This window comes from Malaclemys terrapin, chromosome 9 (assembly GCF_027887155.1).
Source record: "Malaclemys terrapin pileata isolate rMalTer1 chromosome 9, rMalTer1.hap1, whole genome shotgun sequence".
In the NCBI taxonomy this organism is placed as follows: domain Eukaryota; kingdom Metazoa; phylum Chordata; order Testudines; family Emydidae; genus Malaclemys; species Malaclemys terrapin.
In genome coordinates, this window is record NC_071513.1 from 13,107,449 (window position 1) to 13,168,396 (window position 60,948).

General features: G+C 45.0%; 6 protein-coding genes and 1 long non-coding RNA gene across 11 annotated transcripts in view; 3 read left to right on the plus strand and 4 right to left on the minus strand.

The window, feature by feature from the left end:
* Positions 1-410, minus strand: part of RPL39 (ribosomal protein L39) — a 4,227-nt gene extending 3,817 nt beyond the window's left edge. Inside the window, exon 1 of the mRNA XM_054039562.1 lies at positions 304-410. Within this exon, the coding sequence (XP_053895537.1) occupies positions 304-306 (3 nt within the window). The 5' untranslated portion in view covers positions 307-410. The remainder of the gene's footprint in view (positions 1-303) is intronic.
* A 2,457-nt stretch (positions 411-2,867) lies between these two features.
* UPF3B (UPF3B regulator of nonsense mediated mRNA decay) lies at positions 2,868-12,522 on the minus strand. The gene is made up of 10 exons (XM_054039503.1): positions 12,018-12,522; positions 11,173-11,279; positions 10,922-11,028; positions 9,560-9,658; positions 8,809-8,919; positions 8,205-8,248; positions 6,977-7,165; positions 6,269-6,429; positions 5,036-5,348; positions 2,868-4,016 (listed from the first exon to the last, which is right to left on the minus strand). Exons 1-10 carry the CDS (start codon positions 12,144-12,146, stop codon positions 3,873-3,875), a joined length of 1,404 nt encoding a protein of 467 aa, XP_053895478.1. The 5' UTR covers positions 12,147-12,522; the 3' UTR covers positions 2,868-3,872.
* Positions 12,523-12,590: 68 nt separating this feature from the next.
* On the plus strand, positions 12,591-14,643 carry NDUFA1 (NADH:ubiquinone oxidoreductase subunit A1). Its single transcript, XM_054039504.1, has 3 exons — positions 12,591-12,754; positions 13,300-13,389; positions 14,505-14,643. The coding sequence occupies exons 1-3, from the start codon at positions 12,653-12,655 to the stop codon at positions 14,523-14,525; spliced, it is 213 nt and encodes a 70-aa protein (XP_053895479.1). The 5' UTR covers positions 12,591-12,652; the 3' UTR covers positions 14,526-14,643.
* A 1,938-nt stretch (positions 14,644-16,581) lies between these two features.
* On the minus strand, positions 16,582-26,111 carry LOC128843572 (putative defense protein 3). Its single transcript, XM_054040501.1, has 5 exons — positions 25,907-26,111; positions 23,607-23,719; positions 21,152-21,267; positions 20,440-20,504; positions 16,582-17,466 (listed from the first exon to the last, which is right to left on the minus strand). Exons 1-5 carry the CDS (start codon positions 26,109-26,111, stop codon positions 17,366-17,368), a joined length of 600 nt encoding a protein of 199 aa, XP_053896476.1. The 3' UTR covers positions 16,582-17,365.
* Positions 26,112-29,679: 3,568 nt separating this feature from the next.
* Positions 29,680-38,037, plus strand: AKAP14 (A-kinase anchoring protein 14). Of its 5 annotated transcripts, none has more exons than XM_054040426.1 (6): positions 29,680-29,955; positions 33,868-33,988; positions 34,080-34,171; positions 36,037-36,219; positions 36,985-37,037; positions 37,887-38,037. In XM_054040426.1, the coding sequence occupies exons 1-6, from the start codon at positions 29,881-29,883 to the stop codon at positions 37,969-37,971; spliced, it is 609 nt and encodes a 202-aa protein (XP_053896401.1). In that variant the 5' UTR covers positions 29,680-29,880; the 3' UTR covers positions 37,972-38,037. The 5 variants fall into 5 exon arrangements, 4 of the variants coding, with proteins under 4 accessions (XP_053896401.1, XP_053896402.1, XP_053896404.1 ...); XM_054040427.1 differs by having other exon boundaries at positions 36,040-36,219; XR_008446287.1 differs by lacking the exon at positions 29,680-29,955 and adding an exon at positions 33,342-33,416 and having other exon boundaries at positions 35,990-36,219.
* Positions 38,038-38,624: 587 nt separating this feature from the next.
* Positions 38,625-47,568, minus strand: NKAP (NFKB activating protein). Its single transcript, XM_054040454.1, has 9 exons — positions 47,136-47,568; positions 45,905-45,985; positions 45,421-45,497; positions 45,084-45,191; positions 42,027-42,075; positions 41,457-41,572; positions 41,210-41,285; positions 40,272-40,421; positions 38,625-39,711 (listed from the first exon to the last, which is right to left on the minus strand). The coding sequence occupies exons 1-9, from the start codon at positions 47,480-47,482 to the stop codon at positions 39,537-39,539; spliced, it is 1,179 nt and encodes a 392-aa protein (XP_053896429.1). The 5' UTR covers positions 47,483-47,568; the 3' UTR covers positions 38,625-39,536.
* A 168-nt stretch (positions 47,569-47,736) lies between these two features.
* LOC128843227 (uncharacterized) lies at positions 47,737-51,524 on the plus strand. Its single transcript, XR_008446208.1, has 2 exons — positions 47,737-47,846; positions 48,664-51,524. It is a non-coding gene; the product is annotated as an uncharacterized LOC128843227 (long non-coding RNA).
* The last annotated feature ends 9,424 nt before the right edge of the window (positions 51,525-60,948 follow it).

Sequence of the window (60,948 nt, forward strand, 5' to 3'; positions counted from 1 at the left end):
CCGGCCCCAGGCCACTGCGGGTGACTCCAGCCCGGGCGGGACAGTCCCCCCCACCCCCACCGGGGGCCTCGCTCGCCGGCCTGAGCCTCCCGCCAGGAACCCGCTCGGGCGGTTCGTGGCTGCCCCGGCTAGGAGCCGAGCCGGGAAGGGGGCAGCCCCTGGCCCAGACACCCCCCGCCCTCCAAGCCTGTCCCACCCCCCGATTCCACGCGGGGAGAGCCGAGGGGGGCCCCCGCAGGCCCTGGCCCCGGTGCCGGGCGCGGATCGGCCCGCGCGGCAGCGGATGGGGCTGGATTGTCTCACCATGGTGCGGAGCGACCAGCCGGTCACTACAATGGCGGCACAGGAAAGGAGGGGGTGGGGCTAGGGAGCAAGGGGTGATGGGGAGGCGGCCTCGGGAACAGCGACACCCAGCGCCTCCCCGGGACCACTGCAGCCTCGTCTCTCGCTCACTCACGCCCCGCGCCTGCTCCGTGTTAAAGAGACAGCGTCTAAGGTGCCGGCTCCCACGCTCTCTGAGCAGCCAACGCCGCTGACACAGCCGCTGTAACCCGCTCCAAAGACCGAGCCCATCTGGCTCGTTCAAACCACCCCCAAGCCGATTACTCTCCATGTTGTTTTGAGGGGACAAGGCCTTAATGGTCTCTTGTTTCTTGAGTAAATCTTTGGTTTTCTTAAAATATAACAGGAGTCACCCTCAAAACACTGCTTTTTTGTGGAAATTAATAAAAGGGATACATTAGCAGTTTTTAGCAAGTTTGCCTTACACAGTTGTCATTCCATTGGGAACTTCTCAGGGCAGGGGCTGCGTCTGCTGCTGGCACAGGACTTGTGTGGAATCAGCTCTTTCCAACTCGGCAAGGTCACGCCATTATTTGGATGGGCAAACTTAGGCCTTGTCTACACTAGCAAGTTTCTATGCAGGAAGCTTTCTGCGGTGTAACTCCTTAGGTGTACACACAGCCAAGCCACTTAGTGTGCAGAAACTGTGGTTGCAGCACTGTATAAAAAACCCACCCCAACAAGAAGCGTACAGCTTTCTGCGCCAGGGCTATAGTGTAGACACCCTGGTCGATTACAGCGCTGCGATTGGCTTCCGGGAGGTGATATCCCATCTCCTAGAACTGGAAGGGACCTTGAAAGGTCATCAAGTCCAGCCCCCTGCCTTCACTAGCAGGACCAAGTACTGATTTTGCCCCAGATCCCTAAGTGGCCCCCTCAAGGATTGAACTCACAACCCTAGGTTTAGCAGGCCAATGCTCAAACCACTGAGCTATCCCTCCCCCCCCCACAATGCCTGTCCTTGCCTTTCTGGTCATCAGTTTGAACTCGACTGCCCTGCCCTCAGGTGACCAACCCTGAGCCCCATCCATTAACTTCCTTGGGAATTTTGAAAGTCCCCTTCCTGTTTGCTCGGTGAGCAGTGGTCACAGTGCATCTTTCCAGGTGACCATGCCTGCTCCACACACCAAGCAATCCTCCGCTTGGAGCAAAACTCAGCTGCTGGACCTCATCAGCATTTAGGGAGAGGAGGCTGTCCAGTCCCAGCTGCACTGCAGCCATAGAAATTATGATACCTACAAACAGATTTCATGATGCATGTCAGAAAGGGGCCATGACCGGGTCACAGTACACGGCAGGGTTAAAGTGAAGGAGTTGCAGAACGCCTACCACAAGGCATGGGAGGCAAACCGCCGCTCCAGGGCTGCGCCCATGAGCTCCTGGTTCTACAAAGAGCTGGATGGGATACTTGGTGGCAACCCCACCTCCACTCTGATACTCGGTGGCTTGCATGCCAGTCAAGACTGGACTGAGCCAAGAGGAGGAAACCTTGGACAAGGATGAGGAGAGGGTGCGGGACCCAGAGGCAGAGGATGACTAGGAGGTCAGAGATGCATGCAGCCAGGAGCTTGTCTCTACCCTGGAGAAGGCTAGCCAGTCAGAGCTGCTGCAGCTTAGTAAAGCGCAAACAGGAGGGGAGGGCCCGGGTAAGTGGCTTTGATTTTGAGAATTGCTGAAGTGCATGGATGGGGGCAGGAGGGTTGCAAAAAGCAGGCTTGTGTCTGTATGATGCACGTACCACCACATGCCTTGTGTGAGCGGCGGAACAGGGTGTTGATTGACTCCCTCACTTCACGGAAATCTGACTCTGAGATCTCCACAAAACTCTCATGGAGCTACTGGGCAATCCACTGCCGCAGGTTCTTTGGCAGAGCTGCTTTGTTTCTTGCCCCATTAAGGGTAACTTTCCTGCACCACTGCTGTCACTGGGGGCGGGGGAGGGGCATTGCTGCATACAGGTGAGCTGCATAAGGGCCAAGGCAGAAGCCCTTGGAGAAGACCCTCCCTTGATTTCTTGCTCATCCTCAGCAGCGAGATATCTTCCATAATAAACACAGCCAGTGGAAAACATGGGGACAGTAATGATTATAAGACTGAATTCCCTCCCCCCCCCCCCCCCCCCCCCCGCTCCCCACAAGCCACATGCCCAGTGTACAGTATGGTCCTGGAACACTGATTTCCCCTCTGTAGGAGCTGGATTTTATAATGTACTATGAGAATTAATGTATGATTTGATTTCATCCTGTCAGCCAAGTCGCATTTTTCAGGAACATAACTACAATGTTAAGTGAGGAGTTACTGTAACGTTATGCTCTGTAATTTAGCTACAGTGATGTATTAGTTTAGTATTTTCTGCTGTTCTCAGCAGAGTACAGGGATTTTTTGTTATTGAGTTGGAGGCCATTTGACAATCTTAACTCATGTACAATATTAATATGAAAAGCTTTGATAAAGGATAAATACAGTTCATGAGATAAGGCTAGCTCTGTCATGCCCCCAAATAGAAAAGTCTCACTGAAGACAAGTAAGTTAAAGTATCTTTAATATTTTGAGATATTTTATTGGTTTTAGTACAAAACAGCTAAGGCTAAAACTTGCTCGCTTAAAGAGGATCATTATTGGTGAAGTTTCTTCTGGGCTGTGAAATAACACTCCAATGGATTAGGAAAGATGAAGCAGAGATTGAAATGGCAAATTTCCTACTTTTAAGACACTGAAAAAAAGGGAATGCTTGAAAAGAATCAGACTCTCTACACAGCTATACTAAAATTAAAAAAAAAAATTGTTTCAGTGTAGGTAGGCAGACATTACATGACAAATTTATCAAAAAGGAAATACCCAGTAATAACAAAATTATTCCTACACTGCAATCTTTTAGTTCAACTACTTCCTTCAGTAATCCACTTCCTACATGGAAGATTCTTTATAAGGCCTCTCCCCACTTTCCAAACTTCCTACTGCTTCTATCTTGAAAAGGTTTGTTCTGCAGAAAACCAGGAAAAGGCTTCCCCAGACCACTGATGGCCCAGCTACCATAGTCTGAGAACTCTGTTTTAGTGCTAGGATTACACTGTTTACTTGTAACTATTGTAGTCTCAGACTCAAACACCACGCAGCATAGCAATATAGGATGTTAGCTTTTGAGCAAAACTGCAACTTTAACTTTGCTCCTCTTTTAAGTGTATCAAACACTGGTTCAGGACTGCTTTACAAAAAAGCTCTGCTTTTAAATCCAGGTGCCATCCTCCTGACCACATGACTCGCATTTCTCATACGTAAGGCCACAAAACGCTTTTCTACTTTGCAAACTGCAAACATTTTCTTCTCCATTGTAGTCTGATGCTATGAAAATAAATTCCAATAACAATGAGAACACATTTCAAATTCTGAGGTTCTTTAACCAGAAACATCCAACAGCACAATGTCCCCTCTTCTTCCTTTGTTCCTTCTCTTTGAAGGCACTTCTGGATTGCGTAGTACATGCTCTTTGGCTGCTTCGATAATCAGAATACATAAGGCCTGTGTGCTAATCACTCCTCTTCTTTTGTATTACTGGTCTCACTTTCCTGTTTATCTGCTCCTTGGTCCACAGACTTTGTAGCCATGTCTTCATAAGGACACAGTCTACTTCGACTTCGAACTCCTGGCTGGTATAGTTGCATTGCTGGACGATCCTGAAATAAATCAGAAGGTATCAGACAGTATGATGCTTTGGCTATTAGACAAATTCTTATAATTTCTAAAGGGATGATACTAAAAAAGGCAAATAGAACACCACACAGACCACTTCAGACTTTCCCAAAATATTATTAATTATTCAGTGACCCCCAACATTACAAGTTCAATGACAAAGAGTAACTGCTCAAATAGCACAGATGAGAATGCTGCTTTAGATTATGCACCCAAGTATTTTGAAGCATTCACAAGGATAATATTTTAAGGAACAATTCAGTTTGTCCTCTTCAAGCACATGAGCAAATTTCAAAGCTTCTCCCAAGGAACATTTTTTAACTAAAAACCATGACACACACCCACCCACCCATAGATGCTGCAAATGCAGAATTAATGCACATCTAAACTGGATGTATTCCTATCAATGGAAGGAATACATATTTTGGGGGTATTTTGCATATAGAACGATAAGTACATTAACATGGGGTCTGTGCCATGACACTGCATAGCAGTGCCTTATACCTGATGCAGCCGCCTCTGCAGTGTTTGGAGAAGGTATAATGGGGTGGCTGCTTGCTATATCATTTTCTCTCACTTACAGAGATGTACTTTCTGGCATTAACCCACATGCAGCATCTGCAAGAATCTGGTCCTACCAGATCAGTTCTCTGGTGACACAAAAGTTAAAAAACCAACATTTATCTGCTGGCAAAACCAGGACAGACATTTATTAACTTTTGTTCAGAACTTGCCAGTAACAGCTGGACTTGTACATAATTCCTACAAAGGCAACAAGAAATTTGCCAAGACTAAGTTCATCTTAGCAGCAGCAAAGCTTACAAGATCTGTCTATTTTTCCCCTCAGACACAATGGCAAAGTTTACAGTTGAATTATTATATGAAGGAGAAAAAAATTTCAAAAAAAGGTAAGAAATAGCATGACCCCCCCCCTTAATTAACATTTACTATAAAACCACAAACATGACCTTATAGAATGGGTGTGAATTTAAAGAGTCAGCACCTTATTTCTGATGCGATCTCTCTTAGCTGCATCCTCTTTTTTGTCATCTTTGGTTATTTTCTCAGCTTTTTCTGTGTTGCCTGTAAAGTCTGGAAGCTCACTTTTCCTTCCTTTCTCTCTGAATGAGTTTATCTCCTTTTTCACCTCTTCCTCTCTTTTTCTAAAAACTTTTTCTTTCTCAAAGCGTTCCTTCTGCCTACGACGCTCTTCATCTTGACGTCTCTGTTTCTCCCGCTGCAGTCTCTCATATTCTCTCTCTCTTTCAAAGTCTCTCTCCCGCTCCCTGTAATCTTTTCCATATTCATCTTCAGGTCTGTATGAAAAACACAGCGAGAAATTAAGCTTAGAAGACTGGATAATCAAAATCACAGATCTGTGTAATCAAAACTACAGCTCCAAATTTGCATCAATGTTGTCAGACACGGATTTGTAGATTTTAGACAAGAGTTAAAATATCCTAGAAGCCTACAGTCATATTTTACTACAGATACAGAAATAACTGCAGTGAGGATGTAAATCTTGATAATGAGTGAGAACACTACAGATAGGAAGTCCCACAGTTCTAGTCACATAGCTGACTAACTCCCTCAGTGGCCTTGGAAATTACTTAAATCTCTGCCTCATTCCTCGGACACATGGGGGAAACCCACACCTGTATACATCACATGGACGTTGTGAGGATTAGTTATTGCAGTATATGGTTGTCATTCTGGGCTGCATTCTGGCATAAGAATGGCCATACTTTTCCTTCCTGCCAAGGCCTCTAAAGGGATATACATTATGAGTATTGTGGACTTAAAGTGACCCCTATGCTCTCAGAAGCTGCTATAAGTGCAGGCTATGGAGCTGTTCTCATTTATGCTAGAGACTGTGCAAGCCCAAAGCCAGCCCCAGAATTTGGAGGACACAGAGGTGGCTTAAAGCCATCTTTGCCCAACAGCTGTGCCTCCTGAATTGGGCTCCATTTGTAAATATCTTCAAATGAAAGCCCAAGTGTTTATGATAAAACACTAAAATTTGTCTATTAAACAAACAGCTATGAAATAGTTCAAGTCCAGATGGACCCACCCCACTCCCTGATCATGAGTAAACTCTCCCAGACAATTCAGATCAGAGACATTTCTTCATTTGAATTCAAAAGCTGTTCCTGGACAGCGCAGCCTAAGTTTTAAATAGTCTAGAAGGGCTGGGGTTTTTTGGTAAGTCATATATACTAAGTACTGGAATACTAACTTTTTTGCCTTCTCCTCTTTAGTCTCCCCATCGGATCGTTTGGCTGACACGCTGATTAGTGCGCCAGCAGACTTTTCTTCCCTCACGATTTCTTTTTCCAGTTTCTTGAACTTTTCCTTTTTCTCCAAGTCTCTTTCATCTTTCTCTGGTTTCTTAAGTAGCTGTGAAGAAAAACACACATTCGATTTAATCAAAGGCTCATTCTAATTCTACTCTGCAGCACAGTATAATTTAGCTACTCAGTTGAAGTGACTTCTGCTTAACATGAGAAATATACATATATGTAACTAGTTATTTCCATACTCCCTATGCTCAGAGGTAGTAATGTCTACAACTAAAATAATGATCCCAATCCCAGAATAGGATTCATTGCCCTGTACAGTATGAGAACAAGATAAAATACTGAAGATGGTAATAAAATATAGCCAGTTACCCAGATTATATTAAATTCATATGTTCTGGGGAATGAAAGCATATACACAAGTATTCAAATGAAAATTGTTTATTAAAGATAAAACTAAAGCAACTAACAATCAACATACAAATCCTTACTGTACTTTAACAAAAGCATGAACATTATGAAATAACTAGTCTACTCCTTCAAGATCATGAATTACTCTTGGATAAGTATTCAGTGAACACATTTTGTATGCAACTTTTACAGGGAAGGGGGAGGAAAACGGCCTATAACAATGATATGTTCTGTACCTTAATCTTTGGTTCGTCCTTTGATTTATCCCTTTCTTTCTCTGGGCATTTATCAACTTTCTTCAGTTTTTCTGCTTCTTTTCTCTTCCTTCTTTCTTCTTCTTTCCATTTCCTCCTTTCTTCTTCTCTTTGTCTTTTTCTTTCCAGTTCCCTTCTTCTCCTCTCCTCTCTTTTTTCTTCTCTCAGTCTCTGGAAAGGGGGCGGGGGGGCGGGAAGGGGGAGAACAAAAAAAAAAAAAATATTTCCCACATTAGAAAAAAAAAGTTACTTTTAAAAGTTCCATAAGATACCATGTCCTAAAATGACACAAAATTCTCTAAAATATATAGCTTTATAAAACATTTGTGTCTCCTGTTGTATCCTACTTTTAAGCAACTTATTGAAAGCTTCAAAATTCACTGGAGCAGCATTATGATGTATATTTCAGATATCAGTAACTCCATATTTTAATGGAGGTTAAAATGAAACACCCACACATCAGAACCCACCCTAAAAAGTTAAACACATCTGAAAGAAAAATAGGTTCATAGGAGAGAAATCACCAAGAGGGCATTAAATTAAATCCTGGTAGCTGCAAACGGTATGTTAAACAGAAGATGGCTTGCCAATCACACAGCTGCAGCTCACATCGCTCAGTGTTCCACTGTGACAAGGACTGTTATTAAACCACCATGTTAAGCAAAATATAGCTTGATATCAATTCTCTGGAAGCCACTATCAATCCCTGCTAAAACGCACAGTTTGTTAAGCATGAACCCAGGTTATACCAAGTATTTGGGATACAGAGTACAAGGAAACCCCACCCCATTTTAAACATGATTATAATTATTAGACTAAGGCCCTGTACACACTATATTTTTCCTCTGCAAGCATGCACTAGATCTGCTCCACTACACTTACCATCTGCTGAGCAGCATGGATTCAGTTAGGCAGCAGGATGCAGTCCCGTAGCAGAACAATCAGTTGTAGGACGTTTCCTCCCCCCACCCAGCCTTTTTTAAGTTTCACAACTTTCTTCTGAGGAGAGAAGGAAGCAGGAAGTGCTCCCACCTACCTGAACAATTCTGTAGCTCTGGGAGAATTATTTAAAACAAGGTCTTTAGATACATTTACCACATAAGAAAATCTTACTATACAGACATCACTGTACATACACAAGTTCTAAGAGCAAGTTATCAAAAACTGTAACCCAAAAAGATTCTACATAGATTATACAGAGAAATCATACCTGTTTGTTTTTCAAGAAGTTCAGAAGGGGAGTTGTCTTTTTAGCTAAATAAACATTAAGAACATAAATATTTTTGCCTTTACAAATATCAAGATATGTTTGCATAAGTTAGATGGGAAAGACTTCTCAGTCTATATTAAGTTTTGCTCAGTTTCAGTCTTACTTGTACCACAACTTCTCTCTCTTCTTGAAATGTATACTCTTCATTTACTTATAAATGGCTATGTCTCCTCATTTAATGTTTTAGCTAAACTAAATGAGCCGTAACTTACATTTATATATCACTTCCCATCCCACAGTACTAATATTAAAGGAGCCAATGCACCCATCACTGGAATTTAACAGCACATAACACAGGTGTTTAGTATAGGTAGTGGAAAGGATTATTATATGCAATTTAAACTAAGAAGAGGGACTGGAACAGGGATGAATAAAGTAGATCTTCACTAGTAGTATTACTCTAAGGACTTAATGATACTAAATAATCTAAAAAGGAATGTAGAGTCCCCAAAGTTCAAAAGTCACAAACCTACAAAATATTGTACTTCGTATGTCTTCCTACACTGTGAGAAGAGGTTCATATACAAGATATCAGTTTTCATACCTATTAACTCTTTGTTTCTTGCCTCTATTTCCTCTAGTAGTGTTTCAGGAGTCGATGTTAACTTTTCATCATCTGCACTGTAACTTTCCAAAAACTTCTTATACTCTGGGTCTGGAGAGAAAGATTGGTTTGTGCTACAAAATACACATACTGACCCCTCTTCTGGGAATTTCAGTAGTCACTCTGCATTTTCAAACTTACGAACAAACAAGAATGGGTTATATAGTCTTATGAGCTGCTGCCCAATATTTATCTTTAGCCAAGTTAAATCTAACTCTGAGGCAGGAACCATGTCTGGTTATGTTTTGTAAAGTACACAATTAATAGTAATAATGCAAGATTTTAACAACTTTATTCCATAGTGTGCTTATTAAGATATTGTATTGGTTTTGCAATTGTCTGTTTTTCTTCTAGTGTACCAAGCCTACAAAAGCTAACTGGGACAAGGACCATCTTTTCATTACATGTATGGGTGTTAGCTAGTACAACAGGACCCTATCCCTTGCTGGGGACCACTAGGTACTATCATAATAATATCAATAATACCTTAAGTACTTTTGTTATAGTAAAACAGACAAGTTATTTTGAAAAACAGAAATGTAATTGTTGCACGTTAAGTGTTTAGTATCAAACATATTGTTACACTAGGACACCACACAGTCAAAATAAATTCAAATTTCTATTAGATACCATGCACCACATAAATCTCCACATATGCATGCATACAAACAACCAACCCTAGTAGTTATACCATCATCAATAGTCCCAGTTTTGGCATCCTTTTTCTTATTCTTCTTTTTTGCAGATTTTTGGAAAGGTGCAAATTCTACTATGGCAGCATACTCCTGACCTGTTAAATGTAAAATGTTAAAACTGTTTAATCACCAAGGTAAAAAAAACAACACACTAAATTCCTGACAGTGTATTATATTGGAGGAGGTACACTGGGGCGTGTTTATAAGAAACAATACTAGAACAGATAAATAGATAGTAGCTATGAAATTTATGTTTATATATCTGACCACATGACAACATTATTTATAACCCTTTCATCGCAAGAGGATCTCAAAGCACTTTCCAGCCTATACACAAAATACATACAAAACTACATTAAAAGAAAGTTAAAGTTGCAAAATGTAATACTCAAAAGTTAGGAAATGCCAGAGCTAAGGTTGCTCAGGCAACCTTAATTCAGCATCCCGATAGTTATGCATTATGATCACATGCTGTCTGTCCCCCACCCCCCCATTCCTGCTTCATTCACTGGGGGGGTGGGGAAGGGGGAGAGAGAGCTCTGTGTGTTCAACTGGGAATATGGAGAAATGGGAAATTTCTGTTCTTGACAAAATCCAATATGATTGACAAAAAGTCCATGCAGAACAGAGAAGTAGTTTCAGAGAATCTAGGTAATTTAAATTGATGCTTGGAACATGAAGCTGGCCACTCAATGCCTTCTGAATAACTGAGACTTCAATTGTCACAGCTCCATTTCACAAAAAGCAACTGGTTGGTGGAAGATGAAAAATAAAAAAATTAAAAGTAAAATCTCCCTTAAAAACATAAAAATATATCTAAAAAAATATCCAAATAAAACAAGAGTTTCAGGTGAAATTCTGGAAGTCAATTGGAAACAGTGCACAAGACTCCCATGGAGACAGAATTTCACCCAGAATGTGTGTGTTAGAGGATATCAGCCTTAGTATTATAAGGCTTTAGTATTAGGTGCTGAATGCGCCCAAAAAACCACAAAACATACTAAAATGACAGTTAACTAAACTTAGATTATATACATGTAAGTTACTAATGGGCTAGAATTCCTCTTAAGCAGTTTGTTTAGAAAATTTAGCACTAATATTGCTTTAAAAAGGGGATTTTATTGTTATTATTTTAAGCTATATTTAAAATCTACTACAAAAAGTGTCATGAAGTTTATCGAAAAGACTACATGCAAGCACCGTGTATTTAATCTCGATATATGGTGCCCAAGTATAGTTATGGCACTAAAAGAAAAAAAAAAAATTGGGACTAAACTACCTGACAATCTCCTAAATCTCATTTAATATATCTGACATACAAACATTTTAGTATATAACCAAGTTTTATGTTTACTTGCCTTTGTGATCAACAAAAACATAACCATCAAAGCGATCCCTGAACAGTACTATGTCTTCTTGGTTTTTAAAGTTGATGTATGCTCTGGAAAACATGTGAGGATACAAACTGCAAAAGGACAGAAAGATAGCAATGTGTAAGGAAATGAAGCTGGCTAGTTGCTGATGATTTTAACTATACACACTATAGACAAGTGTAAATTAATTGACATACTAGAGTTACATGAAAAAATGGAAACCTGAAGTGTTGTACCTGGAATCATTAGCAAAGAATTCAAAATAGTCATGTTCAGGCAAAGGCTGAAGATGTTCTTCAAGTTGTTCCTTAGTCAAGCTGGGAGGCAAGCGTCGAATTACCACCTTAAACACAAGAATTTTAAGAGCGTAAAATTATTGTCTGCCCCTGACTTTATTTCAGAGGTTACTTGAAAGATGCCATAGGATAACAAAGCTAAGTCAACAACTGTGGCTCATGTCAAGAAAGTGGAAATCTTTTTCACCCAGCCTGGCTTCAATACCATTTTTATATCTTAAGCACTGAGTGATCTAGAAACATCACAATTCTTCAAGAAAGCACAGAAAGACTGGGGGCCTGATCCAGCACCCACTTAAGTCAAAGAAAAGACTCCTCCTCACTTCCCAAGAGGAGCAGTCTCAGGCCCTAAGTGATGAGAGCAAGGAATTCAAAGGCAAGATTCCGGAGCTCCGTTCCCTAGCCTACCACTAACTGCTACTTTGGGCAAGTGACTTGGGCCAAACATTTCCCACGTGGTGGCCAGTGGGTCCGGATGCCACCCAGGCCTTGGTTCTGCAGAGTGCTGCCAACTCTCAAAGCGCCGCGCGAGCTCAGCACCTCCCTGGGCAAACCATCAGATCTGGGCACCGAAAAACGAGACACCGCCAGATACGGGCCCGGGCGCCCTGGGCCTGCCTGGCCCCATCCCCAGAACAGCGTCCAGAGGCCCCGTCCGGGGGTTGAGGCGCTGGGCTCTACGGAGCAGCCCGGCAGGAGCGCAGGCCGGGGCACGGGAGAGGGGAAAGCGCCGCCAGCCCCGAGCTAGGGAGCCTCGGTCCCGAGGGCCCCGCCCCCAGCCTCACCTTACTGAGCGTCTCCTTCTTGTCCTTCGGCCGCTCGAGCCGCTCGGGCTCCCCGCCCCCCCTGAGATCCAGGGGGCCCCCGGGCGCCCGCTTCTCTTTAGGCCTAGTGTTCTCCTTATCCTCCTTCATCCCGTTCTCCGGCCAGCGAGCCACGCCCCCTCTCGCCCATTGGCTGCTGCGCCTCTCGCGGGATCACCGCCTTAAAGGGCCACGAACCGCCGCCTGGCGCCGGCGGCGCCTCCTCAAGGCTACAGCACCGTGGGGCTGGGAGTTCCCGGCATGCACTGGGGCTAACGGGGGCGGCCGCTCCCGGCATGCTCCCAGCAGGCAGGTCATCGGGGCCACGGGAAGTTCCCGGCAGCCGTGGCAGGCCTAGTGGGACGCCGAGCGCCTCCACAGTCACGGGGGGCCTAGCCCCGCCCTATCGCTGTTGCACTCGTGACCCTTCAACGGCCTTTGCCTCGGCACAATGGCGGCGGCGGCGCGCCGTCGTGATGCATGATGGGTAGGCGGTGCCCTGTGGGTAGTCCTGGGGCGGGGCTAATGCGCAGGCGACTTGGGGCTACTTGCGCATGCGCACTCCTGGGGTCGGTTGTCTAGCGTAGCAGTCGGTAGCGGCTCGAGCGGACGCCGGGATGTGGTACGAGATCCTGCCCAGCGCGGCCATTATGGGCCTGTGCCTGACCATCCCCGGCGTGTCCCTCATCCACATCCACAGATACCTCAACGGGGGCAAGGTCAGGGCCGGGGCGGAGCCAGGAGGGGTGGGGGGCGGAGCCAGGAGGGGTGGGGGGCTGGGCCGGCTCCGGACGGAAAGGGAGGGGGGGTGACAGCTGACGCGGGGGGGAGCGGGCGCTGGGGGGGGACGACAGCTGACGCGGGGGGGGATAGCTGACGCGGGGGGGAGCGGGCGCTGGGGGGGGGACAGCTGACGCGGGGGGGGAGCGGGCGCTGGGGGGGGGGACAGCTGACGTGGGGGGGGGGGATAGCTGGCGCGGGGGGGGGGGGACAGCTGACGCGGGGGGGAGCGGGCGCTGGGGGGGGACAGCTAACGCGGGGGGGAGCCGGTGCTTGTGCAGAGCGAGCCGCTGGAGTCCAGCAGAGAGCGCCGCTCTCCTTCCCCCACCCCGGGAACTACTTGGGGCCTTGTCCGAGCCCAAGCTCGCTGTCCAGGCCAGGCGGCACGATCCTGTCTCCTGTGCGGCCTCCTCCTGCTCCCCTCTCCGCGCTGTGTCCAAGCCCCGTTCTCCCAGCGCCGTGACACGTTGCTCTGTGTGTGCAGGAAAAGAGAATCGCTCGCCAACCCTACCAGTGGTACCTGATGGAAAGAGACAGGCGACTGTCGGGGGTTAATGAATACCATCGGTCCAAGGTAAATGCCTTCCAAGGAATCTATAAATACAAGGCAGCTGAACTCTGCAAAATCCAAACACCTCAAAATTCAACTAACCAGGAGTTGAAAATGACAGTTGTAGGTCTCTGCATTGAGCACTAGCTATTGTTTGAGTTGAGTTAGACCCTTGGCTGGGTTCTGCTCTCTGTTACTTCAGTCTTGATGGTAACTGAGGGTAGAACTTAGCCTGCTAACTGGTGCAGACAACAAGTGCTTATTTTTAATGCATTGTCATACAGCTAATCAGTGGACTGGCTTGCTTTGATTGGTTCAAATCTGGATGCAATCTTCTGTGCACACCCCAAGCCTGACTCTTTTAGCATTAGTGTCTTTTCATTCTCACTTGATATCTTCAGTGAAGACTTGCTACTGCTAGTACTTAAAGGTGACATGCAAAGGGCTTTTTTGAGTGCCCGTATTTGTTGCTTTATAACATACAAAGAAAGCCTGTAATATTTTATTAGACATGGCCTGGTCTGTTTTTTCTAGGGGTCTCTGGGATGTTTCTAAGCATGTGTATTATGAGCTGTCACATTAGTAGAAGGGGTTGGAATGTTTAATTTGTTACATCCTTTCTCCAAGCCTTATTTAGTCATTAAAGTGAAATTAGGGGTTAACACAAACAAATTTTAAACAGTGACAAAATTCCTTTCCCTCTGAATTGCTCAACTTTTCACTCTCCACTAAAGTGATGTAATTTCACTGGTTCTGCAGTTAGCAGGGTGTTCCTGAGCAGACAAGACCTAAATGTCTAATGTAAAGAACATTCTTTTGAAAAACCTTTTCAGATCACCTTTAGTCATGGTACGTAGGGATGGTATAATTTGCACAGGGTTGCCTTGATGAATTTGGTCTCTTCCCTTTGTAACTCCTGTGATGCTATCACTAGAGTTTGCTTAATTGTGCTTTTGTGATTCTTTCCCCCCATTTTTTTTTTTAAATTGCATGGTTTTTGGACAATGCTAACTTCTTATTCTGCTGAGGAATTTATGGTTAGAAAAAGATGTGTACTTTCTGAGAAACATAAACGGCGCGGTGAGATTGGTGTAAATTCTGTATGGATAGTTAAGAGTGTTTCACTTTTTATTTTTCAGGGATTGGAGAACATTGACTAAGGAGCAACTCATTGAGTGAAGAGTCCTAGTTCTTGTACAAAGCAGTTTAGCTCCAGTAAACATGCATGTATATTTGATGCAATGTGTTATATGTTGCACATAAACCTGGAAAATGAAAGTGGGTTTCTGCACTTGTTTTATTGGTATAACTTTAAAAGGTGTATATTGAAAATAATACAGCCAACCATAAACATTCTGCAGTCAAACATACAAAAAGGAATACACAACAGAGGTAGGCAATTACCCTAAAGTTATAGATGTGCTTCCAGCTAAGAAACTTGCAACAAAAGTTAGTGGCGTGCCAGAGAGAGTTAAATCTATTTTATTTATATACCTGTTATTTTCAGTAACTTGTATAACTCTGTGCAGATACACTAATAGACTACTAAGCTGCTGTAAATAGCAAAAATAACCATTTATTGAGGTTGTCTCCCCTCACGAAATTGGCATGCAATGAGTAATGCTAAGCCTTAATTTCTTATTCATTATAAAGCTGTTAAAGCATCAACTTCTGCTGTCACATAATCAATTATAGGATACCCTTCTCAAAAAGGAGAGGTTGCAAGAATAGTAGCAATACAGTCATTACTTAAAGAAATGACCAGCCTTTTAAGAAATTACTTCTGGAGTGTACCACTAACGAATACAATGCCATTGTCTTAATTCTGAAAGATGTTTTGTACTATTGATGTATAATGAAAAGGTATACAGATATAGTAACTATAGGCCTGTTAGTTTAACATCAGTAGTGTGCAAGGTGCTGGAGAAGATTCTGAAAGAGAAACTAGTTGAGGACCTTGAAGTTAATGGCAAATGCGATAAATTACAGCATGGTTTTACGAAGGGCAGATCATGCCAAACGAATCTGATCTCCTTCTTTGAGAAAGTAACGGACTTATTAGATAAGGGAAATGCGGTGGACCTAATATACCTGGATTTCAGTAAAGCGTTTGATACAGTACCCCATGAGGAACTATTGGTTAAAATGAAAAACATGGGGATCGATATGAAAATCCAAAGGTGGATAGGGAATTGGTTAATGGGGAGAATGCAGAGGGTCGTATTAAAGGGTGAATTGTCGGGTTGGAGGGAGGTTACTAGTGGAGTGCCTCAAGGTTCGGTTTTGGGACCCATCTTATTTAATCTATTTATAACTGACCTCGGGACCGATTGCAAGAGTGGGCTGATAAAGTTTGCGGATGATACGAAGGTGGGAGGAGTTGCAAACTCGGAGGAGGATAGGGATACTCTGCAGGGAGACTTGAATGAGCTTGTGAATTGGAGTATCAGAAATAGGATGAAATTTAATAGTAAAAAGTGTAAGGTGATGCACTTGGGGACGAATAATAACAATTTTAGTTACAAGATGGGGACGCATTGGTTAGAAGTAACGGAAGAGGAGAAGGACCTAGGGGTCCTTGTGGACCGCAGGATGACTATGAGTCGGCAATGTGACGTGGCGGTGAAAAAAGCCAATGCGGTCTTGGGATGTATTAGGCGAGGTATATCTAGTAGAGATAGGGAGGTCCTGCTTCCGTTGTATAAGGCGCTGGTGAGACCTCATTTGGAGTACTGTGTGCAGTTCTGGTCTCCAATGTTTAAAAAAGATGAACTCAAACTGGAACGGATGCAGAGAAGGGCGACTAAGATGATCAGAGGAATGGAAAACCTGTCGTATGAAAAGAGATTAGAGGAGCTTGGGTTGTTTAGTCTGACAAAGCGAAGGCTGAGGGGGGATATGATTGCTATCTTTAAATATATCAGAGGGGTTAATACAAGGGAGGGAGAGGAATTATTCCAGTTTAGTACTAATGTGGACACGAGAACGAATGGATACAAACTGGCCGGGGGGAAGTTTAGGCTTGAAATTAGACGAAGGTTTCTGACCATCAGAGGGGTGAAATATTGGAACGGCCTTCCGAGGGAAACGGTGGGGGCGACGGACCTGTCTGGTTTTAAGATTAAGTTGGATAAGTTTATGGAGGGAATGGTTTAATGATAAAACATAGTAGCCAAGGAAAACCAAGCAATGGTACATGAACAGCATAATGGCCAACAAGGGTCAGGCTAGAGACTCTTGCCTATATGCTCGGGGTATTACTGATCGCCATATTTGGGGTCGGGAAGGAATTTTCCTCCAGGGTAGATTGGCTGAGCCTCTGGAGGTTTTTCGCCTTCCTCCGCAGCATGGGGCAGGGATCACTAGCAGGAGGGTCTCAGCCGATTGAAGTCACTAAAACACAGGTTTGGGGACTTCAACGGTAGAGTCCAGGGAAGGGTCTTGCGGCCTGCAGCATGCAGGGGGTCAGACCAGATGATCATAATGGTCCCTTCTGACCTTAATGTCTATGAGTCTATAGTAGTGATATCCTTATGTGTACCATTCCTTATACAAATCAAATGAGTTTGATCTTATATAGGTTCTAATTTAGAATGCAGTTGAAGTCATGGCGTTAATTTTGTTCTTCAGATCAGTTCTAGCTGCTCTGAGATTTCACTATAGCTTTGTACTACTCAACTTTAACCTTAGTCCTAGTCTACATACAGATCATGTAATATTAAAATGGCATTGGTTAGGGTTGTGAGAGTAATACCCAGAGAGGGGACATTGTTATACTTATATAACGTGCCTGTAGGGAATAAGCTGTACCAGTATAACTGTGCACTAGAGGGTTGCATTACTTTAACTATATTGGTATAGTTTAAAAACAGTATAACATGTGTAGACAAAGGCCTTAGGCTTCCAGAATCCACTTCATGGCAGGAGCAAATGCAGTGATTGTATACATGGTCTGTATTTATTCCTTAGCCGTTTAATAGATCCTCTGAAACGCCAACACTTAATATAAGTAGCCAGGTAAAAGCAGTAAGTGGAAAGACATCATTGTCACAATAATTACTGTCCATGTAAGCTTCTCAGCACCACATGTAGCTTTAGAATCTGTAGTTTGGAAAACAAAATAAATGTCTTCAATTTAGAACTAGTTTTCATTACACAGGTGAGGCAACATTGATACTAGTGTGGTCCTCAGTTTTTCCTCCCTTTAACCCTGTTTTAACTATAGGGAAAAAGCAACGAGTAGTTGCCACTTGTTCACTTCCTATTCACAATCAGTGGCAGTACCTAGTAATCACTGTTGTTTTTCAGACAACCAACATCTATGGATTAACAAAGTCTAAGCACAGCTGATTGTGGAAGCAATGAACAGGGCATTAATTAACTTCTAAGAAACATTTCAAACTACTGTGTATTTACCGCATGTTTTATACAACGATTGAGATGTGTGCATTGTACCTAGATTAGATGGAAAAACCAAAGCACGGAGAGGTTGTATGACGTGCCCCAGCTCCCACAGTAAGTCAGTTGCAAAATGGAGCACAGTGAGACAAGTGCCTAGTCTCCTGCTCTAGCCATTTTATACTACTACCCTGATTATTAATCTGACAGTCATATCAAATGACTTCCTCACCCCTTGTATGTTCTGTGTAGTTGCAGGTTTTCAAAGGGTGTACAGTTGCCTTGTGTGTCCTTACTGCTAACTTGAGACATTTTGTGTCTTGCTTTTGAATCCCTTTCTGACTGATAGGGCCAATCCTATCATTTATTATGTTGGTTTTAAAATATAATGCTCCTGTCTCAGGGAAGTCATTCCATGAGTCAGACTAGAACGGATTAACTACATTTCAAAAGTGTTCTTGCTGTTAAACCAAGCAGCTACAGAATAAATGAATACCAATAAAGAGAGCTGATTTTTGGATGAGACACACTTAATGTAAAATTTGGATACTACCTGTGCAGTTTGTGTCAAAGCACTTCAACTAGATAGTGCTTTTCTGGTGAATTACCTAGGCTTGATGCTTAGCTAACTCAGTGGGAATAGTTCCAAATCCCCTTCACTCTAAGCATTTGAATTAAGTATGATTTGTGGTTTCAGAGCTTGTCTTTTCCACTTAAAATGAGACCTCATACCATCCCTCAAACTCTTATACAATTCCCCTGTACAGTCAGCGTTTAAAACCTGCAGGGACCATTAGATCATCTAGTCCAGGGGTAGGCAACCTATGGCACGCATGCCGAAGGCGGCACGCGAGCTGATTTTCAGTGGCACTCACACTGCCTGGGTCCTGGCGACCAGTCCGGGGGGCTCTGCATTTTAATTTAATTTTAAATGAAGCTTCTTAAACATTTTAAAAACCTTATTTACTTTACATACAACAATAGTTGAGTTATATATTATAGACTTATAGAAAGAGACCTTCTAAAAAGGTTAAAATGTATTACTGGCACGCGAAACCTTAAATTAGAGTGAATAAATTAAGACCCGGCACACCACTTCTGAAAGGTTGCCAACCCCTGATCTAGTCTGATCTCCTGTATATCACAGGCTACCACCATCACCCAAGCCACCTGCATGTAGGGGCAGATTATAAGTCATTAGTACTGTTTCTCTTATGTAAGACAAGAACAACACTTAACTGCACACTAAAGCCCTGGATTAATGATCCCTGAGCAAGTTGCAGAGACAATCTCTAAAATAATGGCCTTTAAATTGTTCTTTCTAATGAGCAATCAGCTTGAAAATGAGCTTTTGTTTTTGTATTGAAGAGGAGGTGACAGTATCTTACTTCCTTTTATTTACTCAATAACTCCAAGCACATTACAAACATTAATTAATTAAGCCCAAGTATCTGTGTGAGGGGGGCATTGCCTATCCTTGTTTTACTGATGGTGAAACTGAGGCATGGTTTACATGAATTATCCATGAACACATGCTGAGTCAACAACAGAATTTAGGAGGCCTGATTCCCACTCCCTGCCTCAACTGTGTCATAAGTAGCCACCTAATTAACAATGTTGGAGCTACCTAATAACTATGTTGGAACCACTTTAGCAGACGTCTGTTCCTGCGTAGTTTGGATCACTACTGCTAGGCTGTGTTACTGAACAGGCTTTGAGACTAGCATGCTATATGCTGGGATGGCCAAATTTACTGAGCCTCTGAGCCACATACAACAATCTTCAGAAGTTCAAGAGCGAAGGCATACCTGCCAGGGTTTGGGGCCTCAGCCCCATGGGAGGTGCCTTTTGGGGCTTCAGCCCCACTGGCTGAACCCTGAGCTCCCACAAGTGTCCCCCGAGACCCAGATTTGAGCAACTGCAGATATTAAGTCTTCATATAATTAACACTGAAAGAGAGATAGTGGCTCATTTTTTATCATAGGCTGTGCAACAGCATACATGGCAACCTTTACAGTAGGGTTACATTAGTATGCATCATTTGGCCCTCAACGCAGTTAAAGTTTTCTGATTAGGTGAGCTGAGAGGAAGATACTCATTCCCTAGAAGAACCAGAAACAAAACCAGCTCTCTACCCTTCTGATGACTTTGATATTTGCATATACAAATTCCTATTGGTGCAAGTTACTCTTTTACCCCTTTCCAGATGGAGGAGAGAGTCAGCTCTGAGAGTAACTAGTCTATTTTTTCTTCTCTGTGCAAGACTCCCATTAGCTAGTAGCAGTGGCTGACATTTTACTCCATAATACGAGTCATATCTTCATGGGAGACCTGGGATATTTCATTTAGTTCTGTGCACCATGTTAGCAGAAATATATTCTCAGACTGGAAGGAGTTCAGAGAAGAGCAACAAAGTTTAGGGGGCTGGAGTGAATGATTTAGGAGGAGAGACAAAGAGCTACATATGTAAATTCCAGCTTAGTGAACTGAACTGATCCCTTGTATGGTGAAGAAAAATAATTTCAGAGCAAACTGCACGCAGACTAGCGCACGCTGCATTTCTGATACATCAGTGGCTTTTCTCTTGATGCATCTTTAACTCCTATTTGCATTAATGGCAGTTAGCTACACAATCCGCTGCCTTAAATTGGAATGATACATTCACTAATTACTCACCTCTCCAGATCACTTTGGATTTGATACCGAGCCAATAAACTTCACGAGACTGTGCTACAGTTGCCCTGTTCAAAAGGAAAAAGAACAGTGGAACATGGTTATAAAATGGGAAGAATTCCCCCTCCCACCCTACAAAGATATTCCAGTAACTCATTGTAGCCCTTCTGTGATGGCGTTGCTGCTTTGCTCATAAATTCATTAGCAAATGGTAATGTAAGCCTAACCTCATGGAAAAGTGAATCCACCCTGTCTTGCACACAGAAAAGTGAGCTGCGGCTGACATTTTCAGATGGCTTCCCAACTGAAGATCCTTCCACTCCCAGAAAGGATCAGAATACTATTCCTGCAGTATAGCAACATTCTTCTGCTTTAAGATCATTTGTAATCCGAACGGTGTGAATCAGCGCTCATTAGTTACGTGCAGCTTTCACTTGTCTGGGGAGACCCTGCTGCTGATTGAGCCCCTAATGTATTGTGGGTGACATTTTCAGAAGCACCTAAGTGGCTTAGGAGCACAAGATCGTGAAAGTCAATGGGGCTTATGCTCTGGAATCACTCAGGTGCTTTTGAAAATCCTGCCCTATATTAAACAGCTGAACTGTTTGACTGTATTATGTATAGGTAGAGAAAAGAGAAGAAAACATGTTTGAGATGTCCATTGGAGGGGGAGGGGATTTCATTTAAAAGGGAACTCTCTCATGAAGCTACTTACCTGAATGTAATAACGGCAGGGCAACCAGAGATTGGGGGCAGCCAGGTATAAGTGGTCAGGCTTGTTTTTAACTCGGTGTTAGAATGAGTAATCGCACCTTTTGGGTTTCCAGAGCACTGCAAAAAAAAGAATATCAATCCATGTATTACTTGTTTAGTTACAATGAATAGTGTACCTGTTACACACATCCCCAAACTGGAGAGTGCTCCCCTGCGGTGATACAGAAGGAACATTTGGGGGGGGGGGTGCGGTGGGCCTTGGGACCAGCCCTCATTGGGGGTGGGGAGGGAACACCACCCAACCCCATTCTGACCCCAACTCCGGCCCCAGCCAGGGCTGGTGCTACCAGTAAGGCAAACTAGGCGGTTGCCTAGGGTGCCAAGATTTGGGGGGCGCCAAAAAGCGGTGCCCCCAATTTTTTTTTTTTTTTACAGCGTTCCTGGGCTGGGCTGCTGGCGGCACACTGATACGTGCGGCTCAGAATCCCTCTCCCAGCTCAGCGGCCGCTCCATGCAATTACTGTCATTGCCGGGGGGGCGGTGTGCTCGGGGAGTGGGCGTAGCAGAGGTGAGCTGGGGTGGGGAACCCTGCGGCATCTCCCCTCCCCCGCCCCGCGGCGGCTCCCCACCCCCCCGGCCCAGGAAGCCGTACGGCAGCTCCCCACCCCAGCTCACCTCTGCTTCACCCCCTCCCCGAGCATGCCGCCCCCCACTCTAATTCTCCTCCCCTCCCAGGCTTGCGGTGCCAAACAGATGATTGGAGCTGCAAGCCTGGGAGGTGGGAGAAGCAGAGGTGAGCTGGGGTGGGGAACTGCCGCACGGCTCCCCGGGGGAGGAAGCTGCCGCGGAGTGGGGGGGAGCCTCAAGGCAGAGAGGGGGGCGGGGAGCTGACGCAGGGCTGGGGGGGGCGCAAGGTGGAAGTTTCACCTAAGGCGCGAAACTTCCTTGCACCGGCTCTGGCCCTGCCAAGGCCATGGCTTCGACTCCTGGCTGTGGCTTCTGCTTCCAGCCCCACGGGACAGATTGCATTACAGGCGAGGGGGGTTACCACAGAAAAAGGTTGGGGACCACTGCACTAGTAGGGTTACCATACGTCCGGATTTTCCCGGACATGTCCGGCTTTTGGGGGCTCAAATCCCCGTCCGGGGGGAAATCCCCAAAAGCCAGACATGTCCGGGAAAATCGGGAGGGAGGGAGGCTCGGCCGGGGCCTCTTTGGCCGGGGCCGGTGCGGGGCCGGGCCGGGGTCGCGGGGCCGGGGGCATGGTGCCGGGCCGGGAGCCGGGCCGGGGTCCAGGGGCGCAGTGCCGGGCCGGGGTCGCGGGGCCGGGGGGCATGGTGCCGAGCCGGGCCAGGCGCGCGGTGCCGGGCCGGGGTCCAGGGGCGCAGTGCCGGGCCGGGGTCGCGGGGCCGGGGGGTGCGCGGGGCCGGGGGGTGCGCTGGGCCGCGGGGCTGGGGGCTGCGCAGGGCCGGGGGGTGCGCGGGGCCGGGGGGGTGCGCTGGGCCGCGGGGCCGGGCCGGGAGCCGGTCGGGGGGCCGGGCCGCCGGGGGGGGGGGGGGCGCCAGGCCGCCGGGGGCCGGTAGTGCTGGGCGGGCCGGGGGTGGTCGGCCGGGGCCGGCACCCCAGGGCCCGAGCCGACCCAGGCTGGAGCCGCCGGGGGGCCAGCCTGGGCCGCACCTCCTCCCCCCACACCCCCCCTTACCTGCTTCAGGCTTCCCGCGAATTAAATGTTCGCGGGAAGCAGGGGAGGGGGCGGAGACTTTGGGGAGGGGGCGGAGTTGGGGCGGGGGCATGGGCGGGGCGGGGGCGGGGCCCCGTGGAGTGTCCTCCATTTGGAGGCACAAAATATGGTAACCCTATGCACTAGGTGCATGTACAATCAATTGGTAAACAAACAAAAAAACCCTGTTTCCTTAGCAACGATATCCCCCTCCCCTCACCAAAAGCCTGGGTAATAGACATCCCATGCAACGTGCCCTGATCAATCCAAATGCTCCCACCCTGCTCCACTGAAGTCACAGGACTCAAGCACCGGCCCCTCCATCCCCCATTCTGAGGTCTCCAGAGAGCTGTGATATGAACAGGGAACAGTGGAGAAAGAAATCCACGCCCTGCAAACCTGTGGATTCTGCCCAGCTGGATGGAGGTGTAACCCCTTCTGTGCCCTTCCAAGCAGCGAGCACTGGGAGAGTTAATGGTTACTCAGGTTGCATCACATCTGTGTGTAGTCTCCTACAACTCACAGTGTGTATGGGGGAGAGGGAGGCAGAGCACGCTGCTTTCCTGGGGATCCAGCTTGCCTGCTCCACCGCTGAGATCCCAGGACAGCTCATCGTGTCTCCTGTTTCCCAGCTGCCTTTGCTGTTGTATGTTGTTTCTCTCGCTCCATTTAATTTCACAGTATTTATTAAGCCACGATGCCCCATAAGGCTAGAAATGAGAAGCTCCCAGCTTACCTGTAAGAACTTAGTGTTATTGGCAGGATTCTGCCAAGTGCCAAGTGCAGCAGTGGAGCCAAAGGTGCGAGCTTCCAGCAACAGGCCTCTGTATCCCGGCCCTACAATCTGAACTGGAAGATAGTATATGCATCTGTCGCATGTTAGTCACCCGTAGCTGGGGCTGGCTTCTCAAACCGTCACTACCATTAATAACTCCAAAGATATACCAGATATATCTTTGCACATCAGCTGTGTCTGCAAAACTAGCCCAGTGATTAGCGTGCCAGCCCGGGACTTAGGAGACGCTGGCTCAATTCCCTCTTTGCCACTGACTTCCCATGGCACCCTGGGCTGGTCACTTAGTCTATCTATGCCTTGATTTCCCCATCTGCAAAACAAGGATGATAGTAGTTCTCTGTCTCACAGGGGACTGCAAGTTGGGTGAGGTGCTCCTTTACTATGGGCCTGGGGCAATATAAGTACCACAGAGACTGACTGTGAAAAAGGCTTTAGATAAAATTCTGCCCTCAGGTAACTGGGTGCCGCTCCCATTGAGATTATAAGCAGGGCTAGGGACAAGGAGCAAGTTTTCCTCTTTAGCTTGTTCTCGCAGCTCCTGGGGCTTCTGAGCTGGCACCTAAGGCTTCCTCCTCTTTCCTGGCCTTGAACAGCAGCACATTCCACCTCCAGGAGGCAGCCAGGGTGTACAAGGAGACAGGACTGAATATGCCAGGCAGTGATGGTCACCTCTTCTCAAGAAAAGATACATTAGAATGGGAAACAGTGCAGAGAAGGGCAATGAAAATCATGAATGGTATGGAACAGCTTCCAGATGAGGAGCAATTAAAAGGACTGGGATTGTTTAGCTTAGAAAAGAGATGACTAAGAGATGACTAAGAACTGGGGGGATATGATAGAGGTCTATAAAATCATGACTGGTGTGGAGAAAGTGAATTGGGAAGTGTTATTTACCCCTTCACTTGACACAAGACCCAGGGGTCACTCTGTGAAATTAACAAGCAGCAACTTTAAAACAAACTAAGGCAAGTATTTCTTCACACAACACACAGTCAACCTGTGGAACTCGTTGCCTGGGAATGTTGCGAAGGCTGAAAGTATAACTGGGTTCAGAAAAGAATTAGATAAGTTCCTGCAGGATAGTCCATCAATGGCTGTTACCCAAGATGATCAGGGACACTATTGCAAGCTTTGGGTGTCCCTAAACCTCTATTAGAAGCTGGGACTGAATGAAACTGGATGGATCATTCAAAATTGCCCTGTTCTGTTCATGTCCTCTGACACATCTGGCACTAGCCACATACTGGCTTAGATGGACCATTGGTCTGACCCAGTATGGCCATTCTTACGTTCTAGGATCAAGGGTAACAAAGAACCAGAAGAGGAATGGACTGGGGGAGAAGTGAAGAGAGGGAGTCTGAGCCCTTGGAAAAGGAGGGCAGAGAGGGTCAGATGGTAGCCATAGCGAGAGGTGAAGAAGAAAGATATCAGAGATATATTGGGACTGAAAGGAAAGGAAGAAGACACTGAACTGTATGCTAAGCAAGTAACCGGGCATGAGTCAGCAGGGGGAAGGATGGTCTTGTTACTAGTATACAGGACAGGGACTCAGGCCTCCCGGCTTCCATTCCCAACTCTGCCACTGACTATGGGATGTGGGAAGGTCACATCTCTTCTCTAGCCTCAGTTATGCATCTGACCACCAACTCATTTCAAATGGGCCACCAAAGAACTAGCAGATGTTAATTTCTGCTTACTGCCTTCCTTGGTACAGAAACAAATCACCGAACTATCGGCGATAGCCCTGCACCAGTTAAGAATTCCCTTAGCTATCTGGTGCCAGTTAAAATCATCCCCTGATTTCATGGCATTGGCCCAATCCTGCCAGATGCTGGATTCATCCTCTGAGGGCCTAACCCTTGTCTGATTCATCACTAGATTATCAGCGTCACTATAACAGAATGCAGCCATATCATGATTACTTGATTGGCATACAGACCTGGCAGACTTTAAAATAACTTGCATAGCGTTTGTAACGTCAGCTTCTCATCTCCATGTAGTTCTCAGTTAGTTTCTCCTGATCCTCTCCTGCTGATCTGCTCACAGTTGTTTTAATTCATTTCACTAAACAGAAACTTACTAAACACATTTTAGGGAGAAAACATGGTGAAAAAGAGAAGCTCACTAATAATACTGATCCATTTACACGGAAAGCATGCCAAATGCAAACAAAACTATGAAGAAATCATGGATTTTAAGTGAATTTTATCAATCCAGTTAAGACGTTGGAACTTAATTACCATTAATCGGCTGCCTGTTCACGAAGGAAGATACATCAATCTGGATCTCATAGGGGGCTGGACTTGGCTGGGGCTGGACCCCCATATGCACAGGCATCATATTCTCACAGGCTGATGCTGGGGCTCCTGTTGGAAAAGCAACACATGAACGAATAATGTTCCAAAAGACGATGTAGCCAAGAAGTGAAGGACTCCAGTGAGCCATGAGTGGGGGAACCAAGAATAAATCCTCTCTGACTGTAGCCACGTTTAAGACAGAGGAAAGAGGAGCAGGGCTCTGCTGAGTCACTTACCCTCAACAAATTCATTTTCTAGCCTTGGGTTTTGAATGCTTTTTGCGCACACGCCCTCTGAATGAGGGCTGTGTTCAGTGATTTCTAGCTATTAGCTATCTGCATAAGGGATCTTTCAGAATAACTAAGGGTATTTTGCTTTCACTTCCCTCCTTACAACCCACTTCTTTCTCCTGCTTTCCTATGGTAATCGCCTTGCCAAGAGGTCTCCAACCCTCCCTGTGCTGGGGTTGTTCCTGGTTTTCTATTGGTCTGAGTTAGACTGTAAGCAGCTCAGGGCAGGAACCTGGTCCTTCAAGTGTTGTGTAGAGACCAAGACGACTCATGATGCTGTAGGGATGAATAACAAGGCGAGCTTTCTGCTGCAGATGGGTCTGAACCAAACCTCTAGAGCTGAGCCCCCCGAATCCAAGCTTCACACAGTTGGCCCCTCTCTATATACTGAGCATTAATTGGGAAAGGAGGGCAGTTCCCCTATTAGTACTGGTGCTCTATAGGAAAGCAAATAAAAAACATAACCCATCCTTCTCTGCTGCCTTTGTCCTCCCTACCCACTCCGCATTCATGCATTCAGGACTGCTGGCTCTCCGACTAACCCCTATTTTTGCTGTAAAAGGTCACTGAGCAGCTATCAGATTGTAGTAATTTTTGGCCACTACCAGCCTGGACTTTAAACAAATCTGTTCTACGGGTTAAAGACTCTATATCCTCATTATCAATCCCCGAACATCCATTCCCTACATTCTGTGTCCTAACAGCTCGCTCTTTGGCATTAATCCTTCATGAGTAAGCGATGCCAGAACGAACCCGTGGCCTGGAGATGTGAAGGGTCCATGACTTTCTCTTTACATAATCACAGTGAAATTACCTACAAATTCACTGATCGCAATCTACACCTTTAGAAGTGACATTTTCCATTTAATTGCTTTTACTCTGGTTAGACTCACTCACCGAAACAAAATTGCTTTCCAGCCAAATAGGAGTTAGTACTAGAAAAATGCAAGGGAGCTGCTGAAGATGTATGAGTCAGAATTCCTGAACATTATCATAAAAAAGTTTAAAGGGCTTATCAACTTTCCCTTCAAAGCCTCTGCTTGTATGGCAAATGCCAAGGCTGGCCAGGTGCTCTCTGTCCCCTGACAAGAACAAACGGACATTTGTTCCCATTGCTGGTGAGAAATGTACGGCAGCCTTCACAAGGCTAAGAAGATTAAAGAGCCACGGAAAGGGAAGGGAGTTTGTTGTAGGCAGAGGCAAGCAGGGAAGGAAAGAGAAAAACAGCCCTGACCCCTTTGTGGGGCATCAAGAGTGCAAACCAGGGAACAAACGCCATTAAATAACAGAAGATTTGATCTACTCTGCTCACCCTGGGGGATATCAGGAGGAGCTCGACTGGGGTGGAGCCAGTGTGAGTGGAGAATAAAAGTACATGAACTCAAGTAAATGGAACTCCCCTGGCTCTACTGCAGCATTCAGGAGAACTTTGGCCCAAATTAGACCCAACATTTCGATCTGAATTTCCCCACATTTGAAGGGGGCTCTGAGTGGACCCATCTCTTGTCTGCGTCTTAAAATATTGTTTGTGTTGCTAAGCACTGAGACCCCAATACGTTTCTAAGGACACCCTGACCGGGAGCTATATGGACACGGTGTTCTAGGTTAGCTGGCATTGAGGCTAACTCAGCTCACTTGGCTTTGTTTTCAGTCCATGACGCTTCCTGCCTCAGCCTATCTTTTGAAAGATGGAGACAGCTTGGGAATCAATTAAACACAAAGCCCAAAGATCCTGTCACAAGCCGGTCAGTTGCAACACTGGAGGGAGAGTGGGAAGGGAGGAGATAGGACAGATGATGAAAAAAGGGACTGTGTGTGTGAAGATCAGGGAGAGAAAACTGAGCAGGCGGGCACAAGGGAGAGAAGGAAAGGATGCCAAGTCCCCTGCTGATGATGATGTGGAGCTCCTCGCCATCCCAGCTAAACTGCGGCTGGTGAAAGGCCAGACAGGGCCACTTTGGGTCCAATTACCCTTAGTCTTCCAGAAAATCAACATGCCAGCTGTTTGGCACCTATAGACTTCCCTCCGACCCCCACCACAGGCACTGGGACTTTAGATGCTAGGAAATAGAGTGAAAAGAAATAGATAACAGGGTGAATTTCTCTGCTTGGACCATGCCTATCGCCAGGTTCCCTTGCGCCCAGCACATTGGTGCTATGCTCTGCTTGGAGAGAGACACTTCCACTCAGGGAGTGGTCTGCTCCGGAGTGCTTGCAAAGATCCTTTTAGTTCCCTGTCACAGATCTGATCCAGCGCCCTCTGTTGGCCACTCACGAGATTGCTGAGAGAGGAATTCAAGCCTCTTGAAACTCCCACTGTTGTAAGCTTCCGGGGGAGGGGGGTGTTAATTGGCTGTAGCACATTTCCTGGGCACCAACTCTCACAGTTACCCCTTCACAGAAATGGAGCCCCTCAACCCACCCGCCTCATGCCCCCACCTCCATCGCTGACCCCCAAGATACCTCAGTAATTAAACACACTGTCTCCCAGAAGCCCACTGAAGGTGCGAGGCTTCTGGGTTACACACACAGTCACTTTGCACAGGACTCTATGCTGCAGTTGCTCTTTACTTAATCACGAGAGATATATACAGATCCACACAAAAATAATAAAAACCGATATGCTCTTCCCCTCACTGTAGCTCAGCCTTCTCTCGGGACTCCTTGGAGAACCATCTGTGTTCAGGTCGGCTCAGCAGGGTTCCCTCTATCTCACCTAGCACCTGCAGCAGCTTCCCCTACCTTAAACAGGTGAAAGATGGCTGGAGAGAGAATGACTGCGCACAAACAGCAGCTTTGGCCCTTTATATTCTTCCAGCCCCTTCAGAGGTGACTCCCTGGTCAGCCTTAACAGGTGACCACAGAGTCCTACCAGAGGATTTAATTGTTAGGCAACTTCTCTCCGACAACCTAGGTCTCCTGGCTGGGAGCCAGTCTTTGGTCTAGAGCTATTACATTTCAGTGGTCAAGCACTTAAGTTAACACCCCTCTTTTGTTATCCTTTTGCCAGCCACCATTGGAATTCCAGTCCAACTAGGAGACAAAGAGATGGCAAACTATTGCATGTTAAAAATGGAGTTTGCAGCTTGGTAAAGACACATACAGAGAGTTCATAATCTCACATCATTCATAAATTGGACAGGCAGATTCCCCAGATCAGCAGAGCATGCCTGAAAGGGCAGATTTGGAACCAGTGCCCAGACTCTGCGCAGACCCATGAAGCTTGGAAGCATGTGGGATCCAAAGGTTGGGTCCAAAATACAGCAGCTGGGTGACTGTTCACACAGGGGAACCCAGCCACATTCCATGGATAAGGTTGCCACCTCTGAAGTTAAAAAAAAAAGAAAAGAAAAAAAGGGGGGGGACTTCTGGGATTATCTTGATCCCATAAAACTGGGAGCTGGCAGTGTGTACTGAGCACTTGTACAGATTTTCCAGGACAGCTACCTCTAATAAAATAAAATAAAAGGATGATCATGGGAATAGCTGGACAGGTGGCAACAGTATCCATGGACAATATTCTCCCTTGGGCCTGGTGGGGCTCTTTATAATGGAAATCCAATGCCAGGACTCTTCTCACCTTATGGAGCATGACTTGCTGGAGAACCGGGAGATATTCCCTCTCTGATGACTACCATGGATATACTACAGCCTATGTCTGGACAGCAGGGTGAACAAGGTCTGCCTCTTGCCAGACAGCTAGTAAGTTTTTCTGGGTTGTCCATCACAAGCCCTATTCCCCCTCTTTGGTTCTGGTGTGATCTATCCTGCACTTTCCACTTGGTTCCATTTGTTCCTGCTTCCACATTTCTTGCTCCCAACACTTGTCTTTTCAGAATCTCTCCCCCTCTTTCTGTGAAGGACTCCCTGCTCTGGAAGTTCCCCTGCCCACTGTTTTGAAGGGGCTGGAATTCTCTTCATTAGTGACTCAACAAAAATCACTATGCACTCAAGCTTCACTGGCTGGGGTCTGGCCTGAATCTTGCTTCAGGGTCTCTGGTCTCCTCCAGAAGGCTGCCTAGCATCGAGCTTTGGGAAGTCAAGGTCATTCATCGGCCTTTTAATCCAAGGAGCTCTAAAGAGAGTTTGATGATGTCAGGGTAAAGCTGCTTAAGTTCAATGGGTCCCTTGTTTATGCTACAGATTCTGCTGTTGCCACTGCTAGTGAGGGAATTACAGGTCCCATTTTTGCAGCCTTAGCTGAACTACTAGTCTGTTGGAATGGATCAATTTCTGCAGTTCAGCCAGGACCCAATTTCCCACTAAAGAACACAGATGGGGCTGTTACATTCCTGACCAATCTACACAAAGAAACAATGATTAGTGCAAGGCATTGGGCACAGCCCTGTGTGAATGAATGAGGGGCAGGAAGCAAAACACCATTTAAGAACACAGAGGGCTAATGTTCAAAGCAGGGTTTCATTGACTACTCTCTGGTGTTTAGCTTTCATTTAATTTTCTTGTCTCCGAGCAGTAAACTAAGCTCTGGTGGGTCCCTCTTACTTCTTACTCACAACTCCAAGGAACAGTCTCTAGTGTACCTGCTGGACTGGCTTGTGGACTGGACAATCTACACGGCATGGTCTCTAGGTTTCCACATGCTTCCATGACTGAGCCATACTTCCTGTCTTCCCTCATCCCTGCCTACCCCCACACTGCTTTAGGGGCACCCTGCTTTCTCTGTGCCTCTGGCATGTTCCATTGTAATAACAATAGCATTTCCAGAACACCTTGTGTCACAAACATCAATCTATACACCCTGCAACATCCCTGTGCAACAGGGATTGTTGTTATCCTCAGAGGAGCTGGGGCTGAGATACAAAAAGGGGTTAGGTTCACATTTTCAGAAGTGGCCTCTAATTTGGGTGCCCGTCTCATTGCCAACCCCAAGAGTTACAAAATCTGAGTCAGTTCCCCCCCTGGAATCATGAGGATTTTTTTTTATATATAAATCTATTGTGGATTTTTGCTTCTCTTTTGATTTTGAACCCTCTTCCTTTCCCAGGCACATGTACCAATTAGCATGGCCAACTCTCCCACACATAGTGAGTGAGGTGAGTCTCACCCTTGCTGCAGGAGCTCTGCTTGCTGCCTGATGGATTGGATGGAGCTTCCAGCTTCTCCCCAAGCCCACAATTCTAATTAGCGAACTCTGGCTCTCCCCAACCCCACACTCCCCAGCAATCAGTTCTGCCCCCTCAACTCCCAAGTCAATGCTGACCCCCCCAGCCTCACTGCTGTTCCCCCAGGGGTTCTTCATCCCCGTTACCCCCTTCCCAGGCCTGGTATTTCTGGGATGGAGGGGGAAGCAGACTGACCCATTTTTCACAGGAGAGGAGGGATTGGAGCCACATAGTGCTGCTGGGCTCTGCCTGCTCCCTCTTCCAGGCGGGCAAGTGGAGAAGGCAGCCAATCAAAGCGGGTTTTCCCCAGGTGGAGGGGTCAGGAGAGCTGAAATTTGTGAGAGGGCTGCAGCTTCTCATGTCATCATTTGCTCCAGCCCCAGCCAAACTGCATCACTGACAAGAAAATAGCACGTTGGCAACACTGGTTTAGACACCAAGCGCCAGATCCACCAAGATATTCAGGCACCAAATCCTATTGATTTTAATGCGAGTTAGGTGCCTAAATGCCTTTGAGGATCTGGGCCCAAGAGGCTGATCGTCAGAGTGTTGAGCAGCTGTAGTTCCCATAGGTTCCAAGTGGAAGGATGGGGCCTCCACACCTCTGAAGAGCAGGTCCTACGTATCTAAAGTTGGACACCCCACAAACTGCTCCACCCAAACTCAGAGGGCACTTTTCAAAAGTTGGCCTTTGGTCCTTGTCCAAGGACACACATTGAATCAACATCAGAGCCAGAACTGCAGAGCGTTCTCCTGACACCCTGATCACTAAACCATGCTGTAGCCCGCTTCATTATTACTTCCCTTTCTTTTCCCCTTCATACTTTCCTTGCCGCGCAACATTTCTCATTCAGACATACTGGCTGACTGCTTTGGTTTGTCACACAGCCACGGTCCCTTCCCCCAGCGCTAGGTCTCGGAGGCAGACCTTGACTTTTTCAAACTTATTGTTGCTCGCACCGTGGTGAATTCACAGGGAAACATGGACAAACACAAGGACTGTCGGGTGTTTCCATGCAAAGCCAGCCAACCAGTGAAAATGGAATGAAGAGCAAAGTTTCGGGGCTGAGAAATTATGTGGGATGGTTATGAATTTTCTTTGTGGTGAAAGTTTGCCAAAAAGAAGCACAGGTTTCCCCACCCCACTGGGTTAGCACCACTAGGCACAGCTCAGGCCTAGCCTGAATGATGCAGAGGACACAGAGCAGCCAGGGCATAGGGCATTTTGTGGCTGGAGGCAGACACAAGGTAATGGAAACATGACTGCAGCGTTGTCCCACTGTGCCATCACCTGGGGGTGCTCATGACAGGGCAGAGCATCAGAGCTAATAAATGGTGATGAATTCAAGCAAGTCCCTTTCCTGTTACCAGTGGACACCTGTGCAAGATTTGACCCCCTTCAATCTTCCTCTGCTGACTTCAGACTAAGGCTATGAACAAGGAATCTAGGAAATCCTGCACAGGCTAACCAGGGATTGAACAATCTCTCCTTACCCATTGCAGGTGTTCATTGTAAATCACACAGCCATAGAAGACAGTAATGACACAAGCTTGCTGGATCCTGAAATCCATCTTCCTGCTAATGCTGGCCACCTGTTCCCTAGCAGGACTCTTCCATGAAGACTGGCCAATGAAGTGCTGCCAGTTAGGATTATTATTGCATACACGGTGTGGCACAAACATAGAGGAAGACAGAGTTTGCTCCATGGACCTCCAGTCTAAGGGCCTGATCCCACTCAGTGGGAGCAGAACGGGGACCCCTCTTGCCACTGTCAATATCTGCACAGCCATGAGGCTGGTGCTGAACATCTAAACTTTAAGCAATTATTTTTCTTGTTTTAAAACACAATGGAATGCCTGTACATAGACTCTGTTTTTCTATTGGCTGGCACTAGTGTTGCCTGGGTGACGGCTGTGTGCAAACACTCTTTTAAGGAACCCAGAGAGCCAGCTGCTTAATGAGCCCTGGGAATCTGCAGGCTACAGGGGATAGAGCAGATCCCAGCACTAAGGAAAAACCTGTAAGGTGCATTCAGACAGGTAGGCCTGAGAGCAGTTCTACTGTCTACCCCTGGGACCTGAAGAATTCAGTGCCACATTTGAGGCTCAGACCTGATGCCCCAGGAATATCACCACTCTTGTCGGTGGGACCTGCCAGCTAAATTCCTGAACTTCCCTCTGCATATTACTGCAGTAAAGAGCTCAGTCCAATGCACTAAACCTATCTGATTTATGAGAGTAGGAGAGAGAGGCTGCTTTCTAATATTAGCAGGGAGATATTTTATGACTAGACTTTGGTGTGGGTATATACAGGAAATGAGGGGTCAGGGGCTATAAGGGAATTGACCAATGAAAGCAGCTGCTGTTTTGCTATCTCTTTCCAGATCAGCTGAAGGTCTGTTGGGGGTAGATTAGGTGAGAAAGCCAAGCTCTACCCAAGTTTCATGTATTGACCTTCTCCTAGTGAACTTGTCAATTTCTCTCTCTCAAGCTGATGATAATGGATGTGGGAGATGAAGATGCTGCCATCAAGGAAAAAGCACACATTTTAATTGAGGATGTAATCAGGGATGCAAAAGAGCATCTGCGAGATTTGCAAGAAAAAGAGAGAGGTATTGAAATATAGAGCCGGCTGCATTCAAAACTCCTTTAGCGTGTCAGAGCCCCATCAGGCGGCTTAAGCAGCATATTGTCTGTTTGCAGAAGCTGAGTACATCATCCAAAACATTCAATGGGCCTCGTGCAAGGACTTTACAGTGGAAAGGGGACAGCAGCAAATTGAGGAATACATGTCAGTAAGTGACAGAGCCTTTCTTTCATTCAGTGTAGCTGAAAATGAACTGAGCCAACATGGTCTGCTCCCTCGGACATTGATGAGCGAAGTTATGATCTATTATTTATTGCTGGTAGTACTTACTACAGTCTACTTTCCAAACGGAGGCCTAGCACCCTTTGTCCAGATATGTGTGTAAAGGGGCGCTGTAAAGGTAGACTGCTCAAGTGTGTGTGTGTGTGTGTGTGTGTGTGTGTAGGGGGCGGGGAGGGTTAAACTTCTCCACCTAACTCTCAGTGATGGCAGCCTAACACCATGAGAGCTTTGAACACCGAGATGTCACTTGAGTCATGCAGAAAGGTGCTTGGACATTTTCTGGAGCTTGGTTCTGTTCCCTGATAGCTCCAAATACTCCTTTTGAAACCCTTCTCACTGTCTTCCAAGCTTCACTTGCATGTCCTGCCCCCAATTTGCTTCCTCAGCAGCCCTTTAACTACTCAATGGCACCCTGGGGTGGTTTTCCAATTGGTCGGAAGGCCCTCTCTCCTCACATGCTCGGGTGCTCTCCATTTCCTTATTGTTCCCATCTGCAAAACTCAGTGTCCTACTGGCCTTTGGATGAGACTGAAGTATGTCCATGCAGTGAGATTGTCTTTGGCAGCTTAGGCCCGGCACCTCAGATATTTATTTGAAATCAATGGGAGTTAGGCAACTAAGCCCTTCTGAGGGCTTCGGTTTAGACTATCTAATGGGTTCTTTTTAACTGTCACCTTCACTAGACAGCTTTACACAAATATTACATGAAAAATCCAAGAACCCGAATAGAGCTTAAAGTACAGCTGAGGGTCTAAGGCCATATGAATACAGGAAATGCCAAAGCAGAAGACAGCACTGTTTCCTCTGGTCTAGTGGACTGCTTGCCTCCAGCAGTGACCTGTTTAAATCCCATCTCTAATGCTGATTTCATGTCACCTGGGACAAGTTTTAGAGCCAATATTTGTAAGTACCTGTAAATTTTAGGCACCCAAATTTTGAGACTGCTTGGGTCCGATTTTCAGAAACACTGAGCACCTGCAGTTCTCATTGCATCCATCTGGCGCCGAGGGAGCTCAGCAACTCTGAAAAACCAGGCTTTTGGTGTCCAACACTGGCCCCCCCCAAAACCTGAGGCATCCAAATTTAGAGACACATTTTGAAAACTTGGACCTAAAGTTGTGTGTCTTCATGTCCCCATCTGAAAACAGGGAAAATATTCACTTGCATCACGATGTTTATGGTTTTTCAGGTGCTTTGTATATGAAAAGTGGCACAAATTAGAAATGCACCTAGTCAACTACCAGGCCCGGGAGTATCCATGTTAGTCTGTATCTACAAAAACAACAAGGAGTCCGGTGGCACCTTAAAGACGAACAGATTTATTTGGGCATAAGCTTTCACGTGTAAAAAACCAAAAGCTTATGCCCAAATAAATATTAGTCTTTAAGGTGCCACCGGACTCCTTGTTGTTCTAGTCAACTACTATATGCAATATTGAATGAAGAAAAATCCTTCTGAACTCTACAATCAAGCTTTTGCTTAGAAGCAGTAGAATGACAACCCAGCTAACTTTAACTTGCCTTCTGTTATTGCAAACGCTGCTCTGAGTACATTGAATCTTCTAGGAATCTTGTTAAAACTATTTGCCCCAGTAATATGCTGCAGAAGAAAGTTCTTGAGGAGACTGTGATTAGACAGCGTTTAAAAGTAGCATTTCCTTTTTACCATGTCCCCATAATCTTGATTTGCGTGGCAGAGTTAAACAAGAGCAACTCAATCTCTTTTTTTCCCCACTTCCCTTAAGTCATCTGTACTAGAGAGTGGAAGTCTGATAGTGTGGTGTATGTTCAGCAGACGTGGGAGTTTCATGAGAGCTGGCTTCACTGGTCAGACTACCTCCAGGAAGAAGAACTGAAGTACAGCAGAAGGTACCATTACCGGGTTCGCTGGAGCATCCCAACATGTAGGAAGCCCATTCCACGAGCAACAGCATGCATCTATTTCATCATCGAGATCTCCAAAATTAAACCACCTGTACGTATTCAAAATATTACTCAACCATCTCATTTTTCCCTTTGAAATGTGAGAGTAAAAGTCTCTCTTTACTTACTCTGTGGAATGAGAAAGTGGGAGATTAAATTATTATAATATGTAAGATGTGGGGTCCAAATTTGTCCAAGTAAGTGAAGTTCATAACTGCACAAGTGATTAGATCAGTACTTGATCTCTGTCAAAATTCTGGTTTGAATCTGTCTCTCCGAAAAATGAGAAAACATCCTATCGTGTGCTGAGACTAATATTCCAGGAAGAGACCTGGGATATGAATACTACAAACTGAGACCCTCACTAAAATGTATAGTTCTTTGGCCTTCCTCCCCTTTGCTGCTAAAATGTAACCTTAGAGTGCATGCTACTTTCATTCATTTTATAGTGTTTGCAAAATGTGCTGTAATACTATGAACGATCACAAAACTAAATGTCAAAATAAATGATGTCTGCACTGAATCATCTGACTTTCTTTGATGGTTTTTGCTTATTCACTCAGTTGCAATTCTGTGGTTTGTCCAGATGATCTCCCACGCTGTTGTGCGACTGGGTAAAGTCTAGCTGTCTGGCTCGAAGGAGACTTAGAATTGTGTGTAAACGTATACCTTCTGCTCTGACTTAGAATAAGATAACAGATTACATTGTTCTAGCCATGCAACCTATTTAGAGAGAGAATTGTAACGGATAGAAATGCCTACTTTACCTGTACTCTAGTAAATGTCTGATCTCTATCCTCACTTTCATCTATTGCAGACCTTGCCGGTTGAGGTATTCTTCATTTTGGAGTCAAATAGGCTCATTCACAGGTATATTTTGTTCTGTAGCTTGTTTTTAAGCAACAAACCAGTGTAGAGGGGCCCTAGCAACTCTGCATAAAACACAGTTAATTTGAGGTATGTCCAGCTAGATTAGAAATGGGTACAGATACTCAGCTATGGTGGGGTAGGGCCAGTCAGGGAGTAAGTTCCAGCAGGTGGATGCTATCTGGCCCTGCCCTGCGATTAGCTGCTCTTACACCCGCTGAGGATATTGTGCTTTGGCCATACCCCCCCATCAGGGCTGAGTGCTTGTGACATAAGTCAACTACGGTGGCTCTGTAAATGCTGGGGCTTCCCACCAGGGGGAGTTCCAGGCTGTTTCTGGCCTTTGTGGCACAATACGGGTGAAGCAGGGTTACGCGTCTAATCCGTGATGTGTATGTGGAATGCGAGTAACAACGCACAGCCTTATACAAACGGGGAGCCCAACCTAGCTCCAGCAGCATTTGAACACGATCTATGTAAATTTATCTTTTTGTATCACAAGCGAGTTCTAGGACAGTACTCCAGCAGAGGCAGGAAAGTGAGCTGGCTATAGCCGAGTTCTTAAACTCCTGTCCATGTGACTCAGGGAAACCACACTAAAATCCCACCAAGCAAAAAAAAATAAAAAACCCACCAGTCGAACCCCACCGAGCTAGCATAGTTCCTTATCCCAGCATGGACATGTTCCATGGGTGTCTATTTCCTGCCTACTGAATTAGTGATGGATTTACACAGGCCTAAAAAGCCTCATTCTTCCAAGGGATAGGCTTTCCCTCTTTCCAGCTGTCTGAACTCTGATTTCCAGCTGACTGCTACCTTTGTTCTTAAACTGTTTGTTCTGTTTTTTTCTAGACCAGGACAGTGTCGGTTTAGAGAAAAGTGGCTCAAAGACATCATTGAAAGCAAGAGGATTCTCATGGACAGTATAACTTTCTAAATAAACATTTGCTTCAGATTAAATCCAATTCAAAAGGGCACCTACAATCTGTTGGTGTTGTATGGAAATAAACTAAGGGCACTGCAATAGGCTTTTTTGTTTTGTCTTTCCTTCTCGTTTACTAGCTCTTCTGAATTAGATCCTACAATAATGGTACCTGGCTACTACATTCTGCACACAAGTTTTAAATTAGCGTGACATTAACATTGACAGCTTAAGGACCTGATCTTTCCACTTGCTCTGCACAGACGCATGGGTAAGGCTAGCAGAAGAGTTACAAGATCAAGATACATAGTTTAAAGATGAGGAGAGGTAGATTAAGCCTAATGTTATGTTAAAATAAGGTTTATAAATCCAACAGAAGTAGATAACAGGGTTTCTAAAGTTTTTATGGAAACCTACACAGGGTATAAGTATTTCCACCCCTCAGAACTACAAACCAGGGATTTTAAAAGTACGTCCAGACACTATTTTACCTTTTTTTTTTTTAATAAAGTATTTAAGAATGAATAAGTTAAAGCATACTCATTTTGGAAATAAGCCAGATGACAATGTGGGAACACTGGATGAGAATTGATTAGGAGTAGGCCTCTAACCTCAAATCTTAAGAGATTAATACTACTGAAAAAAAAAAAAAATTAAAATACAAGGAGTTAAAATAACAAGGGTTTAATCTCGAAGATTTCCAAGAGCAAAGAAATTCAGAACTGGAATAAAATCCATCCTTAGTTATTATCTATGTATTTCCAGGACTTCCAAACACTGGTCCCTACTGCACCCCACCTGAGAGAGATATCTATGTACAGCTAAGTAGAGAAGCAGACAAGCTTTTAGTTCTTTCATTCATGTTCTGGGCTTTTGGAGGTTCTAGGCCAGACCGTTAATGTTACTACTTCTATAATATATACACTGCTTGTGAGCTTTTTTTAAAATAGTTGAAGCCAATATCTATTAAATTACAAATATATTCCTATTTACAAATGGAGTCTGAACCACAAGACATGACGTGAGTTTTCTTCCTCAAAACAACTAAAAGGAAACCCTAAATGTAAAGTGTGTACAGAACTTTTCACAAGTACATCATAAGCGAACAGTCCTATTCAAATCTAAACGGACATTTAGGAGTTCCTTCATTTTTGCTACTAGTAGTAGCCTGTTCACGGTGGTGAAGTCTAGTCTGATTTTGTCCGTGCTGATTAACCAAAATAAATGAAAGATGGTTATGTTTCATTTCACCAGCAGCAGCTGATGGTATCCTGTTGTGTCCATATCGAGGTCTGATACGGTGCTTGTATGATCATGAACCTCCGAGTGCTCCTCAGTCTCATTCAGGATTCTGTACTTCCCCTAATGGCAGTTGCCTACAGCTGGTGAATGAGTTGTCCAAGAAAGCCTGCTAAGGGTAATGGTTTCTTTGATACAAACGATCCATTCCTGAGAAACGCATCCCATCGGGTGGAAGGCACTGCAGCACTTTACAGCTGTTTCCAAGTCACAACAAGAAGAGGTTAGCCACTATTGACTACAATCTGTGCTGTACAAAAGGGGAGGGGGGGGGGGGGGAGTTATTTGTCTTCTTTGCCCTTAGTCTTTCTGTAGACCATCTCTCGGAAGCTAGCCAGGATCTTGTTCTCTCGCTTCCGTCTCTCCTCCTGGTTGAAAGATGCCAGAGCTCTCTTCTCATCTGCACTGTAGATCTGGTTCTCTTTACGCAGACGCACAGCTTCCATTCGGCGATGCCTGAGGAGAACATTGCATGTGTCAGGAGGCAAAAAAACATTTACCCTTCCCCTCTTTGGGAGACTATTTCCCCATCCCCCACTGTACAGCCTACATTGCCTTTCCTATTATCCACTATGCTATCTGGAACGCACCGACACTGCCATCTCTATTATCTGAACATCAGGCTTCCAGTGATCGGAACTCAAACTATATTTACATTTTAGTGCAATTATAATACCTAGCTCTTATATAGTGCTTTTCATCCATAGACCTCAAAGAACTTTACAAAAGAGGTCTGAATCAGTATCCCCATTTTACAGAGGGGAAACTGAGGTGAAGAGGATAGGAGAGCTGCAGAGTATTTTTGCCCTTGGGAAAAACATACATGTAACAAACTTGCTGTAGATCAGCAGAGATTAACAAGTATGTTTGTAGTCATAGGCTGTTTAACCTTTTTGATTGTTGCATAATATACACACTTAGCAACTTTTCTTTGGTGCTTTCAACTTGGTCTCCCACGCAGTTGTAAATCTCACCCTAAGTGCCATCATCAAAAAACAAAACAAAAAAAACCCTACCTGCTACCACTCATTACATAACCAGAGCTCTCGAATGATGCGATCTCTTCACTGGTCAGGCCAATTTCACCTCTTCGAGGGATGCGTTTCCCAGCCTTTACGTACTCTGCCATAGCTGCACCTTCACCAGGCAGCAAAGCGTGGCCATAGCTAAATTAAAAAAAAAAAAGTCATCAGTTTCAGACTGAAGAAGTCACAAGAGTAATTAAACCACAAGCTAATGCAGAGACCACCGGATAAATCTAGCACTAGGAACTCAGCTAAATGATATGTATTTCCTGCAACTAGAGCAGCAGCATATTTAATCGTTTGTTCAACCTCTTGGACACGACACACTGGAATACTCGCTTCCATGTTGGATTTCTAGACTAACTGAAGCAAGGAAGTTTGTAACAAAAGCTTCCATTTACTGCAGGACTGGCTTCCTCTGAGCTGACATGTTACTAAAGCATGACTGTTGCTCTGGGACAGCTGGCGTGGAATGGTCACTAAGAGTAACTCACTTGACCTCTCGCTATTCATCACCATTTCTCCAGTTAACGTACGTGCTTCCTTGATTGTGGCAGTTTCCATCAGTGAGAGAGATTGTAAATCATTATAATTAATTCATTTTGATTAAGCTAATGGAAAAGTTGATTTAATGGTAAGTTGGGATAAAGTCATCACACTGCAGAAAGTATTTGAAAAAATAATACTGGAACATGGCCATTCTATTGAAAACTATGTAACAAATTGTAACAAAAGTTACCAGGTACACACTGAAAGTTCTAGCTGATTTCAGTAGGTTTTCAGTTTAAGAATAAAACACAGATTTAGTGCCTCTAACAAATGAAAGTCAGAGAAAACGTCGCCTTCACTCATGGCTATCTGGCATGGCAGCCTTCATGTTTAATTTCCTTGATTTGATCTGTTTGTGTAAATCATATATGATTACTTACTTCAAAGGCCTATCATCTTGAGATGCATGCATTTTTGGAGCTTCTGGTCCAATTAAATTATCAGTGTCTGTATTTTCTGCAATACAAATAATCACAAATATTATTGCTGTACCTTCTGCTTCCAGAAATCTGTCACACACCTGACTAAGTCAGGTCAGTTACACAGGACATCAACATATCAGCAACTGATATTACTGAACAGAATACCTAGGAGTTATAACAGAAGTGTTAAATAGAATGAACCTACTTGATCTCTCAATCCAGAGATCGTCCCCTTGAAGTGCTTCATCATCTGAATCTTCACTACTCGAATCACTGGATTTCTTCCTACTCCTCTTACTCTTCTTTTTCTTAGACTTCTTTCTGTTACGACGTTAAAGACGAGACAGACAGATGTTTATACACCTAATGGGGAAAAGGGAATAGTGCTAGAGGCCAGGCTTAATTGATCCATTTTTCAAGCAACTTCCCAGTGGAGGATTCAATTGGTATCTATCTGTTCAATAAGACACAAAACACATTTAATTCTACAGATCCAGCAAGTACCATTATGGGTCTTGCATGTGCCATTCTTTGGCAGATTGCTCTCTCAAGTTTGGACTGGGCCCTTCATTAGCCAGAATTCAGTTTGTCTGAGGCAGAGTCATGAAGATTCTGAGGTGAGGCTATTACATGATACCGTGGGCCCCTTAACTACAGGAGACACGGAAGTGTTGGCTCTTCCTTACTCAGCAGCTAGGGAAATACCATAATGGTGGAAGACACAGATTTAAAAACAGCAGTGTTTTAAATGCAATATTTTAGAGACTGCTCTTACTTTCTATGTTTCTTTTTCTTCTTCTTGGTTTTCTTTTTATCTTCCTCATCTGAAAAATCCAACATACAATCACCAAAAAACCCACCGTAATAAAATGAAGAAAGTACCGAACTTCATTGGAAATATAACCCGACCCCCACAACAGCAGCTAAAGGAAGGTGGAGAAAACTAAAGCCATGCAACACTGAGCTACTCACCTGGGATAAAAGTAGAAATGCCCCTGGATTCCTCAGTTCACCCTACACCAGAATGGCTTAGTGATTAGCTACTACTCCTGGGAGAATTCTGCACCGCTGCGCACGTGCAGAATTCATGTCCAGCGCAGAATTTATTCCCCCATAGAAAATATATTCTGCTAAGAAGTGCTGCAGTTATGTCTTTCACCCATCACAGGCCGCTGTGGCACCAGAATAGCCAGCTGCGTTCATGACAGCACCCTGCCAGTGGCACCAGGTTAGGATAGACAGTGGGGGGCATATCAAGCTGCTGGGGGGTGGAGAATGACCGGGCACGGGCTCAGGAGGTAGTGGGGTGACAGTCCTGAGCATGGGGCTGAATGGGAGGGCCACACAGGGACAGGGGGTGCGTGCAGGGACACATGGGGATGGGGGCAAATGTGCTTGACTGAATGGGAGAGGCTTGGGATTGGCTAGGGTCTGCATGGGGGAGGCTCCACGACACCCTAACAATCCTCCCCCCCCAATGTTTTGTACTTCTCCCATCCACACTCAACCCTCCAGGTTCACTCCCAGGCTCCTTCCCTCTCCCTTAGCTCCTCCATTACCCCAACTCCCCCAAGCCTTTGCATTGCTTCTGAGGGGTGTGGGAAATACATTTCTGTATTATAGTTTAAATGAATTACTTGAAGTTCTGTATTAATATGCCTAGTAAGGAATCTATTTGTCAAAAAAACATTATCTGAATATTTTTTTTTGTCTGTATTGTTACAGACATACTTGCTGACAAGTATTTTTAAATAAATTACCATAATAATTGAAACTGGCGTGATTATATTGTGTTATTTTGACAAATAAAATATGTAGAATTTTGCAGAATTCTAAAACATTGAGCGCAGAATTCCCCCAGGAGTAACCGTGCATTAGAGGGGAGGGTCTCAATTCCAGGTTGTGACGTTGTGCAGTCTATATGGTTTTATAAAAACTTGATAATAAGTCAATATAATGTAACTGAGCTGGTTTTAGAGAAAATACGGTAATAAGTGAATGTAACGTAACTGGGATATGCTTCATGCAAAAGGTCTCTTGTAAGGTATCATTACAAAGCTTATAATCTACTGAGTATGATCATCTGATTTGTATAAATGTACCACTCTTGTATCTAAAACTAGAAATATAAAATGTAACTCTGAGGGCCTATTGTAATTGTGTAAAGTGTGGACCATTAATGATGGTTTGGAATCTTAATGACTCCCATTGTCTGCAGATGGCTGTATTTACCTGTGAGTCTTCCTGTATATGTGTGTGCTGGCAAGTGAGTAATGAAGTCTTGCAGTGACATGTAATCATGTCACCTGAACTGGAATCCATCTTTAACCTGGTGCTTTTCCAGTGAGGGGGGGTGGAAACCCAGAGAGACAGAGTTCCCGCCTTATGCAAAAGATATATAAAGGGGGGAAGAGAAGAGAGAGGGGGAGAAGCCATCATGAAGAATCCCCTAGCTATCACCTGAGCTGCAACAAGAGCTGCACCAGGGGAAAGAATTGTGCCCAGGCCTGGAAGGTGTCCAGTCTGAGAAAAACTTACTAAAGCATCTCTGAGGGTGAGATTATCTGTATTCAGTTTGATTAGGCATAGATTTGCGCATTTTATTTTATTTTGCTTGGTGACTTACTTTGTTCTGTCTGTTACTACTTTGAACCACTTAAATCCTACTGTCTGTATTTAATAAAATCACTTTTTATTTAGTAATTTACTCAGAGTATGTATTAATACCTGGGGGAGCAAACAACTGTGCATATCTCTCTATCAGTGTTATAGAGGGCGAACAATTTATGAGTTTGCCCTGCATAAACTTTATGCAGGGTAAAACGGATTTATCTGGGTTTAGACCCCATTGGGAGTTGGGCATCTGAGTGCTAAAGACAAGCACGCTACTGCGAGCTGTTTTCAGGTAAACTTGCAGCTTTGGGACAGGTGATTCGGACCCTGGGTCTGTGTTGGAGCCAGACGGGAGTGTCTGGCTCAGCAAGACAGGGGTGCTGGAGTCCTGAGCTGGCAGGGAAATCAGAAGCAGGGGTAGTCTTTGCACATCGGGTGGCAGCTCCCAAGGGGGTTACTGTGATCCAACCCGTCACACAGGTAATTTACAATATCCAAACAATGTCAAAACAATATTATTCAATGTACTCATATACTATCATCACCTGAACTGAGATGCCTGATGGATTAAATTCAGGATACCATTCACTGATGGCCAAACCCCATGTACAGAAACAAGAGACACTGCAAACTCAACAGAACAGTGAAATAATTTAAACTATAGGATTATTGATTATTTCTATGGGAATGGCTACTGAAGTTCAGCAACAGAGGCTGTATGTTGCCTCTGGGTTAGAATGTTGTGATTTCACATCCTGCACAAAGTGGATTAGGGCTGAGAGACTTCATAGAGGATGTGTTTTAAGGAGACATTTGAGTGGAGGGAGTGGTGATTTGGTGCACAAGAACAGAGGCTATTCTAAATACAAGAGGTGGCATTGAGATGAGAATGGGAAAAGGGCACAAAGGGAAACCATTCAACGTTAGTCTTGAATAGAGTCCGAAAAAATTAGAGCTGAATACAGGTACAAGTGGAATTAAAAAAGCTTCACTACAATTTATATGGCTATTGGGAAAAGAGAAAAATTTGTCTTCAGAATGTATTCTGCAGTCAACAGATTCACAGATTTTTTTCCCCATAACGAGCAACTAATGTACAAAATCCCAGAATGTCGTGAGAATGCCAACACAACAGATGCAATATTCCACAGGATTATAAATAACACATACAATAGAAGGATTCAGACCATATAGTTTAATAGAAGCCTTGTTTTCTTACCACTGGTATCGGACTCAGACTCGCTATCACTGTCCCCAGAATGCTTTCTGTGTTTTCTTTTGGACCTCTTTCTTTTCTTTTCCTTTTTCTTCTTCTTCTTTTTCTCTTCTGTAAAGATTTGAAAAGAGAATGTTACCTGCAAGATGAGTATAGTTTGGCACTCCATTAATATTTTTGGATCTTATTCTGCTAGCATCCCCCTCTACTGGAACTCTATCATGCTGGTTTTACTGAGTCCTACTGAAGTCAGTAGAGTTCTTTGTAAGTAAGGTGAACAGAGTCTAACCCTCAATCTTCTATTAATGTGCAAACAACTTCTATGGTCACAACGAAATACCTTCTGAACTGGAATCTGAAGAGCTACTCTTCTTAGATTTTGCCTCCTCATCTTCTGCTGGGGTATGCTCATCGGAACTGAACAGAAACAAAAAGATCTTAAATATTATGAAATATGATTTGAAGTGCAGATTGTTTATCCAAAATCAAACACATGTAGAATTGTTTGCAGATTCAGAGCCTGTGTTAGTAATGAAAGAAACCATTAAACAGCTAATATTTGAGTCACTCTCTGAACCACAAGACGTTATGTGATCTACAACATGCTGAAATCTCTGTTGAGATTATATAAAAAAATCGTATCCAGTTATGACTGTTTAGTGATTTAACTTTGGAGACGTGTAACCTGAATTACAAAGAATAAAGAAAGCAGAACAAGAACATTTCTGTAAAGTAATAGTAACATTTATTATCAATACTATTTTAGCATAAGACTCTAGACCAGAGTTCCAGAAGGAGAAAAAAACCCACGAGAAATTACTTACTCTGGGTCAGGAAACTTTGGTGACAGTCCCCAGACTTCAGGTGCTCCCAGTTCACCAATCCTCTCTCTCTCATTTAGTCTCCTGTAAAGGTACATGTCTGAATTAAAACCTATTGTGCTACTCCCACCAAACAGATAATCAAAACCTAAGTAGTTTGTGTTTTAGCAGCATTTCTAGTCTCTGAAATTAGATTTGGTGAAAAGATATTTTCTTCACTTTAGTATTTAAAATTTGTTTATTCCCTCCAAAACCAAGACTTAATTCAATGTTAGTTTTCTCAATCACCAGGGGGACAGTAACCAAGGCAGGTCTGAGAAATTTTAAAGTGGGCCGCTGAAAGCTTCAGTTAACCTTCAGACTTTCTAGCCTAGTAAAACAGGATTTTTGGCCACATATGTAATATTCCAAATTGTCTTAGGAAGTAGATGTAATCGTCACAGTAGACATATTATTTATAATGTAATGATGAAAACTAAAACGCAAAGGTAACAAGTCTGTGGCAGATTATTGCACGAGACCTCTCTCTGGCTGCCCTTATCTATAAAATGGAAGACCATCTGTAGAGACAACAAATTCCAATATGTGATGCTTTGCTTTTGATCAGAACAATCCAGTTCATGTTCACACTTCTCATTGCTGTAGGCTGTACTATTTGCAAGCTTGTCAACTCTGCAGGCTACCCAAGATAGCTTAATGCACTGGGCCCTGTCATACCTGTGGGGCTGCATCACTACATTAATACAGATAACTCAAATCTACTTCATTTCATATCCTTTGGGGCTCCTAATTATCTCCCCACATAGTTTCTTTAATGGGCAAAATTAGGGCAAAACTAACAGAGTACCCCAAAAACTAAGGTGGAACAAGCAATGAACCTAAAAGCTAAGTGGTGAGCAGCCATGGGTCATTTAAAACAAGACTGGAGAAGGCACTAAAAAATACACTGTAGGGAACACTCCTCCACTGGGAAAAAGGGATGGGCTCGTGTATGTGGGACCAAGGATAGGGGACAGAAAGAGCCCGGGTGGGATGGACCCAGGGTGCGCTGCCAGGGTTGGGGGTCTGGCTCTTGCGTGGGGCAGTGGGGACCACGGCTGAGTGTCCGATGATCAGGGATGAGGGGACGGCGCTATTTCGAGATATCTGAGGCTGGTTCTTGCCTCTGCCTCTCCTCACAACTCCCTGGCTCGGGTCGGGGGGCAGCTCGGGGAGATAGGGGTTTGGGGCTCGCCTCTGCCGCAGGATCTCCTCCTTCTCCTTCTCGTAGTAGTCCGGCCACTGCTTCCCGCCGCCGCCGCCGCCGTGGTGATGGTGCCCGTGGTGAGCGGAGGAGGAGCGCGGCCCGCCCGGAGTGCGCTCCCGGGAGCGGGACCAGCTGCGGCTCCGCCGGTGGCCCGAGTGCTTCAAGCCGTTGCGCTCCCGGGACCGCGACCTCCTGCCCCGCTTCTCGGGAGACGCGGGCCGGTGGGGGCGGCTGGGTCTCGGGGGCGAGGGGCTCGCGGAGGAGCTGCTGCTACCGCCCTTCCGCCGGGAGCCTGGGGACCCTGGGGGGCTTCGAGACCGGGACACCGGGGCCATCACAGCCTCCCGGGTCGCTACCCTAGCGCCAGCAGCGACCGCGGGGTACTTCCGGGTGGCGCCCTAGTGAACCGCCCCGTGCAACACCACTTCCGGTCGCTGCCCTCTTCCCTCGTCACTAAGAAAGTACTTCCGGGTACACCCATTGAAATCCGCCCCCAGGGAAACAACTTCCGAGTGTTACCAGCAAGCCCTTCCGGGCCTCGTGCAGAGAGGAAATGAACGTCGGAGTGCAACACGCTAGCTCGCCGCCCTGCAACGAGGCTGTGTCGTTTGGTTCCTACGGCAGGTTGCGTGGCGGGCGGGCGACTGGCCAGACGGGTTTGCGGGATGCACGAGGAGGGGCAGGGGGCCGCAGTGCCAGGTAAGGAGACGGACACGGTGCGGGGACCGAGGGGAGGAGCGCAGCCGGTGCAGCGCCCCCCCCCCCCGACCCCATCTGACAGCGGGGCAGCCTGGCCCCCCACGCACGCGAGCCGAGGCGGGAGGGCCCAGGAGCTGCTCCCCACGCGGGTGCAGGGGCCACAGCCCGCCCTGTGGCGAGGGGAGGGGATGGGAGCTCAGCACCCCCACACCCCGCCGGAGACGGGGTCCCCCCACGGGTTCCGGGACGGGGCGGGCCTCAGCCCCACTGGAGGAGCAGGGCTGAGAAGGGAGAGCCAGTGACCCCGCCCGCAGTGGTGAGGATGGTCTGATTCGCCCCCAGGGAACCGGCCTGGGGCAGTATCTGCCCCGGCACAGCTCACAGACCAGCCATCAGATGGTAACAGCTTTTAGTCACTACTTGAGGCCGCCAAGCAGCCGCGAGAGGCTGTGTCCCATCCTAACCCCTAGTTCCCTCCGCGTCCATTGCTGTAGTGAGGTACCACTAGGTCATGTAATCAGTGGCTCTACAAAGGTGCCATTAAATAAGGAGGAGCTAGAATCCTGCTGGAGATGGAAGTGCCCAAAGAGGACAGGAGTAACTGTAGCCAAAACCTGTGTCCTGCAGCTGTTTCGGCATTGTCATCGGCACCCTGTCCTGTGCAAGCTCTGAGCTGCACACTGATAACCGGGCAAGCTGCTCACAATGCTTCAGTCAAAGGGATGAATAATGGGTTTGAGTGAAATAAAAGTACTGTAATAAAAAGACTTTGCCTCACTGATCCATGCTCTATTGTGCCTACTCTTGATAATTACAGTGCCCTCTACATGGGAATGAATATGCAAGTTCTGGAAAAGCCTCACAATACAGCAGCCCATATTATTGGCCAACATCAATAGGCAGAAGTGCATCGCTGCAATCTAGTGCCTTCGGCAACTACACAGACTAAGCTTTGAATGCCAGATAGACACTTCAAAGTCACAGTACTAAATCTCCAAAGTTTCTCTTCAAACGGGATGTGTCTCATCTGCCTGAATTAACGTCCATGACTTCTATGCCAGTTGCACTTCTCAGGAATGATGGAGCTGTCCACAACAAGGACAATATTTAGAATGAGTAGAAACAGCACTTTTTCAGTGGACAGCTCATGGTTATGGAACTCCCTTCCCCAAGAAATTAGAATGACTGACTCTCCCTGCTTTCATGTGTAAGTGCAAGATCCAACATTTTCCCCTTAATCCCCCCACCCCACCCACACACACCAAACAACCCTCTCCCCGAACCAAAGAGCTGGTGCCACAAACCCCTCTCTGTAAGTGGACATAGGGGAGAGAGAGAGAATCTGCAATTTGCTATCTGCATCCATTTGCTTGCAATGAACTAAGATGCACTGTGGTTACTGTGGTAAAAATATATGGATAGAAAGGTTATTAAAAGTAGGTGGCTTTAAATAACAAATGTAATTTTTTAAAAGTACTCATGTTTGAAAACTTGACTTCAGGGGCTGGCTGGTTGAGGGCATTTATAAGGAGTCTTTCACATATAGGTCAACACTGAGTCAAACCCTAGTTGGTAGAAACTAAAAACTATTTCCATCTGCTGGTTGTTATAGTGGCTTTGATCCAGTTCTCAAGGGACAGATGTCTACATTAGGAGACAAAAACAGCATCTCAGTTTACATTAATAATATTGTTGGCATTCACAGCAGAAAGGCTTTACTCTTACTGATGAACAGTTACTTATAGTAGTAAGTAGTAGTGCCATTAGCTTCAGTGTGATTATCACGTGGGTGACTGTTCACCAATGTGAATAAGGTCTCTACAATCTGGGACCAAATTTTTAGTGGGTTGTGGAAACTGATTTTCACTGGCACTCTAAAACTGGTCTCTCCAGCACAGGGTTGAGAGCAGGGACACTAACACTGCTGTTGTCAGTGTTGTAAATATTCTTTGGATAAATAGAGGGCTTCAATCCGTCAATGTAGAACATTTCATCAGCACTGAAGGAATAAACAAACATGAAAAACAAACAAAAAACAATTATGTTTTCATTAGTCCTTAGAACATGAGACTTAGTGTTTGGATGGAAAACATGTTATTTTTAATATTTTATTTATTTATTTAAATCCTTAAATAACAGGTGCACCTTAGAATCATAATAAGCAACACAGTAATAATCCAGAGTTATGAAAATTATGTAATAAAAGTAAACAGCCCTTTGCTTTCTAGAATGGTGCCAGAGGAGGAAATCTTTATCAAGGATGTTTTCTTTTTTAAAAAAAGCCCATTTGGAAGTAACAGTTTTTCTTTTGCTTGGGGAAGTACAGTATATTGTCCTGACATCAAGTAAGCTGACATACTGTAAGGCCTACACCATCTTATGTAGGCCAAAATCAAATCAAACAGAAGGATATGTCTGAATTTTGTTTATAGTTGGACAACCATTCCAGTTACCAGATCTATAATGTGTGGTATGAGCAGCATCTGGAAGCAGCAAGAAATCTGTTCAAATTGTATATTGAAATTGGTAATCATATAGCCTTACATGAGACTTGCTTGTACAAAGAGAGTTACTAGCGAGCTGCACTATGCATGGCATTCTTATATTATGTCTCTATGCAGTTAGGTTGGGATACCTTTTCCATTGCCAGAAGTCCTGTGGGGATCAGGACAGTGAAAACATCAGGGGACATCACTTGCCTTATGCTTTTGAGTAATCTCTAGTAAAATTAGATAAGGATACTTTTTTTTAAAAGGACATTACATATGTTGGTGGTAGGGCTCGCTGAATGAACCCAGGGAAAATCTAACTCCGCTGCACTGTTGTCTGCTGAACCTGGACTTCATGAGGTAAGGCTCAGTGGTACCAGGAAGCTGAAGGCAGTCAGAGTGGAAGGAAGACCCTGAAATAATGTAATGGAAGCACTGGCCAAGTTAGCACAGCAAGTATAGAAGCAAACAACTTTCATTCTAATACTGGAAGTGAGGGGAGAGAGGTGAATTGAGTACAGGTCAGTGAGCCTGAGTTCTAATCCCAGCGCTCACACCATCGGTCTGTGGAACTGGACTAACTTGTGGCCAGAATTTCAAATCAGCTGAGCACCTCCAGCTCCCAGTGAAGTCAGTTACTCAGCTTTCAGTTGCACTGAAGGCAGCTGGGGTTGCCCATCACCTCTAAAACTAAAACCATGAATCTCGCCTTTAGTTTTTCTGTTGGTAAAATGGTGCTTAAAATACTCACCTACCTCTCAAGAGTCTTCTGTGGATTAATTAGTTAATAGTTGTAAAACAGCATGTGGGCCTGATCCAACTCCTATTAATGTTAACAGGAAGCCTTCCACAGACTTTAATGGGAGTTGAATCAGGCTTTATAACAATATTAAAAGTCGACCAACACATAAAATACTGCAATACAAAACAAAAAATAGACATGGAAATTAGTGTTTTACTGTCCTTCTGGCATCAGTAGTGTTTCCAGCATCAAAATATTGCCCTTTGTATAGAATATCATTTCTGTCCCTAGAGGCAGTCCAGGCTAAAATGACTGTCATATTTTCATTGTTACTGAAAATTCAACCTAGGTATTCAGTGTAGGTATTTCTGGCTCCTGACATGTTATTTAGTGCCTGTTTATCAACATTTCTTTATTCTTTTAAAATAAATTAAGTATAAATCTTTATCATGACCGAAGATTTTTTCCCTGTCTCCCAGAATTAAGACTTTAAAAAAGCTCTCTGTCCCTAAATATTTCTTCCTTGAACTGTTTTTTTTTTTTTTTTTAAAAAGAAAACTACTCTTAAGATGGTTTAATTTCAAACTTCCCATGTATTGCTGAATTGTAACTATTATTTCTTTTTCCTGCAACAATTTATAAATTGATTCCATGAATTTGTACTTTACAGTCACACTTTCAGCCTCTCTTCCCAAGATAAAAAAATACTTTCAGTTGGATCATTTATTTACATATAAACTAGCTGTTGCTGGTGTATTTAACATTTTCCTTTTCAGTTCCAACAATACCATCTGACTCCCACTCAGTTCCGTACTTTAGACCCAAGACTGTTCTTCCCCATCAAATACCCTAACAAAATTGTGCACAGGATCCAACGTCTATGGTTCATCTAATGCACCATAGTACTACTTTCTTTTATGCAGTTCTTCATATGCGAACTATATCCCAAAATGCTTTCTAGATTTAAATAAAAAATCATGGTGGAAAAGCCAGATTAAGAGGCAAGACAAAAAGAGAGAGACCTTTCTAATTTGGAACTCTGCAAACAGATGGTGAATGGGTGAGGTGGATAGATATATTAAAGCTTTTCCAGATGGCAAGAGCTTCAGAGGCTCTGTCCCAACCGTGGCAAGATTATAAAATTCACAGCCATGAAAAATGTGTCACAGACCGTGAAATCTGGTGTCTCCCGTGAAATCTGGTCTTTTGTGCACTTTTACCCTATACTAGACAGATTTCACAGAGGAGACCAGCGTTTCTTAAGCTGGGGGTCCTGACCCAAAAGGGAGAGTTGCACGGTTATTGTAGTATTGCCACCCTTAATTCTGCACTGCCTTCAGAACTGGGGGGCCAGAGAACAGCAGCTGCTGGCCAGGTGCCCAGCTCTGAAGGCAGAGCCTTGCCAGCAGAAGCACAGAGGTGGTTCTGTGCATAGGTGCCCATCCGAGCTGGATGGTGAGAGAGTATCAGTTGCTGGCCGAGGGTCCAGCTCTGAAGGCAGCAGCACAGAAGTAAGGGTGGCAATACCATACTTACTTCTGCGTTGCTGCTGGCGGTGGCTCTGTTTTCAGAGCTGGGCTCCCAGTCAGCAGCCACCACTGTCCAGCTGCCCAGCTCTGAAGGCAGCGCCGCAGCCAGCAGCAGTGCAGAAGTAAGGGGGGCAATACTGCGACCTCCCTACAATAACCTTGCGACCCCCCCCCAACTCCCTTTTAGGTCAGGACCCCTAGAGGTACAACACCATAAAATTTCAGATTAAAATATCTAAAATAATGAAATTTACAATTTTTAAAATCCCAAAATGGACCGTGAATTTGGTAGGGCCCTAATTATAAAGAGGGTCAGAGAGGTGGCTAGTGCTTCTGTGATGCAGTCTTCACTATGTGAAATCAGAAGGTCTCACAATAAACCTTCTACACAACTTGAAAAAGGAGAAATTGATGCTGGTTTGGAAGAGAAACTGATTTCAGAGCTAGACAATAGATTCAGACCCCCATTTTTTTCTTTAGAATGGCCAGTGATGAATGTGCCTAACACAAAACATCTGGAACCTGATTTTCAGGAGCTGTGGATGCTCAGTGCTTTTTGAAAATGCGGCCCAGGGGGGCCAGCTCCTCAAAGGTATTTAGTTGCCTAACTCCCACAGATTTCAATGGGAGTTAGGGGGTCTAATATCTTTGAGGAACTGGTCCAGGCAGTTCAAGTGGGGCTCCCGAAAACAGGCCCCGCAAATCAATGACCATTTTATTTTTGAAACGTTGGCTGTTAATGCTTATGACTGAAAACAGGTGCGAAGGAAAAGAGATTATCTCCTTAAGGAGAAAGTTGAAAGGCAGGAAAATGATTTGGTTTAGACCATCAGTTGTTCTTTTGACAAGAAAGCAATGGTGAGTATACTTAAAGTAATCCCCAGTCGTGTAATCAGTAAATCAGAAGATCCTTTCACAGAGAGAGAAGTGAATGAAAAGCACCAGTTTAAGGTAGATGCTAAGAAGGAGGCTGTTTTTTCCCACTTTATCATTTACTCTGTTAAGACATCAGGGTTACAGATAGGACAGGGCAATTGGTTCCAGTGTAGGTTTTTGTTGATGTATATAGTTCCCATGTTGCTGTCATTGACAATAAAAATGTGAACACCAAAAACATACATCTAAACTGACAACACATCAAGGATAATCTAAAAGAACTCTTCCCTCCCCCCCCCAATCAAACCTCCTCACTCTCAGGAAGAGCCTGAGTAAACAAATAACACAACTGCTCTGTCACACCAACCTGAGGAAGCAAATTTCGGAGTTGAGTTCCCTCCACACAGAACACCCTGTCATCAGATAAACAAACAAAGGGACTGTCAACACATGTATTCGAAACAGTTTCACCTGCCGGGCAGGATCCAATTTACCACTGGTGCATGCAGCAGTGGAGCTGCACTTATATATGCCAATGACTACCTTGGCCCACCGTGAATTTCATAGAACAACATTTGATTTTATATTGCATTTTTCAGTCTTTGGATAACAACAAAAGACAGGATCTTTGTGGCAAAATTCACATCTGAGAGGAAAAGGCACAGCCTCTTGGCCAACTGAAGATGGATAAAACATATTTAGCCCCTATTTCGTTCTGGATGTCTCTGAACAATGTTGAGTCCAGAGGGACTCTGAGGTTGTGCCTCACTTAACTGGAGGGCAAGCACCCTGTACCGATGGCAAAATGACAGTTCCTCCGGGATCCTCAAAATGCTTCTTCCAATCCCTCTTGTCACCTTCATCTTTCCTGGATTCAGCTCAAGCCAGCTAACATTTATCCAGTTCTCTTTATCCCTTTTGGTCACTAAGAGAGGAGAGACAGTTTAGTAAGGGTTTTGTCAGCATGTCGATGCCCATAGCAGCTTACAGTCTCCCCCAGTAGTCTTAATAAGTTGTGCAAAAGAGGTGACACCAGTGAGCTCTGCATGACTTTATGGGTGGGGACCCTCTGGTTGAAGAGGAGTTGCCCATCACAATTCTTGAGGGTCTGAGTGGAAAGGCATGTTAGCACAGCTCCCTCTACACCTGCTAGATGCCAGAGATGAAGCAATGGCACCTCATAACAGTATTGAAGGCCACTAGTATAGCTACCAATAGGTCAAATCTTGAGACGAGCTGAAAAAAGCTATGTTTGAACAGCATCTGGCTTCTAGATGCTACTGTAATGCAAATAATAAAAATAAATACTAGTCATAGGGCGTGAGGGTGCTTAGTGCTATGGTTACGACATACAAAGAGAAATTAGATAAAAACATAAAACACTCTTGCTGCGAGGTAACACTTTACCTTATTGCTTAGTATTCAGAATGATAACAGACAAGAACCCCAAACCAGAGAGAGACTACACAGGCTCTTCCTAAAAGAGAGAGGCACAACTCAACCCCGCTTGCTCTAAGCTGGCTCTCTGCAGAACTTACAGCACAGGTCTATCTGTCAGGAAGGGCCTTGTCAGACACAGCCAGACTTGCTGTTAGGCCTTTTACCCACGTCTGTACTACATACAGTTTTGTTATTTTACTTTCACTCAGGACCTTACAAGATTTGACCTGCTACTGGTATGGGTCCATAGCCATTAGATCAGTGCAAACAGTAACATCTCTGGTCTGCAATCAGGACAGTAACTGAGAAGCTGTGGGAGATAAGCTGGTGCTGTAGCTGGCCTATGAGCACTTTCTCAGCAGGCTTACACAGGAAGGTTAGAGACAATAATTTGTTGGGGAAGTGATTAGAATCAAATAGTTTCCATTTTCACTCTGTTTTAACATGTTTAGAATTTCCTGAAATCTTTGGGGCTATAATTGTCCATGCTTGGTTTCTGCCTGAAAGTATTAGCAACTCCCCTTGCCTAGTTTTTATGTTAGGAGTGTGCATGCCAACTCCATCAGGGTTTCCAGGATGTAGAAGAATGCATAGAAGTGTAGGAAGGGACCTCAATAGATCCAGTCCCCTGCACTCAAGACAGGACTAAGTAACAACTAGACCATCCCTGACAGGTGTTTGTCTAACCTGTTCTTAAAAACCTCCAATGACGGAGATTCCTCAACCTCCCTCGGCAATTTGTTCCAGTGCTTAACTGCCCTGACAGTTAAGAAGTTTTTCCTAATGTCCAACCTAAACCTCTCTTGCTGCAATTTAAGCCCATTGCTTCTTGTCCTATCCTCAGAGGTTAAGAACATTTTTTCACCCTCCTCCTTGGAACAATCTTTCATGTATTTGAAAACTGTTATGTCCCCCTCAGTCTTCTCTTCTCCAGACTAAACAAACCCAATTTTTTCAGTCTTTCCTCATAGGTCATGTTTTGCAAACCTTTAATCATTTTTGTTACTTTCCTCTGGACTTTCTGCAATTTGTCCGTAGCTTTCCTGAAATGGGGCACCCAGAACTGCACACAATACTTCAGTTGAGGCCTTATCAGTGAGGAGTAGAATGGAAGAATTACTTCTCACGGCTGCAGTGTTCGAACACTGTGGCTCATCACTATCTGAGGTTTTAAAGTGTTAGTTCAAGCCTCTAGCAGGATTAGCTCACCACAAAATCACTGATTCTTCATAGTAATAATGTAAATTGAGAACACCCAATTAACCATTGCACTGCATCTCTTGTGGTCATTCCCACATTGCAAAGCAGGTACAGTGGAGTCGCATCTTACGCGGGGGTTAGGTTCTAAAGTCAGCGCGTAAGGCGAAAATCGCATACAGTCAAAATTACCCTTGAAAATCCCTTAAATCGCCCATACAGTACAGTGTACATGGTTTTGTGTACATTATACAACCCTCATCCGAAGAAGTGGGCTGTAGCCCACGAAAGCTTATGCTCTAATAAATTTGTTAGTCTCTAAGGTGCCACAAGTATTCCTGTTCTTCTTTTTGATTATACAACCCTGTACAGTAATATGTATAAATGTATACAGTAATGTACAGTATATAATAGAGTACATATGCAAAATATAATTTTACAGTACTGTATTTTTAATTACATAAAAGAGAGAGAGAAGAATGAAAGAATAAAAAAGGAAAACAGTAAACCTAACCACTCACCATTCATCTTGGATATTCCTGCTAGTCTATGACAACGATGACACTATTGGGGGGGTCGTCAGGTCTTGATGTCGATCCAGGAGACGATGGGCCAGGCTCATCTGCTGCTGGTTGTTTATTCTTGAAAACATTATGATCGGCAACTGTTGCTGTGGTCTCTTGAGCTGCTCAAACATTTCTTGATACGGTCTCAAATCGTCCGTAATACTACGTGTGATTTTGAGGCTTTGTTCCATAGAGGGATCGTATTCAGAAATTAAATCATTCAAGTGTTTCACTGCTTGGAACACTTCAGCAAATGTATGAAGATTCCAACTTCCTGGCTCTTCCTGTTCATCGTCGTCATCTTCGTCTTCTGTAGACAATTTTATCAGTTCCTCTAACTCTTCGTTAGTCAATGTTTCTCTATGGCTCTCAATTCATTCTTCCATTTCTTCCTCAAGGATGTCGACGAAGCCATCACCACCCACTTGCCTGGCCACCTGAACAATGCATTTCACGTCTTTGTCAATGGTTGGGAAACCCTTAAAATCATTCACACATTCTTTCCATAGGTTTCGCCAACATGCATTGACTGTTTCAGGCTTGATTGCATCCATTGCCTGTTTAATATAAGTGATGCAATCGGCATGTTAAACGACTTCCAATACTCCATCACATTAAGATTGGGATCAGCATCCATAGCGCTACATATCGGTGAGAATGTAAGCCTTGTGTACGTGGCCTTGAAACAGGGAATCACGCCTTGGTCGAGAGGTTGGAGGATGGAGGTGATATTGGGGGGGGGGGGAGAAAGATGACTTCAACATCATTATGCGCAAACCAGAGTGCCTCAGGGTGGCCAGGAGCATTGTCTACGATAAGCAACACTTTAAAGTCAAGTCCTTTCTCTTCGAGGTAGCGCTTGACCTCCAGAATGAAACACTTGTGGAACCAGTCCAGAAATAATACTGCCATCACCCAAGCCTTTCTATTTAATTGCCAGAATACAGGCAGGAGATTTTTTGTTCTTGCCTTTTAGGGCACGGGGATTTGCAGCCCTGTAGAGCAAGCCCGGCTTTATTAAATCCCCAGCCGCATTGCCACAAAACAACACAGTCACACGGTCTTTAGCTGCTTTGAAGCCAGGGGCTTGTCTTTCTGATTTTGAAATGTAAGTGCAGTTGGGCATTTTTTTCCAGAAGAGCCCAGTCTTGTCAGCATTAAAAACTTGTTCCAGAAGATAGCCCTTTTCTTGTATGATTTTCTTTAATTGTTCAGGGTAGGCTTTTGCTGCCGCCATCGGCAGATGCAGCTTCATCAGTAGTCTGCACGTTTTTGAGGTTGAAGCGGTTCCTAAAACTGTTAAGCCAACCTCATCTGGCTTTGAATTCCTTCTCATCAGAAGGCTGTCCCTCCTCGGCGGGAGGTTTGAACAGCGCGTAGAGGCTAAGAGCCTTTTCTCGCAACGTGTTGCCATCGATAGGCACACGTTTATGGTTCATGTCTTCCAGCCGTAAGTTTAATGCCTTTTCAGTCTTCACTAAAGTCTTATCACGCACCTGGCTCATCACCTTAGCAGTTATTGGAGCACTTGATGCCACAGCTTGATGAATTTCTCTCTCTCGAATCTTGATGGCACAGATGCTAGATTTGTTGCGGCCATATTTACACGCCACGTTGGAGACCGACATACCGTCTCTCAATAAGTCCAACACAGCCAGTTTTTCCTCCAGCGTTGGAACAGATCGCTGTTTCTTTGGTTGAGCATGAGATGAAGTAGTTGGCTTGTGTTTAGGGGCCATGTTGTATGAAAAATACATATCTTTAAATACTAGAATCACACTCAGCACAGCAAGATGCTCACACTATGAGAGTCACGCAGAAACTTAGACCGACTGAGGGAACAGCAGATTCACGTCTCCCATCTCACACTCACTCCGGGGCATACGCTCATTGCGCACGTATAGTTGAATTCATACGCACATTTAACTTACGTGATGCAACTCCACTGTATGTGGAATTTTTACACCCACTTTGGGCTGGTGTAAGTGACCACACAAAGTGCAGGGCAATGGTGAATGTCATCACTCGGTCCCATCCATCGCTCTGTTCAGCCAAGACAAAATGTTTCTTCATCACAAGAAGACATCTCTAGGTGCCCTAGCCTTTCCATTTGAAGATGGCCTGCAAAGGAAAAACACAGGCTATTGCCCCTTTTGCTTCTTTATGATGTATAAAGATCTGAAGTTATTTAAAAAGAAAGTCAGCTTGTTTTTACTTTAGCAGGTTCTGTTCAAGATGAAAGATTCTGATGATTGAGGAGTTAGTAATGGTGATGTCACAAGAGATTACAAAGTGAAAGTTGAGCTCAGAGGAGAATGGATTTTTATCAGACTGTTTAAAACTCCTTCATTTGTTGATAAAACCTATTTAGGTGACTAACATTTTCAGTTGAGAATGCCTTTGTTAAAGATCCTTACACACTTCTTCAAATAAAGTGATGAGTGCTCATAATTAGAGCTGGGAAAATAGATTTTTTTGTTGTTGTTCATGTGCAATTCTGAAAAATAAAAAAAATTCAGTGGTGTCAAACAAACCATTTTTAAAAAATTTTCAGTAAAAAGTTGAATAAAATGTGGGTCAAATACAGCATTTCATTTTGATTCTGTGCACTTAACTTAAAAAAAAATTAGAGGAAATTTCAAAACAAAAAATCATTTTGAACGAAAAATAATTGAAACATTTCATCTTAAAAATGTTAAAACAAAACATTTAGATATTGGGTTTTTTTCCAACCAGAAAAAAAAAAATCACTATATGTTAGGGTTACCATATTTCACAAATAAAAAAAAGAGGACCCTCCACGGGGCCCTGGTCCCGCCCATTTCCCACCTTGGCCCCGCCCTAACTCCGCCCCCCCCCTTCCCTCCCACTCCCAGCCACGCGAAAAGGGCTGCCCGAGCACTACCGGCCTCACAGTTTGCCGGGCAGCCCCCAGACCCTGCGCCCCTGGTCGGCGCTTCCCCAGCGCAGCTGGAGCCCGGGAGGGGAAGCGCCCAGCCGGGGGCGCAGGGTCTGGAGGCTGCCCGGCAAACCGTGAAGCCGGTAGCGCTTAGGCTTTGGGCAGCCCCCTTGCCTCCGGACCCTGCGCCCCCGGCCGGGCACTTCCCCTCCAGGGTTTCGGCGGCGCAGGGTCCGGAGGCATGGGGGCTGCCCAAAGCCCGTAGCGCTCGGCTCTTAAACAGAGCCGAAGAGTCGGGGAGGAGCAGAGCCGCCGTGGCCAGAGGCTCTGCTCCTCCCCTGACTCTTCGGCTCTGTTTAAGAGCCAAGCTGACTGAGCGCTACCGGCTTCGGGCAGCCCCCTTGCCTCTGGACCCTGCGCCGCCGGAGCCCGGGAGGGGAAGTGCCTGGCCGGCGGCTGGGGTTCGGAGGCAAGGGCGCTGCCTGAAGCCCATAGTGCTCGGGCAGCTCGGCTCTTTAAACAGAGCCGAAGAGTCAGGGGAGGAGCAGAGCAGCCGCGGGAGGGGAAGTGCCCGGCCGGCATTTTCCCGGACGTGTTCGGCTTTTTGGCAATTCCCACCGGACGGGGGTTTGAGTGACGAAAAGCCGGACATGTCCGGGAAAAACCGGACGTATGGTAACCCTACTATATGTTCTGGTGTCACCAAATTTGCATTTTTCTCCAAAAGAAGTTTGAGTTGAAAAGTTTGCCGTAGCCCAACTGACACTAACTTAGAATGATTTCCCTTTGAACCCTTATGACTCAGCAGAGCCCGGGAAGACTAGACTGGACATTCTTGATTAGGGCAAGTGCCTTTGTTGGCTGGAAATAAGGGAAAACCACATGAAAAAATGAGAGAATGCTTTATTTTAAGTGACATTTTAAGGAAACACCATTTCCATTAGAATATCATGTATTTGTCTCTCAAGCGTACATTTCTACTGCCCTCAATAGGGTGACCAGACAGCAAGTGTGAAAAATCGGGATGGGGGTGGGGGGTAATAGGAGCCCATATAAAAAAAAGCCCCAAATATCGGGACTGTCCCGATAAAATTGGGACATCTGGTCACCCTAGCCCTCAAGTACACAACGTAATTATCAGCAGCTTCAATTTTAGGTTTTATATGGTCAAGGGACGTCGCTTAAAATAAGGCCCAGGTGCTCCCCCTCTTCCTGATGGGGCTGTGGTTACGAGGCCGAAAGCCCCATCCCAGGCCTCCTTATAGGGGTACCGCAGAGAGCCAGCAGCAGCCTGGCGGTGGGGTGACCGCACATCCCGCTATCAGGGGCTTTGTCTTATATGGGCAACTACCCGCCCCCGGAAA

What these genes read in the sequence shown, in the direction of transcription:
- UPF3B (XM_054039503.1), bottom strand. Translation starts at nt 12,146, where the DNA reads ATGAAGGAGGATAAGGAGAACACTAGGCCTAAAGAGAAGCGGGCGCCC. An exon ending in AAGAAACAAAGAGTTAATAG is followed by an intron (nt 8,249 to 8,808) that starts GTATGAAAACTG and finishes ATGTTTATTTAG; the next exon opens with CTAAAAAGACAACTCCCCTT. An exon ending in ACTTCTTGAAAAACAAACAG is followed by an intron (nt 7,166 to 8,204) that starts GTATGATTTCTC and finishes CCCCCTTTCCAG; the next exon opens with AGACTGAGAGAAGAAAAAAG.
- NDUFA1 (XM_054039504.1), top strand. Translation starts at nt 12,653, where the DNA reads ATGTGGTACGAGATCCTGCCCAGCGCGGCCATTATGGGCCTGTGCCTG. An exon ending in GATACCTCAACGGGGGCAAG is followed by an intron (nt 12,755 to 13,299) that starts GTCAGGGCCGGG and finishes CTGTGTGTGCAG; the next exon opens with GAAAAGAGAATCGCTCGCCA. An exon ending in ATGAATACCATCGGTCCAAG is followed by an intron (nt 13,390 to 14,504) that starts GTAAATGCCTTC and finishes TTTATTTTTCAG; the next exon opens with GGATTGGAGAACATTGACTA.
- LOC128843572 (XM_054040501.1), bottom strand. Translation starts at nt 26,111, where the DNA reads ATGGCTCACTGGAGTCCTTCACTTCTTGGCTACATCGTCTTTTGGAAC. An exon ending in ATAACACTAAGTTCTTACAG is followed by an intron (nt 21,268 to 23,606) that starts GTAAGCTGGGAG and finishes TTTTTTTTGCAG; the next exon opens with TGCTCTGGAAACCCAAAAGG. An exon ending in ATCCAAAGTGATCTGGAGAG is followed by an intron (nt 17,467 to 20,439) that starts GTGAGTAATTAG and finishes TCCAAACTACAG; the next exon opens with ATTCTAAAGCTACATGTGGT.
- AKAP14 (XM_054040426.1), top strand. Translation starts at nt 29,881, where the DNA reads ATGACTACCATGGATATACTACAGCCTATGTCTGGACAGCAGGGTGAA. An exon ending in TTTGCAAGAAAAAGAGAGAG is followed by an intron (nt 33,989 to 34,079) that starts GTATTGAAATAT and finishes GTCTGTTTGCAG; the next exon opens with AAGCTGAGTACATCATCCAA. An exon ending in AAATTGAGGAATACATGTCA is followed by an intron (nt 34,172 to 36,036) that starts GTAAGTGACAGA and finishes GTGTATGTTCAG; the next exon opens with CAGACGTGGGAGTTTCATGA.
- NKAP (XM_054040454.1), bottom strand. Translation starts at nt 47,482, where the DNA reads ATGGCCCCGGTGTCCCGGTCTCGAAGCCCCCCAGGGTCCCCAGGCTCC. An exon ending in CAAGATGATAGGCCTTTGAA is followed by an intron (nt 40,422 to 41,209) that starts GTAAGTAATCAT and finishes TTTTTAATTTAG; the next exon opens with CTATGGCCACGCTTTGCTGC. An exon ending in TATGTAATGAGTGGTAGCAG is followed by an intron (nt 39,712 to 40,271) that starts GTAGGGTTTTTT and finishes TGTTCTCCTCAG; the next exon opens with GCATCGCCGAATGGAAGCTG.